We start from the raw sequence: 72,089 nt of genomic DNA, 5'->3' as shown, positions 1-72,089 counted from the left end.
TTCTACAGGAAGTTAATGCAGTGCTCTTAATATATAGGTGTTGTTCTTCCAGCTTTATGGGCCTTCACAATTAATCGAGCAAGCTGTGTTTTTAATAGCTTGAATTTTCAAAAATAGCAATTTTGAACAACCTAAGTAAATACTATTAGTGTAATCCAACTGTCCAAGAATAAAACTGCACAACTACTTTAAAAGCTGCTGGGTCTAAATAATTTGTAATTCTCAATTTTCTCCTCATAAAAAAGTGATTTTCACTACAGCATTTCCCCGCTGTTTACTAAGCCGCGCTGCAATGCCTACACAGCCCAATCAAAGTGAATGGGCTGTGACGGCATTATTATTATTATTAGCATTTGTATAGCGCTACCAGACGCATGCAGCGCTGAACAACTGACACAGAGAGACAATCCCTGCTCAAAAGAGCTTACAATCTAAAAACACAGACAGACAAGACAATTAAGGGCGAGGGAAGTACTGGGTGAGAAGGAACAAGGGGAGGGCAATTGAGTAGTGGCTAGGAGCCAAAAGCAGTGGTGAAAAGGTGGGTTTTCAGCATTGATTTGAAAACAGGTAGAGATGGAGCTAGACATACAGGCTCAGGAAGTCTATTCCAGGCATAAGGTGCCGCGAGGGAAAAGGAACGAAGTCTAGAGTTAGCAGTGGAGGAGAAGGGGGACCACAAGAGAGATTTGTCCAGAGGGGGGTTATCTGCAACAGGGCCAAACTCTGAAAAAAACACTTAGGGGTCTCCTTTTACAAAGGCGCACTAGTGGTTTTAGGGCATGCTAGTGATTAGCGTGTGCTAAATGCTAGCAACACCCAGAGAAACATATGGGCAAACTCTACTATTTAGCGCACTAGTGCTGTTTTATAAAAGGACCCCTAAAATTCCAAATCTACATACCAGCCATAGCACTAGGGCAACCTCCCCCATCCCTGCCCTCCACACTTACCGCTTGCAACCACTGGAATAAAAAAGTTCAGGGGTTGCAGTAGAAGAGCATCAACGTTATCCTCTCTCAAAATGCACTGGTAAAATGATAAATTATTTTAGGTGCAGCTATTTATATTCATAGTGTGATGCTTGAAAGAGCCATTCTGACATCAGACTATTACATCAACAAACAAATGTGGGAGGGGCCTCTTATTGTAGCACCTCATCAAAAAATCTGATAAGTACATAAGTGTTGCCATACTGGGACAGACCGAAGATTCATCAAACCCAGCATCCTGTTTTCAACAGTGGCCAATTCAGGTCACAAGTACCTGGCAAGATCCCAAAACAGTATGTTATAAACAGACCCCAAATAACCTGAGAAGTTATGCAAAAAGAACTTATAAAACCAGATTTGGTGAAACAGATCTTAATTAATTTATTATTTCAAAATGCACCTTTGCAAAGGTGGGTGCCTCTAGAAGCAATAAGCACACCCCTTCTTAATGTTTACAGGTTTTATACCCCTTCTTTTTAAGTACATTAAGCATCTGCCCCTAAGTTTCTCATTGGATATTGATCACATTTACCAACCCCTAATACATCATTGTTAATTATCATATGACAGTCCTCTAAAAATTTTCCATCACCCTAGCAGCTGAGCCCCTATCCATTGTTTTGTTCTGCTTGGTCTGCATTTTTTTTTTGTATCTTTAAACCTTTATGTGAGAGCTTTGCATAGTTCAGCACATGGCATATTCCACCTTCTATAGTCTTACAGCTTCATGGTCTCATGCTTAGATATATTGTTGTTTCAGTTCTTTGGGCTTCTTACCCCTCCTTTCTTCTGTCTCTCTCCCTGTCTCAGCACTTTTATCACTTTGCACATTACTTTAAACTAACAGATTTCCTTTTGTTAATGATTTAATGCGTAATTAAACTCTGGAATTCGTTGCCGGAAAACGTGGTGAAGGCGGTTAGCTTGGCAGAGTTTTAAAAGGGGTTAGATGGTTTCCTTAAGGACAAGTCCATAATCCGTTACTAAAAATCCACAATTCCAGGAACAACATGTATAGAATGTTTGTACATTTGGGAAGCTTGCCAGGTGCCCTTGGCCTGGATTGGCCACTGTCGTGGACAGGATGCTGGGCTCGATGGACCCTTGGTCTTTTCCCAGTGTGGCATTACTTATGTACTTATGTACTTATTTTAGAAAGCTATAATATGGTGATTACTGTTAGAAAGGGCCTACAGAAGTATAGTCCATCCCTAAAGAGTTCCTTTCTACTAGGGCATAAGTTATTTTTGCAATTATGTTAAATGAAAAAGCAATATTTCTCACAAGTACAATACATTTTATGCTGCTTATCCTAGAAATAAGCAGTGGATTTTCCCCATCCATTTTAATAATGGCTTATGGACTTTTCCTTTAGGACGCTAGCCAAACCTTTTTTAAACCCCGTTAAGCTAACTGCATTTAACACATTCTCTGGCAACAAATTCCAGAGTTTAACTACTGTATATTCCTTCCTATGTTAGGCCTATTACTAAGGGCTAAGACCTGTACTAAAGCCTCAGTTTGGTTCTCACAAGATGGCCTAACAAGTTAGCATCTTTGCAACATACAGTGCTTTTCTCAGGAGCTGAGATCATGCCTTTCATATAAGGTAACCTTGGCAGTTGCTGACAGGCTGGGGACACCATGTGAGCCTAACATGTCCAGAATGTTTCATTTGGGGAGATAGACAGAGAGAGGACACAAGGGTATTGTTCTGGCTTTGCACGAAGAACAGAAATCATGATTAGCCAATGGCCACTAAGGGTGCATGTGCCCACAACGTCAGGAGAGACTGATATACTCATATATGGTACAGGCTACTTTCTGATTCTAGTTTAGGGGAAATCACATGATTTATGCAGGGCTTTCTTTGAGGGGGTACTTGAGGGTGCTGAGTACCGGCACCTTTTCAATTGTCTGCTAAAATTGACCAATGGTCCCCAAGTTTTAATGAAAGAACTCAGGCCCCAGACACCAATTCTGCCGTCATAGATTCTGTGACTGGTTGCAGGGGACCTGGCTATTGTGGGGTGGGTCCCTCAGTGATCACCCCACCCCAAAGGGTAGCCTGGCATTTGACTACCGACACCTTTTTTTTGCTAGAAAAAATACACTGGATTTATGAGAAATGTAACTAGCAACAGTATACAGTATATGTGATGTCCAGGACAGTGTTAGCTGAGCAGTTTTTTGTTATTCAGGATGCTTGCTGCTGACTGATAACCTGCTCCAGAGAGAGAGAACATTTATTTTGTATCTGACTTAGTGATATACCATAATAAAGATTTTTTGCTGATGCACCTATACCTAAGCCTGCTTCTCTCTCTCTTATTTTACAGCCCACGAGGCTGAGGTGTTTCCCCCCTCCCAAAGGACAAGGGAGGGAGGGAATAATAAATCACACTACACATTGAGTGAAGAAATATTTTCTCCAATTAGTTTTCAATTTACTACTTTGTAGCTTCATTGTGTGCCCCCTAGTCCTAGTATTTTTGAAAAGAGTAAAGATCTTCATGAAAATTTATTACAGGCCTTGAGAAATCTTGATTACCCTAGAAGCTCGTGTTTTTTGGTTGAGCAAATAGACATTACATAAAAGAAGATATACTGTTCTTTTTGAAAGAATGTTGGTATCTATTAATGAAGCAATGTAATAAGATGCAGTACCTGAGGTTCAGCACAATACAGGACCCTCTTCACAGGGACATATCTTTTTAATCAAGCTTTTCCTGCTGCTTAGAGATATGTTTATTGAGATGCTGATATTAGCTGGGGGGTTTTTCCAGAAATGTTATTCATTTTTATTTTCCAATACACATACAAACAAGAGGAACAATATAGACTAATACATCAGATATGCTATAATAGAATAAACTGTGATATATAAGCATCCTTATTATTGCACTCATATTAATATAGGGGCTCTTTTACTAAACTGCATAGGCATGTACACGTGTCCTATGCATGTCAGTTTTGATCTACCACCCAGTACCACGTAGCCTGGGTGGTAATTTCATTTATTAGATGCGTCCACTAAGAGTACCGGAAAACCAAGTGGTAATTGGCATTGTATGTGCATAGACCATTACTTCCCAGTTAATGCATGAGACTTTAACGCCAGGTCAATGGGTGGCGGTAAGGCCCAAAATGGATGTGCACCAATTTTTATTTTGCTGCATTTTCATTCTCAGACAAAAAAAGCGTGTTTTTTGCAGTTCCCCAGGATCAAAGTTCACTGCACTAACCACTAGGCTACTCCTCCATTCCTTACTCTTTGAGATTCCGGAATCTTGCTGTTCCTTGGTGTTCTACATGGAATGTTGCCACTCTTGTTATTGTGACTTGATATACTGCCTTCCCGTGTTTTTTTTGCAATTACATTCAAAGCAGTTTACATAGTATATACAGCTACTTTTTTAGGGTTAAGTGGCTTGCACAGAGTCACATGGAGCTGCAGTGAGAATTGAACCCACTTCCCCAGGATCAAGGTCCACTGCACTAACCAGTAGGCTTACTCTTTGTGATTCTGGAATGGAGTTCTACATGGGATCTTGTTAATGGGACTTTTTTTTGCAACTACATTCAAAATAGTTTATATAGTATATATTGTACCTGGGTGGCTGGGGGGTGTTAAGTGACTTTCCCAGAGTCCCAAGAAGTTGCAGTAGGAATCAAATCAAACCCAGTTCCTCAGGGTCAAAGTCCTCTGCACTAACATAGGCTACTCCTCCATTAGCAACATTCCATGTAGAATCTCAAATAGGGAAAGGAAAATGGGACTTGATTATACCACCTTTCTGAGCTTTTTGCAACTACCTTCAAAGTGGTTTACATATTATATACAGGTACTTATTTGTACCTGGGGCAATGGAGGGTTAAGTGACTTGCCTAGGGGGAATCAAACCCAACTACATTCAAAGTGGTTTACATAAGTACTTATTTATACCTGCGTTAAGTGACTTGCCCAGAGTCACAAGGGGCAACAATGAGACTTGAACCCAGTTCCCCAGGATCAAAGTCTGCTGCACTAGCCACTAGGCTACCCTCCACTCCTTACTGTTTGCGATTCTGGAATCTTGCTCTTCTTTGGGTTCTACATGGAATGTTGCTACTCTTGGAGATTGTGCATGTAATCTTGTTCATGGGACTTGATAAACTGCCTTTCTGTATGTTTTGCAACTACATTCAAAGCGGTTTACATAGTATATACAGGTACTTATTTGTACTTGGAGCAATGGAGGGTTAAGTGACTTGCCCATTGTCAGAAGAAGCTGTAGTGGGAATTGAACCTGGTTCCCCACTAAGCTACTCCTCTACTAACAACATTCCATGTAGACTCTCAAATAGGGAATGGGACTTGATACACTGCCTTTCTGTGGGGTTTACATAGTATATACAGGTACTTATTTGTACCTGGAGCAATGAAGGGTTAAGTGACTTGCCCAGAGTCACAAGGAGCTGTAAGGGGGACTTGAATCCAGTTCTCCAGGATCAAAGTCCACTGCACTAACCACTAGGCAATTCCTCCTAGGTCACATATATGGCAAGGGAGTTGCACACTCCTTCCCGTGTTCTCAAAGAACCCAAGAAATCTCTCCTTTATTTATTTATAAAATTTATCTTCCACACTAGCCTACAATTCTAGGTGGATAACAATATCAGATGCATAATAAATCATAAACAAAGAATCTTTGTAGAAGCCATAAGGAACCACAAAGATCTCTAGTGGTTTCACCTAAGAATTGTGCTTGACTTTTACCCTATATATACCCTGTAGCTTTTAGAGCAAGGAGCTGGCTTGCCTACCAGTGATTGACAAAGGGGAGAAGAAACACCTCTTGGAGGGAAACCATACTGGTATAAAAACCCAGCCCAGTTTCAAATTCCTTGTCTTTGGCTCTTGTTTCCCTAGCCACTGCATCATTACCGGCCGCTAAGGAAAGAGGGTCTTTGACTAGCACAGCCACTGGAGAGAGAAGTGGACATTAGTAACAGAGTCTATAAAGCTGCTGCACTGATCACAGGTGAAGATGGACTGGAAACCAGGCAATCACTACATCTTACCAAGGAGAAAAGAAGTGAAGCACCAAAAGAACAAGACTGAAGGCGCAAAAGGAGACCAGAGAAGAGTTTCAGATCCACAAAGATAAAGAAACTCAGCTGCTGAGTTCCCATTGGAGAAGAAACCACCTACTAAGGAAGGCTCAAAAAGCCCTACCTAACCGAAAGAGACTTACAGAGTTGATGATACATTGAAACCCTCTGCTCAGTGTATGGCGGCAGCTAAGAAAGCAAATAGAGTGTTAGGTATTATTAGGAAAAGATTGAAAAACAAAAATGAGGATGTTATAATGCCTTTATATCGCTCCATGGTGCAACAACACCTTGAGTTCTGTGTGCAATTTGGTCACTGCATCTCAAAAAAATGTGGTGGAATTAGAAAAGGTACAGAGAAGGGCGACAAAAATGATAAAGGGGATGAGACGACTTTCCTATGAGAAAAGGCTGAAGCAGCTAGGGCTCTTCACCTTGGAGAATAGACAGCAGAGGGGAGATTTGATAGAGGTCTATAACATGACGAGTGGAGTGGAACAGTTAGATGTGAATCGCTTGTTTACTCTTTCCAAAAATGCTAGGACTAGGGGGCATGCAATGAAGCTACAAAGTAGTAAATTCAAATCAAATATTTCAAAGAGGAGACCCGCAAGGACTTCATAGAGAAGTCCAACCCCTAGTCTGGCAGCCCCTGTGCTGCCTTGGAGGAGGGAGGTCTCTTAGAAGGAGAGCATCACCCTGGAGAAGTGGGAAGTAAAGACCAAATCATTAAGAAACTCAAACTGCCCAAAACACAGCAGCCAGACTCATATTTGGAAAAACAAAATATGAAAGCGCTAAACCCTAAGAGAAAAATTACACTGGCTCCCACTAAAAGAACGAATAGCGTTCAAAATTTGCACCCTGATCCATAAAATCATTCACGGAGAGGCCCGGCATATATGTCAGACCTTATAGACTTACCAACCAGGAACTCAAAAAGATCAGCATGCACATTCTTGAATCTCCATTACCCCAGCTGCAAAGGACTTAAATATAAATCAACATATGCATCCAGCTTCTAATACATAAGAACGCAATTATGGAATGCACTACCAAAGGTCATAAAAACAATGCACGACCTAACAACTTTCCAAAAACTACTGCAAACCAATCTATTCAAAAAGGCATACCACAATAATCCATCCTAAATAGCAAACGACACTCCACCAAAACCAGACAAAATCGATCTCTCTACACTAGACTGACTCATACACTCTGTTACTAATGAACATTAATGCAACACCACTTTATTTCACCATAATGAACTTCTATATTTGATTGTCTAACTGACTCTATACTTTACTCTCAGCTATGAACTTCAATACAATACCACTATGTATTTCTCATCCCAGAAATGGTGATCGCCATTACGGCATACTGTAAGCCACATTGAGCCTGCAAATAGGTGGGAAAATGTGGGATACAAATGCAACAAATAAATAATTTTCCTTAGCTCTGAACATGAGGTCTAAGCCTAATAAAAAGAGGGGCTTGTTGAAGCAGAGTGGGGGCTCATCTGTGGGTAGATGTATCGCGCAGAGGACTTGTTCCTAGTCCAAGAAGCTTCTGGCTCTCGCTGTGAACCGGGCCCCCCCCAGCTGATGTTAAGAGCCTGGATGATGTAAGGACCAGTGATGTTGTATGTATATAATGTATTATTGCTTCCTGTCCTGGTCTAAGAACTCTTAGCATTGCTTAGATGTAGAGACCAGTGATGTAATGATTGTTTATATAGCTAATCGTTGTGTTTATATAGCTAATCATTGTATATATCTTAATCATTGTAGAATTTAGCACCTCTAATAAAGGTCTCATTTACCTAATCCAAAAGACTCCACAGTAATTATTGAGTAGTCTGTGTCAGTGAGACAGGCGGTAAATCCATAGCAGTACATCTTGGCTACGAGCGTGTGGGATTCGTACAAAGAATGATACCTTTTAAAGAGGAATGCAGGGAAGAGTTGAATTCCAAGTCTGGAATGAGGTACTATATGTTATTATAGCCACTGAGTGGTCATAATGGGAGGAATAGGATTCCGGTTTAAAGTAATCATTGCCTTTTGCTGTAAGTTTGCTGCAGGCAAAATGTTAAAACAGAAAGGGAGAAGGAACAGTATCACATACTATCTTGTTGGGCAGACTGGATGGACCGTACAGGTCTTTATCTGTCATCATTTACTATGTTACTATGCAACAGTATTGTTTATCTAAAAACCCGTTAGAGCCGGGATAAACAGCATAGGAAAAGTACAGAATTGGAATGACAAATGTGTGATTTACAGTTAAAATGAGATACTTGCCAGAATACTTTACTAAATGATAATTGAGCGTTCCATTGTAAGGGTGACGCAGTATGATTTAAAATTATGTTTAGACTCATTTGGAATTATTAATTGCACATATAAAGGAAAGGGATAAGATACAAGGACCATTTCAGGCAGTGAAACTTTTAGGTATAGGAATCTGTTAATTACTCAGCTTTTGCAAGCAGTGCTTATCAGGGAAAAAATATGACCTTGAATGAAGGGAAAAGAGCAACAGGTTCTTTTTTAAATAGGTTTTTGTGCAGACAACACAGATTGTTTCAGATCTGTGGCCAGTGCAACTAGAAGTAGAATTAAGTGTCTCAGGGAATAAAAATTATGCTAATTAGAGCCTTTGGCAAAAACAAAGGAATCGGGTAACACTGAGGTTTTAGAGCCGTAGGGTTTTTTAGAACTAGAAAAGAAAAAATACTCCTTTTGAGAAAAGCATGTTACTGGGCTCTGGTGGATACTGAGCAGTTAACTATAGGACTTGTTGCTGTCCTGAGACCTGAAATACCAATAATGCAATGGATACATACAGTAGCTCCCCAAAAACTTATTGGATAGGGCATGCACAAGAAGTTAGCATAATTAAATGGAAGTGGTATATTCAGGAAAGAACAAAATCAGGGATTGGGGGAATTCCCTCACTGCATAAAAAGGTGGCAGCTCTTCCAGAAACAGGACAAACTGAGCTAGAACCCTTAGAATGGGTGGAGAGCCCAGTCAGGTGGGGAAAAGCCTATAATCAATTAACTAATGAGGAGCAGTAACATGCGTGGTTTACAGATGGTTCTGCTAAGTATGTTGGAGGAAAGAGAATTGTGGAAAGATATTTGGAATTGTGTAAAATACTAATGTTATTGTTTTTTATGTAGATGCTCATTGCAAGGGTGATACTCTAGAATATCTCTACAGCGCAGTGGCTGATGAATAAAAAAAAATCATACCTCTCAAGGTGGAAAACTGTGGAAGAGCCAGATAATTGCTCAGGTTAGGCGAAATGGGCGCAGCAAAAATGTGAACATCTGGGAAGAAAGGCCACTTACAGGTGGGCAACAGATCGTGGTATTAGTTTAATTATGGATGTTATTAAAACTGTTATTGTTAAATGTCTGGTCTGTTAATACCAGACTAAGCGATCTGTTCCCCACATGTCTAAGGGGTAATTAAAAAGGGGAAAATTACCTGAACAAATTTGGTAGATGGATTATATAGGACCTTTACCCAATTTGCAAGGATGTAAATATGTGTACACAGCAGTAGATATTTATTCTAGATATGTAATTACACATCCTTGCAGCCAACACTATTAAAATTTAGAATTGATAATGGTTCCCATTTTGAAGGCTAATTAGTATAACAATGTGCCTTAAGTCATAATATAACCTTGTCTTGATCCTCCGATCTGGGCAAGAATGGACTTATGTCCCAGCAAATAAGTGTTATAGAGAACAACTGATCTATATATGCTTTATTCATAGATCCTTGTAAGAATCAGTGTAATCTTTCTTCTTACGGTGTCTTTGGGTATGGTTATTACCCCTGGTGGACATTTATGACTCACAGCTGAGAGTCAGGTCAAGCTGATTGGGAGATGGAGGAATCATAGTGAAAGCTGACAACAAGATAATTACACATGTTCAACTAACTAGATGTGTCCTGTGGCAACTGTCAACAACACTCAAATACGGAAAGAAGTCCTGTCACACGAATGAGTTTAATATGACTTGCACAAGTCAGAGACAGACAATACAGCATTGTTGACCCCAAAATGCGGACATTGTTGACATTTAAACCACCAATGTGTTATTAGCACATGCTTATATTCTTCTTGTATGAATGCTACACCTACTACTACTACTATTTAACATTTCTAAAGCGCTACCAGGGTTACGCAGCGCTGTACAATCTAACAAAGAAGGACAGTCCCTGCTCAAAGGAGCTTACAATCTAAAGGACAAAAAAGTGCAGTCAATCAAATTGGGGGCAGTCTAGATTTCCTGGATAGAGGTACAATGGTTAGGTGCCGAAAGCGACATTGAAGAGGTGGGCTTTGAGCAAGGATTTGAAGATGGGCAGGGAGGGGGCTTGGTGTATGGGCTCAGGGAGTTTATTCCAAGCATAGGGTGAGGTGGGGCAGAAAGGGCGGAGCCTGGAGTTGGCGGTGGTGGGGAAGGGTACTGAGAGGAGGGATTTGTCCTGTGAGCGGAGGTTACGGGTAGGAGCGTAAGGGGAGATGAGGGTAGAGAGGTAATGAGGGGCTGCAGATTGAGTGCATTTGTAGGTTAGTAGGAGAAGCTTCAACTGTATGCGGTAGCTGATCGGAAGCCAGTGAAGTGACTTGAGGAGAGGGGTGATATGAGCATATCGGTCTAGGCGGAAGATAAGATGCGCAGCGGAGTTCCGAACAGATTGAAGGGGGGATAGATGGTTAAGTAGGAGGCCAGTGAGGAGTAGGTTGTAGTAGTCAAGGCGAGAGGTAATGAGAGAGTGGATGAGAGTTTGGGTGGTGTGCTCAGAGAGGAAAGGGCAAATTTTGCTGATGTTATAGAGAAAGAAGCAACAGGTCTTGGCTGTCTGCTGGATATGGGCAGAGAAGGAGAAGGAGGAGTCAAAAGATGACTCCGAGGTTGCGGGCAGATGAGACGGGGAGGATGAGGGTGTTGTTGACTGAAATAAAGAGTGGAAGGAGAGGAGAAGTGGATTTGGGTGGAAAGACAATGAGCTTGGTCTTGACCATGTTCAGTTTCAGGTGGCGGTTGGACATCCAGGCAGCAATGTCGGATAAGCAGGCTGATACTTTGGCCTGGGTTTCCGCAGTGATTTCTGGTGTGGAGAGGTAAAGCTGGGTGTCGTCAGCATAAAAATGATATTGGAAACCATGAGATGAGATCAGCGAGCCCAGGGAAGAGGTGTAGATTGAAAAAAGAAGGGGTCCAAGGACAGATCCCTGAGGAACTCCAACAGAGAGCGGGATGGGGGTGGAGGAAGATCCATGAGAATGTACTCTGAAGGTACGGTGGGAGAGATTAAGAGGAGAACCAGGAGAGGACACAGCCCTGGAACCCAAATGAGGATAGTGCAGCAAGAAGTAAATTATGATTGACAGTGTCAAAAGCAGCGGATAGGTCGAGGAGGATGAGGATGGAGTAGTGACCTTTGGATTTGGCAAGGAACAGGTCATTACAGACTTTAGTGAGTGCCGTTTCTGTCGAGTGTAGAGGGCGAAAACCGGATTGAAGTGGATCGAGGATGGCATGAGAGGAGAGAAAATCAAGGCAGCAACTGTGAACGGCGCATTCAAGTATCTTGGAGAGGAAGGGTAGGAGGGAGATGGGGCGGTAGTTGGAAGGACAGGTAGGGTCTAGTGATGGTTTTTTGAGAAGTGGTGTGACTACAGCATGCTTGAAGGTGTCAGGGACAGTTGCAGTGGGGAGAGAGAGGTTGAGGATATGGCATATGGGGGGGGGGGTGACAATAGGAGAGATGGTGTTTAGTAAGTTGGTGGGGATGGGATCAGAGGAACAGGTGGTGCATTTCGAGGAGGAAAGAAGGTGGGCGGTTTCCTCCTCAGTGATATCAGGAAAAGAGGAGAAGGAGGCCTGGGTTGGTTGGTTGAGGGAGTGGGTTAAAGGGTGAAGAGGAGGAGGTGGCTTGGTAGTGAATTCGAGGTTGATCTTCTGCACCTTATCATAGAAGTAGTCAGCTAGTGATTGAGGAGAGAGTGAGGGGGGTGGGAGCAGAGGGCACTTTGAGGAGGGAGTTAAGGGTGGCGAAGAGACGACGAGGGTTGGAGCCGAGAGAATTAGTCAATTGGGTGTAATAGTCCTGTTTGGCAAGGAATAGGGAGGACTGGAAGGAGGATAGCATGAATTTGTAATGAATGAAGTCGGTATGGGTGTGAGATTTCCTCCAGAGGCGTTCCGCAGATCGGGCGCAGGAGCGAAGGTATCGGATGCAAGGGGTCAGCCAGGGCTGGGGATTAGTACGCCTTGTGGGACGGGAGATGGATGGTGCAAGTGTGTCCAGAGCAGTGGAGAGAGTGGCATTGTAATCAGAGACAGCCTTGTTGACAGACTCGGAGGACATGATGGAAGAGAGGAGTTTAGAGATACAAGAGGATAAAGTGGGAGGGTCAACAGCCTGGAGATTCCTGAAAGTAGTGGTTAGTGTTGGGCGGGACTGAGGGGGAGGGTGATGAAGTGTGAAGGTGATCAGGTGATGATCTGAGAGAGGAAGAGCAGAGGTGCAGAAATTGGAGGGTGAGCAGGTAGAGGAGAGGACGAGGTCAAGACAATGGCCAGTTTGGTGAGTAGGGGTGGTGGAGCTCAGCTGGAGGTTGAAGGAGGATGTCAGAGTGAGGAACTGAGAAGCATAGGAGTCAGATGGGTCATCAGCGTGTATGTTAAAGTCTCCAAGAATGAGGGACGGAGATGAAGGTTCAAGAAAAACAGAGAGCCAGGCATCGAAGTCGGTAAGGAAGGAAGGGAGGGACTTATCGGGGGGCGGTAAATGACTGCAACTCTGAGTGGCAGCGGGTAGACTAGATGGATGGAGTGAACTTCAAAGGATGAGAAGCAGTGAGACTGCGGTAGGAGGAGGGGTTGAAAACTACAGGAAGGCGAAAGTAGAAACCCGACTCCTCCTCCGCGGCCAACTGGGCGGGGAGTGTGGGAGAAAAGATAACCTCCATGGCACAGGGCCACGACTGAGGCAGAGTCATTGGGGGTGAGCCAGGTTTCAGTTAGGGCAAGCAGTTGGAGGGAATGGGAGATGAAGAGATCGTGGGTGAAGGAAAGTTTGTTGCAGACTGAGCAGGCATTCCACAGGGCACACGAGAAGGGGAGGGAAGAGGGGGGGAGGAGGGGAATAGAGATGAGATTGGAGACATCCCAGAATAGTTTGCATGGAAAGGATGAGGACAGGTGTGGGGGACCTGGATTGGGATTGATGTCTCCCGTGGATAGCAGGAGAAGGAGCAAGAGAGTGCGGAGGAGGGTGGGGGAGGTAGGGCGACGAAGGCGACGAGGACGGGATGCGCTTAGGAGGAATGGGGATGGGTTAATGGCAGGAAGGAAGTGATGAAGGTTGAGAGCTAGGAAGGAGGAGGGGGATAGGAGAGATGGTGAGGGGCGGGGGTGGGTAGGGTATTGTAGTAGTGAGCAGGACGGGAGAGGACATGGATGGGCAGTGAGTTCCTGCGGTAGACAGCGGTAGGGGAGGTGAACTCTGAACTATGAAGTTCACCTGTGTAAATACTGTAGTAACCTTAATTTCTTTAATTGTAGAGTAAAATGAACTTGGTATGATACATTGTTAGGAGCTTTTGGTACAAGTGTAGAGATAATAAATGCTATTGATGCTGAAACTTCAGACAAAACAAAATGTATTAGAACTGACATTAATCAGCTTATTACTTTGCAATATGATTGATATTCTAACAGGATGGGTGTGGATCCACACCCATCCTGTTAGAATATCAATGATATGCTTTGATGTCCCCATGCATACCTCCTACCCACCCCCCTCCTCCCACCCTGTCAGACTGTCATAGTAATGCTTGAATGTTTTCACTTATATACACTGTCAGCTAGCACATTTGCTTATTTCTGATCTGACGAAGAAGGGCAACCTTCGAAAGCTAATCAAGAAATGTATTGTTATGTCCAATAAAAAAGGTATCATCTTATTTTCTTTTCCATGTTTTATTTTGTTTGATTTCTATTAATAACCTTAAGAGTGGACTAACATGGCTACCACACTCCTCTACTTTGCAATATGATAAAGTTTTTCTTTATTATACTCAGATAGTTTACAAGTAGAAATTAATATAGCATAATTTACCACTTGCATGTTGTAACATTTATTTGCCCTTATACAAAGGACTAAGGCTCAAGATGACTAACTCTGAACACTTGTGGAGGTGAATTTCACCAGTGGGTTCCTTCCACAACCTGATTAATAATTTCAAACATTGCCTTGTGCACTGACCTCTTTTGTTATGGGCAAATGGTGTACTTTAATGTAGCTAAGCAAGTGTGTAAGGATTTGTAATACTGAATTTTGACTTCCTATTAATTTTAGTATGTTTGTTGAAATTAGTGCTCAGTATATTATCCATTTGTATAATCTGTCTTGGGTTGGTTTTTTTTGTTGTTTTACCTGATGTAAAGTAATAACTTATGTATGGACTGTCGTTCAGACAGAGTTGAAAGTCAAGGACCAAACATAATAAAAGTGAATTTTAAAGATTGTTTTTCAACTCTGTCTTGACCGACCAGTGCACTTGGGGTCTGTATTGTTGATTAGAAGTAATTGTGTTTAAAAATGATTGTTTAACTTTGTGTGAAAATAAGTTGGAATGTAGAAGATAAGACACAGCTCTAATTAATTTGGTATGTGAATAGGGGAAGGAGAAGGGAAATGCGACTTGATATACTGCCTTTCTGAGGTTTTTGCAACTACATTCAAAGTGGTTTACATATATTCAGGTACTTATTTTGTACCAGGGGCAATGGAGGGTTAAGTGACTTGCCCAGAGTCACAAGGAGCTACAGTGGGAATTGCACTCAGTTCCCCAGGATCAAAGTCCACTGCACTAACCACTAGTCTACTCCTCCACAGAGGAGGATGGTGTTTGCTTTCGGAGTTCAGCCTGGCCACCTGGACTTGGAAAACATGTGACCACGTTCCCATAGTATGGCTTGTTTACCTAAACAGAGAAGCATTCTGTAATTTTCCTTAGCTCTGAACATGAGTTCTAAGCCTAATAAAAAGGGGGGCTTGTTGCAGCCCCCCTAATAAAAAGGTAGATGTATTGTGCAGAGGTCCAAGAAGCTCCTGACTCTTGCTGTGAACCGGGCCCCCCCAGCTGATGTTAAGAGCCTGGATGATGTAAGGACCAGTGATGTTGTATGTATATAATGTATTATTGCTTCCTTTCCTGGTCTAAGACCTCTTAGCATTGCTTAGATGTAGAGACCAGTGATGTAATGATTGTTTATGTAGGTAATCATTGTGTTTATATGCTAATCATTTTTATATATCTTAATCATTGTAGAATTTAGCACCTCTAATAAAGGTCTCATTCACCTAATACGAATCCAAAAGAATCCACAGTAATTATTGAGTAGTCTGTGTCAGTGAGACAGGCTGTAAATCCATTGCAGTACATCCCTACAGGTAACCAGAACAGGAGTTGCAGCATAACTAAGAATCCTAGGATGAGAAACGTGAGTATAGTTATCCTCGGGATAACAATTCTATGTTAAGTTTTTGATATGATCCAGTCTGTCCCAGAGAAAGAAGAACAAGAGAAACCCTTTAAACCAATAAGGAAGAATTGTACTAGTTCATTAGTGCCAGCATTTCAGCTGAATTGGGGAAAATGTATTTATGAGGGTTATGGAAGACAAATATTCTATATAATAATTTGCACCTCCAACATTCTACGTCTGAATGCATGGTTTCGTAACATCCATTCCCACTCATTGTCTCGCCCTCATGTCAAAGCGTAATGATGGCAGAGTGCGGAGCAATGAGGGCGAAGGGAATGCTGGAGGCGAGATGATGTCAGGAGGAGAGAATCACGGGACATCGAGGGGAGGGTGGGGGAAGGGGAGGTCAGGGCAGAGGAGAATTGATGGACATGGATGGGATGGGAGGACAGTCATAGACGCCCCGTATAAGAGGCTTAGGGAGGCTAAGCCTCCCCAGCCCAACAGTGACCTTCCCCTGGCTGCTGCCCCCCTCGAAACGCAGGGCTGCCTGGTGCAACAGCACTGCAGCCAGGCAGCTCTCGGACGGTCCCTCCGCTCCTTCCCGCCCTCAGCTCCATGATCGACAGCCCTCCTCTCCGTTCCTCCTCCCCCCCTTGCACATGTTTAAACCTTTTACTTTCAAGTGCAGCATCGGCAGTGAAAAGGACAACACAGCGGACTCGCCTCCAGCTTCTCCCTTCCCTCACACAGTGTCCCACCTTCTGCGATGATGCATTTCCTGTTTCCACGAGGGTGGGACACAGTGTGAGGGAAGGGAGAAGCTTTGTTGTCCTCTTCACTGCCATCGCTGCGCCTGAAAGTAAAAGGGTTAAACGCGCGGGGAGGGGGGGGGAGAAGGAACAGAAAGGAGGGCTATCAGGGAGCTGAGGGGGCAGGGAGAATCGCTGGACATGGATGGAAGGGCAGGGGGAGAGAAGAGATTGCTGGACAGGACAGGAGGGGAGGGCAGGGGAGAGAGGAGAATTGCTGGATATGGATGGAGGGGAGGGCAGGGGAGAGAGGAGAATTGCTGGACATGGATGGATAGAGGGGAAGGGGAGAGAGAAAATTTGCTGGATATGGATGGATAGAGTAGAGGGCAAGAGAGAATGGAGAGTTGCTGGACATGGATGGATGGAGGGGAGGGAAATCAGGAAGGAGATGCACATGGATGGAGGGGAGGGAAGAGAGGAAAAATGCTGGACACGGATTGAGGGGGGGAGAGAAGAGAAATGCTGGACATGGATGCAGTCTGCATACTCTTTATCTTTTAAAAAATACTATAAATAAAAATCACAAAAAAGGAAAGATTAAAACAAAAAAAACATAGATAACACAATCTGTATCTCATACCCTTGGAGCATATTACTCATTATACACCCTTCCCAATTATTACTTATCATGTCAGAACATTTCTTCTAATGGTTCCCTTAAAAACATAATCGCCATTACATGATAACCTTGCTAGTGCCCGTTTCATTTGTGTGAGAAACGGGCCTTTTTTACTAGTGTGTAAATAATACAGGATCAATTGTCACAAGAAGGACAAGATCCTGGAATCAATTACTACCATATTTGAACATTATCCTAAGCAGCTCATATGTTTACATGCAGAAGGGATCTAAGGAATACTACTGTCAATTTCCTGATATTTGTAGTGGTAAGACATTCATTGCCTGTCTCCAACCCCAGAGTACAAAGAAGTCTCTAGTCCAAAATCATACCCCTAACTTCAAACCACCACAGACAGGAGACAACAGTACAGTAACTCAGAGGATCTGTGCTAGGACCGTTACTTTTTAACATTTTCATAAATGACCTGGAGGTGGGGGTAACTAGCGAGGTTATCAAATTTGCTGATGACACAAAGTTGTTTAAGGTGGTCAAATCACAGGAAGATTGTGAAAAGTTGCAAGAAGATATTGCGAGACTAGGAGACTGGACGTCTAAATGGCAGATGACGTTCAATGTGAGCAAGTGCAAAGTGATGCATGTGGGAAAGAGGAACCCAAACTATAGCTACATCATGCAAGGTTCAGCGTTAGGAGTCACGGAACGAGAAAGAGACCTGGGAGCCACCTTTGATGATACGTTGAAATCTTCTGCTCAGTGTGCTGCTGCGGCTAAGAAAGCAAATAGAATGTTAGGTATTATTAGGAAAGGGATGGAAAACAAAAATGAGGATATTATAATGCCACTGTATCGGTCCATGGTGCGACCGCACCTAGAGTATTGTGTTCAATTCTGGTCGCCGCACCTCAAAAAAGATATAGTGGAATTAGACAAGGTGCAGAGAAGGGCGACAAAGATGATTAAGGGGATGGGACGACTTTCCTATGAGGAAAGGCTAAAGCAGCTGGGGCTCTTCAGCTTGGAGAAAAGGCGGCTGAGGAGTGATATGATAGAGATATATAAAATAATGAGTGGAGTGGAAAAGATAGATATGGAGCGTCTGTTTACACTTTCCAACAATACTAGGACAAGGGGGCATGCGATGAAGCTGGAGTGCAGTAAGTTTAAAACAAGAGAAAATATTTCTTTACTCAGCACTTAATTCGACTCTGGAATTTGTTGCCGGAGAATGTGGTTAAGACGGTTAGCTTAGCAGAGTTTAAGAAAGGTTTGGACGGCTTCCTGAAGGAAAAGGCCATAGAATGTTATTAAATGGACGTAGGGAAAAATCCACTATTCCTGGGACAAGCAGTACAAATTACTTTGCTCCGTGGATCTTATTGGGTGATTGTGACCTGGATTGGCTACTGTCGGAGACAGGGTGCTGGGCTAGATGGACCTTTGGTCCCAGTGTGGCGATGCTTATGTCTTATGTCCCAATATTACATCCTTCTGTAGTCAGCCAGGAAGAGGGCTATTTTCTGTTACCTGGTCATCACAGAAAGACAGTAAAATTTGTGCTAAACATTTTATAGGAAATTCATTTACTCAGGTACCAGTCTATTCCTCCTCAGTTCCTATGATGGGGAAAAGATTGAATTGTCTAGTTATTTGTGCTGACTTTCCTATAGTAGATTAGGAGAACCACAAAACTTTGACCATGAGGGATCACACCAAGACTTTGACACTTTTATGTACAGATCATGATGGTAACACAAGCACCTTAAATCTAGGTATATAGAATATTAGCCAATCTGGAATGTGCCAGATTCCGCCAGCCAAATGGCAAAAGTGCACTACACCAACTCCTCCCACCACTCCATTATCTATATCCGTAGCATGATATGTAGCATGACATGAGTTTAATTGTCAGAGTTATTGATTTTGCTGGAAACAGGAAATGAGGGCGGGACCAGAGGCAGAGCTGAGACACATGGGAAGGCAGTCTGAAGTGCCGCTCGTCTTCACTGCAGACGCCAGACCCTGAGGTAAGAATTTTTAAATTAGAGCCAGCACACAGGAAGGTGAGGGGCTGCCAGAGGACAGGTCGTACTTGCACTCGGAAGGAAGAAAGAGAGAGAGAGAGAGGGAGGGAGGGAGGCGTGGGGCCATGGAACTCGGAGGGGAGGGAGGGAGGGACGTCCTGCAACTCGAATGGGAGGGACGTCCTGTAACTCGAAGGAGAGGGGGGAGGGACATCCTGCAACTCGAAGGGGGGGGGCTGCAACTCAAAGGGGAAGGGGGCCTGTAACTCAGAGGAGAGGGAGGGAGGGAGGTAGGGGGGCATGGAACTCAGAAGGGAGGGGGCTGGAACTCGGAGGAGAGGGGGAGGAGGAGAGGGTGGCCTGCAACTCAGAGGGAGGGGGCAATTTTCTACTCACCTCCGCTGGCTGGTGCTGGGTTCCCTTCCCTCTCACTGATCCGCCCTCTGATGTCATCACCAGGGCGGACCAATGGGAAGTGTGTTACAAACCCAGGCATCCAGACGGAGGTGCAAATTATTATATAGGATATCCACTGTAACTTATACTACCTTTCCTAAGAAAATCACCAATGTAGAAGCAATAGTCTCTAATCACACACCTGCTGATAATGATACTGAATGTTATTGTAGGCTAGCTATATTGAATACATTGGTTGCTGATATATTTGGAGCTGTTTTGCATGTAAGAGTAGGAACTACTGTTATGACAGATATTGAAATAACTGTGTGGGATAATGACGTATCATGGCTCACAATGGAAATGTTACCACCATTCTTGGAGTCAGCCACTCACAGCACTACCATACACTCTTAATGTTACAAGTATGCATTGTGATGATGATAAGCAAGGAGAAACCAATGATACCTCACAATGTTCCCCATAACCAGTGTATCCATGGATTTGTTTGAAAATACCAGTTACACTGAGAATGAGGAACCCCTATATGAGTACATTGACCATAAGTCTGAATAACCATATCAGGTTCACAAACTTCACTATTACTACGCCTGATGGATCAGCTATCCCAGGACATACAGGTGCATCTATTGTCAAATATAATGCTGCCAAATCCCTTTTGTTATCTCCTACTCCCATTGTCCACTCTATCTCAGTAAATACATCTGCTACCAATATCTCTGTTATTCATCCCCAATGCACTTCCTGTATGAGAACTTTGGATCGAGCCTGGACTCAATGGAAAGACTTGTGGTTGGGAAGTGGTCATGTGTCTCGTAAGCGACGAGATATTCTTGACACTCGCTGAGATACTTGCTAATAAGATTGCAAGTAGTACTGAGAAAATAAGACAAGCTATGGACTTAGCCACCATTGACACTCACAGTATACAAACACTCCAATCACATCAGTTGGACCTGGTTTACTTTGTGGTATCGTCATCAGACAGCAGCCATGAACGTGACTATGAACATGTTAAATGACACCTTTTCCAATATTTCTTTGGCTTTGGCCTGTATGCAGGCCCAACAGTTCATGATAGAGACACTGCGCAGTATCATCAGGACTGCAGAGCATGGACTCATTCCATTAGAGATCTTAAGCTTGTTGGAACAAGACATGTCCTCCTCAGAAAAGTTAACTGCCAAGTAGTGGCACCTGACATCATTCTTTTCAGCAATACCTCCTCAGGAATCTAACAATCAAAATTTTACCCCAATTGAAACTCAAATACAAAACAGGAAAATATTACTAAAAATCATAATTAAATTTTCATATACATTTTTTTATTTATTATTCCAAACAAATCATATACTTACCAAAATACCTTATTTTTACTATACAACTTCACAACAATCCCTAACAAAATTATCTAAAACATATCTTCACATCCATCAATCCATCCATCCATTCATTGAGTGAGTGGAGGAGTAGCCTAGTGGTTAGTGCAGCAGACTCTGATCCTGGGGAACTGGGTTCAATTCCCACTGCAGCTCCTTGTGACTCTGGGCAAGTCACTTAACCCTCCATTGTCCCAAGTACAAATAAGTGCCTGTATATAATATGTAAACCACTTTGAATGTAGTTGGAAAAACTTCAGAAAGGTGGTATATAAGTCCCATTACCCTTATGAGTCCACTTAAAAAAACTCCTCCAGAAACAGTCCATGATAGAGACCTTTCTTCTTAATGAATCACCAGTCCATCTGGCGAACCACATCCGGTTCTGCCCATCTCATAGTTCCAATTTAACCATGGAAATCTTCCCGTATTCTGTAATTTCCAAACAGATTTAGAGTCAAACACTCCTAGTCCTCCAAAAGATTGTCCAGCCCGACACAGAATTTGTGTTTCGCTCAATTGGCATCCGACACAGAAATTGTGTTTCACTCAGTTGGCGTCTTCAGGAGCTGTCAGACTCAACTCGAATAATACATAGAGTTTAGAGTTCTGATTGCAGTTAGACTGATTGATCCTTCCAACTATGGTATGCCAAATACATTTGTATTATTCATTATACATAAGTACATAAGTATTGTCATACTGGGAAAGACCAAAGGTCCATCAAGTCCAGCATCCAGTTTCCAACAGTGGCCAATCCAGGTCACAAATACCTGGCAAGATCCCAAAAAAGTACAAAACATTTTATATTGCTTACCCCAAAAATAGTGGATTTTCCCCAAGTCCATTTAATAATGGTCTATGGACTTTTCCTTCAGGAAGCCGTCCAAACCTTTTTTAAACTCCGCTAAGCTACATTGTAGCTTCATCGCATGCCCCTTAGACCTAGTATTTTTGGAAAGCATAAACAGACGCTTCACATCTACCCGTTCAACTTCACTCATTATTTTATAGACCTCTGTCATATCTCCCCTCAGTTGCCTTTTCTACAAGCTGAAGAGCCCTAGCCACTTTAGCCTTTCCTCATAGGGAAGTCGTCCCATCCCCTTTATCATTTTCGTCGTCCTTCTCTGCACCTTTGCTAATTCCACTATATCTTTTTCGAGATGCGGTGACCAGAATTGTTTATATGCTTTATTCATAGAGCTTTGTAAGAATCAGTGCAATCCTTCTTCTTACGGTGTCTTTGGGTATGGCTATTACTCCCGGTCAGTGGCGTACCAAGGGGGGGGCGGTGGGGGTGGTCTGCCCCGGGTACACGCCGCTGGGGGGGGTGCCGCGCACCTGTCGGCTCTTCGTTTTCATGCTCCCTTTGCCCCGGAACAGGTTACTTCCTGTTCCGGGGCAGAGGGAGCATGAAATCGAAGAGCTGGCAGGCGCGCGGCACCCCCCTCCCCAGCGGCATGCACCCGGGGGGGGGGGGGTCTTTCGCCGGGGGGGGCATCGCGCTGTTCTGGGGGGGCACTGCACCCGGGGGGGGCGCATCGGCGATCCGCCCCGGGTGTCAGCCCCCCTAGGAATGCCACTACCCCCGGTGGGCATTTATGACTCACAGCCGAGAGTCAGGTCAGGCTGATTGGGAGATGGAGGAATCATAGTGAAATCTGACAACAAGATAATTACACATGTTCAACTAACTAGATGTGTCTTGTGGCAACTGTCAACAACACTCAAATATGGAAAGAAGTCCTGTCACACAAATGAGTTTAATATGACTTGCACAAGTCAGAGATAGACAATACAGTATTGTTGACCCAAAAATGCGGACATTGTTGACATGTTTATATTCTTCTTGTGTGAATGCAAAACCTATGAAGACCTGTGTAAAAATTGTAGTACCCTTAATTGCCTTAATTGTAGAGTAAAATGAGCTTGGTATGATACATTGTTAGGGGCTTTTAGTACAAGTGTAGAGATAACAAAGGCTATTGATGCTGAAACTTTATACAAAACAAAATGTATTAGAACTGACATTAATCAGCTTATTATTTTGCAATATGATAAAGTTTTTTTTGTTATACTCAGATAGTTTATTATACTTAGATAGTTTACAAGTAGAAATTAATATAGCATAATTTACCACTTGCATGTTGTAACATTTATTTGCCCTTATACACATGAATAAGGCTCAAGATGACTAACTCTGAACACTTGTGGAGGTGGATTTCACCGGTGGATTCCTTCTACAACCTGATTAATAATTTCAAATACTGCCTTGTGCACTGACCTCTTTTGTTATGGGCAAATTGTGTAGTTTAATATAACTAAGCAGTGTGTAAGGATTTGTAATACTGAATTTTTATGTTTGTTGACATTAGTGATCAGTATATTATCCATTTGTATAATCTGTTTGTTCCTTTTTTTTGTTTGTTGTTTTACCTGATGTAGAGTAATAACTTATGTATTGACTGTCATTCAGACAGAGTTGAAAATCAAGGACTATACTTCCTATTAATTTTAGTATGTTTGTTGAAATTAGTGAAACATATTTCATAGTTATTCTATTATACCATTATCGTATAAGCAGAATTGAAAAGCAAAGAGCCGAATGTAAAGGAAGATGTAAAGGATTGCTTTTCAACTCTGCTTTGATCGATAATGAACTCTGAAATCTTCTGTCTTTGACTGAAAGTAACTTTCCTTGTAAATACAAAAACAAGTTGGAAGATAAGAATTAATTTGGTATGCAAGGGGGAGGATGTTTTTGGAAGTTCAGCCTGACCACCTGGACTTGGAAAGCATGTGACCATGTTCCCACAGTATGGCTTGTTTACCTAAACAGAGAAGCATTCTGTAATTTTCCTTAGTTCTGAACATGAGCTCTAAGCCTAATAAAAAGGGGGGCTTGTTACAGCAGAGTGGGGGCTCATCTATGAGTGGATGCACTGCACAGAGCATCTGTTCCTGGTCAAAGAAGCTTCTGGCTCTCGCTGTGAATCGGCCCCGCCAGCTGATGTTAAGAGCCTGGATGATGTAAGGACAAGTGATGTTGTATGTATTTAATGTATTATTGCTTCCTGTCCTGGTCTAAGAACTCTTAGCATTGCTTAGATGTAGAGACCAGTGATGTAATGATTGTTCATATAGCTAATCATTGTGTGTATATAGCTAACCATCCTATATAATAATTCTCACTTCCAACGTTCTAATGTGCCTGGTACCGTGGCTCCCTCGGAGGTGGTCTGCTAGGCAGTTTAGAATGCACTGACGTCAGTGATGTCACTGACAGCTGATTCCAAGGCAAGGGGAGGAGTAGGGAAACACATGGTGCATGTTTCCCTACTCCTCCCCCTGCCTGGGAAACAGCTGTCAGTGCCCCCCCTCGGCGCAACACCCAAGCCCCTGCCCTGCAAAACCGCGAGCCAGGCAGGGGGAGGAGTAGGGAAACACACGGAGCGTGTTTCCCTACTTCTCCCCCTGCCTACCAATCAGCTCTCAGTGCCCCCCCTCAGCGCAACACCCAAGCCCCTCCGCCCCGGCGCATCACCCAAGACCCTCCCCCTGGTGCATCACCAAAGCCCCTGCCCCCCCCTCGGGCACATCAACTCCCTCGCCACCCGCAGCCACCAATACTAATGCTGTCCGGCCGCTGCTGCTTCTCCTGTGGAGCAGCAGCGGCCGGTATAAAAAGAAAAAAGCCAAAAAAAGATTTTTAACCTGAGACACGGCTCCATAGACAGCCATCTGGCATTGGCTGTCGTCACTGCAGCCGCTCCTCCTCTCCCCTCCACATCACTGCCCCTGCAGGAAGACCCCGGAGGAGCACAGTGACATCAGAGGGGAGAGGAGGAGCAGCTGCAGAGATGACAGCCAATGCCAGATGGCTGTCTACGGAGCCGTGTTTCAGGTTTAAAATCTTTTTTTGGCTTTTTTATTTTTGTACCAGCTGCTGCTGCTCAACAGGAGATGCAGCAGCGGCCGGACAACATTAGTATTGGCGGCTGCGGGTGGCGAGGGGGTTGATGTGCCCGAGGGGGGTAGGGGCTTGGGTGATGCGCTGGGGGGAGGTAGGGGTTTGGGTGATGCACCGAGGGGGGAGGGGAGGGTCGCTGGACATGGGTGGCTGCAGGGGGAGAGGAGGGTTGCTGGGCATGGATGGCTGCAGGGCGGGCAGGGAAGAGGGAGGTGGGGAGGGGTCCTGAGACCAGATGGGTGGCTGCAGGGGAGGGCAAGGGAGACAGAAGAGACACTGCAGGGGGGGCAGGGGGAGAGGAGGATCACTGGACATGGGTGGCTGCAGGGGGGGCAGGGGAGATAGGTGGGTCGCTGGACATGGGTGGCTACAGGGGGGGCAAGGAGAGAAGGGTCGTTGGACATGGGTGGCTGCAGGGGGGCAGGGGAGAGGAGGGTCGCTGGGCATGGGTAGCTGCAGGGGGAGAGGAGGGTTGCTAGACATGGGTGGCTGCAGGGGGAGAGGAGAGTCGCTGGACATGGGTGGCTGCAGGGGGAGCAGGGGAGAGAGGAGGGCCGCTGCACATGCGTGGCTGCAGGGGCAGAGGAGGGTTGGTGGGGAGGGGGTCCTGAGACCAGATGGGTGGCTGCAAGAGGGGGCAGGGGAGACAGGAAGGATGCTTATGGGGGTGGATTACCTTGCTAGCGCCCGTTTCATTGCCTACCGAAACGGGCCTTTTATACTAGTTGTATATATCTTAATCATTGTAGAATTTAGCACCTGTAATAAAGGTCTCATTTGCCTAATACGAATCCAAAAGAATCCACAGTAATTATTAAGTAGTCTGTGTCAGTGAGACAGGCTGTAAATTCATAGCAGTACAGGAAGGGCGGAAAGGAAAAGGATGGAGATGTAGACCATGGGAAAGGGGTGAAGGGAAGAAGAGAGATGCCAGACTATGGAGGGGGGAGGGGAAGGGAAAGAGAGAGAAGCCAGAGTGCAGGGGGGAGAGGAAGGGATGGAGGAAAATGCCAGACCATGGGAGGGGAAGGAGAAAGATGCCAGACCAATGGGCAGAGGAAGGGAAAGGGAAGGGGAAGGAGAGAGATGACAGACTGCAGGGGTGAAAGGAGAAGGGAAGGCGAGAGATGCCAGATTGTGGAGGAAAGGGTAAGAGAATGAGAGACATGCCAGACCACTGGGGAGAGTGAAAGGGATGGAGAGATATTTATTCATTTATTTGCTGCATTTGTATCCCACATTTTCCCACCCATTTGCAGGCTCAATGTGGCTTACAATATGTTACAACGACATTCATATTAATAGAATAAGAATTTCAGAATATAGATACAGATAAAGTGCGTAAAAATATCATGGCAATCATATTAATGGAATAATAATTTCAGAATTGTTACAAATAATGATGCATAAGAATAACATATAGGATTGGAAGTGGATAAATAGATAAAACATAACATAATATCAGGATAAGATATAATATTCAGTAATGAGGATGTAATTAAAATAAACATGCCAGACCATGGGGGGAGGGGGTGAAGGGAAGGAAGAAGATGTCACATCAAGGGAGATCAGGAAGGGGAAGGGAAAAAGAGAGATGCCAAACTGTGAGAGGGGGGAGGCAAATGGCAGGGAAGAGATGCCAGACCATGGTGTGGGGGTGGGAGGAAGAAAAAAGATGCCATACCATGGGGGGAAGAAAAGAGGAAGGGAAGGAGAGAAATGCCAGACTGATGTGTGTGTGTGTGTGGGGGGGGGAGGGTAGGAGAAAATGCCAGACCACAGGGCAGAGGAAGGAGCTGGGAAGGAGAGAGATGCCAAATTGCAGGGGGATAAAGGAGAAGGGAAAAAGAAAGATTCCAGACTGGGGGGAGGGGAGGGGAAGGAGACAGATGCCAGACCATGGGATGGGGGAGTGGAAGGGAAATAGAGAAGTGCTAGACCATGGGAGGGAAGTGGAAGGGAAGTAGAGAGATACCAGATTATGGGGGAGGGAAAGGGAAGGAAAGAAATGCTAGACCACTGGGAAAGGGAAGGGGAGAGATGTCAGACTGCAGGGATGTGGATGGGAAAGGGAAGGAGAGAGATGCCAGACTATGGGAGGGAGGGAAAGGGAAGGAGAGAAATGCCAGACCATTGGGGGGGGGGGGGGGAGTGTAGGAGTATTTCCCTGTGTGTCTCACCTTGCGGGCCTTGGCCTGTATAATCCTATGACAGCAAATGGAGACTGTACACTCTGACCCACACATCTCTGTGTCAGCAAGTAACAGCTTTGCAGCTTGTGGAAAATTACAGCAGAAGCTCAACACCAAGGACATGCTGTGGGCAAAGCAGGCCCCCTTATCTCCCTGAGAGGCTGGCTCCAGCAAGGCGGGTGAGAAACAGAAAATGCATACCAAAATGTAACAACTTGAAGGTCAAGAACAACGAACTGTTCTTGCCAGGCAGTGAGCTGAGGAAGATCCAGTTTGGTTCCTGCAGCCACCGGACCAAGAGGCATGGAGGAGAGCGGGAACAACGAGAGAGGAGTTAGTAAGAAGCCTTGGAAGAAGGTGGAGGTGAAAAGAAGACCAGTGAGACCTAATAAGGTCCACCAACTGATGAACTGTGTATCTGGAGGAAAGTATCGTGGTTCAGCTGTACCTGCCCTGCGTGACCTGTGACCACCTTATCTGCTGCAGAGTTCCCTTCCAGCTGCGACTGAGACTCGCTGTGAATCCAGCTTGAGTCTGTGAGGTGTCCCGTGCCAGCTCCCAAGAGACACGACCCTGAGGTCTAAGCCTGGTGAGAATCACGGAGATTCATTTCCTACTAGTCGGGGGCTAGTTAGTGGTATTTACCTGAGCAGAAGGCTGGTGCCGTCATTCTTGTGATCAGGAGAAGTTGCTAATAACTGTACTACCTCGTAACATAGTGTGACTGATCAGTGGTGTAATTTTACCTGGTAACCAATAAGAATTAGTGTTTAGTAGTGTGACGTATGAGTGTAATTTTTATCAGCCAGTAATTTTGTAATCAGCCAAAGCTTGCAGAGTTCTATTTTGTATACCTTAGCTCTATTTTCTTACCTGACATACTATAATAAATCTAATATATATATCAGCCTACGGTCTCAGCTACAGTTCTTTCTAACGGAAGTATTTGGCTAGGTTCCAAGGTTCCCACCCCTAGACCTAATTCAGGATTATTTGCTTGCAGATAGTTCTGCTTAGGGGAACCTGGACACAGGTAATTTATTATCTGTGCAATTATCCTACAGGAGATGAAGGAAATTAGAGAGTTTTCACATCAAGGGGGATCAGGAAGGTGAAGGGAAGAAGAGAGATGCCATACTGTGGGAGGGGGAAGATGAATAGATGGATAGAGATGCCAGACCATGGGGGGTGAAGTGAGGAAGGGAAGAAGAAAGATGTCATACCACTGTGGAGGGGGAAGGGAAAGAAAGTGGAAGGAAAGAAATGCCAGACTGCCATGGGGGGAGTGGGAAGGAGAGTGATGACAGACTGCAGGGGGGGAAGGAGAAGGGGAAAAGAAAGAGAGAGATCCCAGACTATGGTAGGGGAGGGGAAGGGAAGGGAAGGAGAGAGGTGTCAGACCATGAGTGGAGGAGTGAAAGGGAAAGAGAGAAGTGCTAGACCATGGGAGGGAAGTGGAAGGGAAGTAGAGAGAAGACGATGGAGGGACTAGGGAGAGAAGAGAAAGACTGTGGGGGAAGGGAAGGAGAGAAAGGCTAGACCACTGGGAAAGGAAAAGGAAGGAGAGAGATGTCAGACCTCAGGGATGTGGAAGGGTAAGGGAAGATGCCAGACTATGGGAGAGAGGGGAGAGGGAAGAGAGAGCTCAGATGAGGGGATGTGGGAGAAATACTGGACCAGGAAAAGGGGGAAAGAGAGTGAGAGAGAGAGATTCTGGTATGGGAGGTTGGTGAATGAAAGTCTGAAAAGAGAGAGATTAGATGAATGGTTGGAGAAGAAAGTAAGAGAGTCGTTGAACCTGGGAAGGGAGTGAGAGACAGGTAAAGGGTCATGGGTTTGATACGCATTCTTTCTGTTGTAGACCAGAAAGTGGAGGAGTGGCCTAGTGGTTAGAGCACCAGTCTTGCAATCCAGAGGTGGCCGGTTCAAATCCTGCTGCTGCTGCTGCTGCTCCTTGTGGTCTTGGGCAAGTCACTTAACCCTCCATTGGGTACAAACTTAGATTGTGAGCCCTCCTGGGAAAGAGAAATATCCAGTGTACCTGAATGTAACTCACCTTGAGCTACTACTGAAAAAGGTGTGAGCAAAATCTAAATTAATAAATACAATTAATAAATAACCAATGCAGTTGTGAGAGAGAGAAATATGTTATACCATGGGGAGGGGGGGCAGGGGAGAGAGATGCTGACCTTAGGGTGGGGTGAAAGAGAAGGAAGTGAGGGAGAGAAGCTGGACAGGACAGACAGGAACACAGATTGACAATGGACATGGAGAGAAAAGAAAAATATCAGATGGACAGGAGATCCTCAAAAGAGTAGAAGATGGATGGGATGTGGAGGGTGGGGGAGAAGGGAATAAAGTAGAAGATGAATGGGACTGGGAAGGGGAAGAAAGGGAACGGAGAAGAGATAGTAGTGTTTTAATGCATTGAGACATCTGGAGTACCAGGTTGAAAGAGCTTACTGAGCTTAGGACCCCCATGTACGAGCTAACTTTTGGCAGAACAGCAGTTGACACTTGAAATTTTAAGTGATCTATTCATCTGATACCAAAGAGTCCAAATGGATTACTGCCAGGTACAAACAGCTGTGGATGTGTTGAAGGAAAAAGTTGCATGTCCTGGAACAATGTGTTTTTGATTACATGAGGCAATTGGCACGACCTAAAGGCATCTTCATTTTGTGCTGTTATCCTCAACATGTTGACCTTTTTTTAGATCACTTTTGAGGTCTGGTATAATCAAAGGAATGTCATTATAACTGATAGCTGTCTATTCTGTGATAGCATCAACTCTTTAATACTCAGCTATTGTTTTGAGAACAGTTCTTCTCTTTCTGAATGTAAGTAATATAATCTTTGTAATTCAGTTTCTCTTGAGAATAGGCATCTCTCTTGTGAGAGATGGTACTCAACTTATGTTCCAAAGAAGCTCTCTGTTCTACAATGATTTATTTATTTATTTGTTACATTTGTGCCCCACATTTTCCCACCTATTTGCAGGCTCAATGTGGCTTACATAGCACCGTGAGGCAAAGCCTCCTCGGTTAAGAAAACAAATACAGAGTGATGTTGCTAAATGAAATAAATATGTACAGAGAAATTAGGAAACATAGAGAGTAAGGTTATTAAAGTTCATTAGTTCATATCACATTTGGGTCAATTTGAGTTGTTGTTTTAGATAATAGGTTATTTCTTTAGATTGAGTATTTAGAATTTGGTCTTGATCTCCTTTTAGGTCATTTTTCTGACCTGGTATAATTGTATGTATCTCATCAAAACTGACATCTACCTTTTCTGTGATATCAATATTTTCATGGTCATCCAAAGTTACTTCTTTGACGTAACAACACTCCTCTTTCTGAATGAAAGACATATCTTCTTTGTTGTTACGTATCTTTTGAGCATAGGCTTGTTCATGGTGAGAGGTCATGATGAACTTATGTTGTTCACCAATAGTAAATACTTGGTCATCATCCGAAGTAATCCTCTGTTCGGGAATGATCTTTTGTAACTGATGGATTATTTCTTTAGTTTCAGTATTTGGAATTTGTTCTGGAACTTTTTTTCATGTCATTAATCTGACCGGGTATAATTGCAGGTGTCTCATCATAAATGACATCTTTCTTTTCTGTGAAATAATCAACTCTTTCATAGTCATCCAAAATTACTTCTTTGAGATAGCACACCAGTTTCTGAATGTAAGTCATATCATCTCTGTAATTGCAATTCTTTTGCGTAAAGGCATCTCCCTTTTGCGATGTTATCCTCAACTTATGTTCTTGACCTTTTTTTAGATCACTTTTGAGGTCTGGCATAATCAGAGGAATGGTATTATAACTGATATCTGTATTTTCTGTGGGTATGAATGAGGTAATGGGTTGGGAGAATGAGTGAGGGTGTGAAATGAAGGGTAAGAGAATGGGGATAAAGTGTGGGGAATGGTTGAGATATAGTGTGAATGAAGAATGGAGAGAGGATGAGAGGCATTGAAAAGTGACGGGGCACTGGGGAAAGATAGAAGAAGAAGGGGATGGAGTAGTGCCAGATTAGGGAGGAAAAGACATGGTTGGGGTGGGGGCTGAAGTTGAAGTATTCCAGACGTGAGCATTGAGTTTAGGGAACATAAGGATGTTTTTACTTCTTCCACAGTAGAGAGATTCACAAAGTCATTCACAAAGGAAAAATATTCAACATAAAAGAATCCTTCACATGCACATCTTCCAATGTGGAATATATCACAGTGTGACGAAGGGTGCTATATTGGAGAAGCAAGCCAGATGATAAAGAAGAGATTTAATTTACATAGACATCATATGAAAAATACCAGTGCCAAGCAGGGTGTCACCTCTGTGGGACAGCACTTTACAAAACCGGAACACTATATCAATGATTTTATGGTGAGAATACTAAAAGGAAACTTTAAGACAATACAAGAACTTAAGACCTTTGAAGTCAGAATGATTAAATATTTGACACCCACCAGACAGGTCTTAACAAAGATCTGGGTTTTGTAGCTCATTTTAAACCTTAAAATTCTATTGCTTTGTCACCCTCTTATCACCATGCATATCTCCCTGTCCCTCATCCACCCGGCTCTCTACGGCTCTCACCCAATCCACCCCACCCTCACCCTGTCAGACTGTCACTGAAATGCTTTCACTTATATATACTGCTATTTATCAACATTTGCTCATTTCGATCTGAAGAAGTGTTACCTTTCGAAAGCTAATCAAAAAATGTTTAGTCCAATAAAAATGGTATCAACTTATTTTCTTTTCAGTGTTTTATTTTATTTTATTTCTATTGATTAACTTCTTCCTGAAACTGAGGTAATCATTTTCTAGTTTGTCCAGTGGGTAAGGAGTTCCATAGGGAAGTGCCAACTACTGGGAAGAGTGAGCCAAAAATTCTTTGCAGTTTGGTTCCTTTGTAAGGCTGAGAAGTGATAAGTAGCTGGTCTTTCAGTCTCTTAGTTTGGTCCAGACTTAGTGAAGAAGCTTCAATCAATAGGTCAGAAGTGGTGCCAGAGAGGATCTGAAAGATAAAGCAGTTGGATCTGAACTTTATTTGCTCAGGCATGGGGAGCCAGTTTAGTTTGCTCAAGTAAGGTAAGACACTATTGAATCTGTTTAGCCCAACGATCAGTCTTGCTGTAGTGTTCTGTATTATTTGTAGCTTCTCTCTCCCTCCCTCCCTCCACCCTGGATCCAACATCTCTTTTCTGCTCCCCGGGGTCTACCATCTTTGCCCCTCTCTCTCCTGAATCCACCATTTTTTGCCCCTTCTCTTGGTCCACCATCTATCCTCCTCTCTCTCTCTTCCCTTTGCCCTTGGGTCCCCCTCTCTCTCCACTCTGAGGCCCTAATCTCTCACCTTTTTTCTCCCTCCCTCCACCCCTGGATTAACTATGTCTTTGCCCCCTCCCCTTCTGATCTGCCAACTTTGCCCCTGGTCCACCATATCTGCCCCCTCCTTGCCTCAGCTCTAACATTTCTACCCTCTCCCTCACCCCAGGTCCAACATCTTTGACCCCCTTCTCTCCACAGAGTCCAAAATTTCTGTCCCTTACCCTCCACAGGGTTCAACATCTTTACCCTCCCCCTCCCCTGGGTCCAACATCTCTTTCTCTCCCTTCAAACTTGGATCCAACAACATCTCCACCCCACCCCAAGCCCTGAGGCCAGCATCTCCCTCTCTTTCTCCTCTGTAGAGGCTAGAACCCTACTTATAAAACCACAATAAGCATGGTTAACAGTCTCCAGCCATCCACAATTCAGATGTGTTTCAATACAGCATGAACATATGTCTCAATATTTGCCAAGGTCTGCACTACAAAGGGAGATAGATACCTGTGACCCACTTTTGAGTGATGCAAGAAACGGGCAATAGTTGTGAAAGTAATTTCTCATTTAGAGACTAATACTCCTGGTCAAGTCCACCCAGCCTCATTGGAGCCAAGGTTCCAAGAAAGTTTTCAGAATGATGTCAAACACATTCTCGTGGTTTCTAAAACCATAGCATACCTGACACAACCAATTAGCTTTCTCATCTTTGGAGACAGTGCTTTTACCAAATAATACAAATGACGCACCTACTGTGTCCAGGGGAGGTTTTTGGCTCTGATCAGATCTGATGCTTATTCCAGATCCCTGATGTCTGCATTATCCCAGTGTAATGTTTTGCACAAGGAAAGGTGAGCCCTTGTACTCGATGAGGGAAACCCCTCACCGGGCTGTCGGTCAAAACCCCGAGTTCCCCCTGTGTCACCCACCGTTCCCCAGGAGTTGAGCCCCTGAGTGCGAGTAGCCAACAGCAGAGAGAACAAAGTCCAGCACAAAGTCCACAGGGTTAGACCAGGCAGTGGAGAACAGAAGATCCAGGGACAGGCAGTGGTCGGTACCAGGCAGCGGTCAATCGCAGATCCAGGGACAGGCAAAGGTCGGTATCAGGCAGCAGTCAAAAGCAGATCCAGGGACAGGCAAAGGTCAGTATGAGGCAGCAGTCAATAGCAGATCCAGGGACAGGCAGAGGTCAGTACCAGGCAACGGTCAATAGCAGATCCAAAGGCACTGCAACTAAACAGCTAACTGAGTAGCCCAGAAGATCTGGACTGAAGTGGGCTGAAGTCTGGAACGGGTGACAGTAAACAGACAGTCCATTGCAGCCACCAGGTCTGGCCACCAGAGGGCAAGGTGAGCACAGACAAGGAAATGGTCACAAACGTGACACCCAGGATGCGGTGGCCTGGTAAACTCCACTGAACTTCACAGCGAAACTGCCACCTGTGACCAGCTTCTGACCTACAGCTGCTCCTGAGGGAAAAGAGACTTGTTTCATTGTCAAATTGTATAAGCAAGCTCTTTTATTGCTCTTAGGTAATAAGGCATATGGATCTTCGATTTAAACACCAATCGAGCCTTATGGCTTGAATAGCTCAATTGACTGGTACGTTTTTTACTGACTCGTTAGAAGTTTTTTAAATTACTGCCAGTCAGAGTAACTACCTGTTCAGCATCTAATTGATGAGCATATATTAATCAGCTGTTTGAAGGATGACGCTGAGACGCCATTTTGTAAGAAGCAAAACGCTCTCCAAGCCAGTAAGTGAACCTTCGGGTTGATGTATTTTGTGTGAATCCTTTACTTCATAATTATACATATCATTTTTGTTTTCCAGACCCTCAGCAATTCTCCTATCAGCACTTAGTTCCTGAAGAAGCCTGTTACCGGGGTGAAACGGTGGCTCCGTCGAACGCTTTAAAGACAGTGCTGCATTAGATCTGAAGCTAAGTGATATTGCTACTAGCCTATTGCATTCTGTTGTGCTGCTGAGAGGATTATTATTTTTTGAACACAAATTAAGAAGTTAAACTTGAAAGAGATATTATAATAGTTCTTTTTGGAGTTTTTGCCCAATGATAGAAATCGAGCGCTTTTTACGTTTAAATCTTCATCACATAACAGCGCTAAAAACCGTTGGTAATTTTGCTGACGGTTTCTGAGGGCTTTTTTCCATTAGAACACGCCATCACACTTGTGAATTGTTACTTTGCTAGAGTTGTTTCTTTGAGTATCGGCCTAATTATTGTGCCATAATGAGTGTGTTTACTCTGATTGGTTTCTGGTAAGTGTTCGCGGTGCAACGCTTAACATTTGTCTATACCTTTCTTTTGAGCTTACCTAGCATTTGTACATAACAGCTACAGTCTAATTACCTCTTTTTAAATTCTTAGTTATATACTTGTTTGTAAATAAATTGGCTTCTATTTTTATTATTTGGAAATTGTGTCAGTAGAGCTATAGAGTTAGATTTGCTCCGCCAGGGGAACATGACACTGAAATCCTAAATTTGCAGAGTGCTACCATAATATAGTTTGCATGTCAATACTTACACAGTTCTATAGGAGGCGATTGGAGGTTCTACAAAGATAGTTTTAATATATTACAATTAATTTACAATTACTGACAAGCTGTGCAATTCCAATTCCTTTCAAGAGTTGAAGCATGGTTTTAAATTTTTAAAAAATGTATTTCTGGTCTGTGTATATTAACCTGTGTGTTTTGCCTTAGACTCTGTCAGTAAGGCCAAAATGTCCTTGAGAGAAAACAGCAGTGTTTTTTCATGCCAGTAATTTTGTTCACAACTGTGCTGTGAAAGGAAACCTTCAATTACTTTATTTCTTTAAATGTGTGCATTGTAAATCATTTGAGAATGGACAGACTAGACTTCTATTAATTTAGTGCTTTACACAAAGCGAGATTGGGATCCTCTGTCTGAATTGTCATGGGAACACATATTCTTTATTCTAGAACTGAAAAGTGTTTTTGTATCTTCTTGTTATCACATCAACATAACTTTGTCCAAAACTGGTAATGGTTGAAGCAGTTCTGGAAAGAGGAACCCGAACTGTACGTGATGCAATGTTCCATATTAGGAGTGACCGACCAGGAAAAAGATCTAGGTGTCATCGTTGATGATACGTTGAAAGCCTCTGCTTAGTGTGTGGCTGCTGTGAAGAAATCAAATAGAATGTTAGGTATTATTAGGAAAGGAAAGGAAAACAAAAATTAGGATGTTATAATACCTCAATATTGCTCCATGGTGCAACCACACCTTGAATACTGTTACCATATCTCAAAAAAGATATAGTGCAATTAGAAAAGGTACAGAGAAGGACAACGAAAATGATAACGGGGATGGGATGACTTCCCTATGAGGAAAGGCTGAAGTGGCTAGGGCTCGTCAGCTTGGAGAAAATGGTTGAAGCAGTTCTGGAAAGAGGAACCCGAACTGTACGTGATGCAATGTTCCATATTAGGAGTGACCGACCAGGAAAAAGATCTAGGTGTCATCGTTGATGATACGTTGAAAGCCTCTGCTTAGTGTGTGGCTGCTGTGAAGAAATCAAATAGAATGTTAGGTATTATTAGGAAAGGAAAGGAAAACAAAAATTAGGATGTTATAATACCTCAATATTGCTCCATGGTGCAACCACACCTTGAATACTGTTACCATATCTCAAAAAAGATATAGTGCAATTAGAAAAGGTACAGAGAAGGACAACGAAAATGATAACGGGGATGGGATGACTTCCCTATGAGGAAAGGCTGAAGTGGCTAGGGCTCGTCAGCTTGGAGAAAAGATGGCTGAAGGGAGATATGACAGAGGTATATAAAATAATGAGTGGAGTGGAATGGGTAAATGTGTATCGCTTGTTTATTCTTTTGAAAAACACTAGGACTAGGGGACACAAAATGAAGCTACATAGTAAATTTAAAAAAAATGAAAAAAATACTTCTTCACTCAACCAGGGGCATATCTGACCTGCGGCGGTAGGGGGGGCCAGGGCCAGAGTGAGGGGGCACATTATAGCCCCCCCCCCCCGCCGCCGCCGCCGCCGCCATTGCCGATCCCCCTCCCCCCAGCCGCTGCCATTGCCAACCCTCCCCCTCCGTTGCTCGCCTACCTTCGCTGGCGGGGGACCCCAACCCCCGCCAGCCGAGGTCCGCGTCCTCCTGCCGCTGCCGGCTGCCTTTGGTCCTTTCATTTTTCCATTGAAGCTGGCGCCGCCGCCGCCGAAAAAGTTTCTTTTGAATCTGACGTCGCTGCACGTTGCACGTTGTACGTGCAGGACGTCAGACTCAGAAACAATTTCTGAGTCTGACGTCCTGCACGTACAACGTGCAGCGACGTCAGATTCAAAAGAAACTTTCGTCGGCGCCAGCTTCAATGGAAAAATGAAAGGACCAAAGGCAGCCGGCAGCGGCAGGAGGACGCGAACCTCGGCTGGCGGGGGTTGGGGTCCCCCGCCAGCGAAGGTAGGCGAGCAACGGAGGGGGAGGGTTGGCAGCGGTAGGGGGGGCCAGGGCGAAATCTGCGGGGGCCCAGGCCCCTGAGGCCCCACGCAGATACGCCCCTGCACTCAACGTGTAAGTAAACTCTGGAAATTCATTGCCTGAGAATGTGGTAAAAGCAGTTAACTTAGTATGGTTTGGATTTTTCCTCTAAGAAAAGTCCATAAGCCATTATTAAGATGGACATGGGAAATTCTACTGCTTATTTCTAGAACAAGCAGCATAAAATGTATTGTACTGTTTTGAGCTCTTGTCAGGTACTTGTGACCTGCATTGCCCACTATTGGAAACAGGATACTGGGCTTGATGAACCCTCAATCTGTTCTAGTATGGCATTCACATTGCTGTGATTGGCTGTGCCAAGACTCAATTAGAAACAGAATTAAATCTGTGTCAAGAGCAATTGGAAAATACTCATTTGCTACTAGAACAAAGTCATACTACATATAATGAAGCGAAAAACAACTGTTTAATTTTGAATACAGAAAAAGAGAAAGTAGAACAGGAGTGTTTTAATGCACTGAGACATCTGGAGTACCTGGTTGAAAGAGCTTACTGGGCTCAGGACCCCCATGTACGAGCTAACTTTTGGCAGAACAGCAGTTGCTCTTGAAATTTTAAGTGATTTTATTTATTTATTGCATTGTATCCCACATTTTCCCACCTCTTTGCAGGCTCAATGTGGCTTACAATACTTCATGAATGGTGGAATTACATTAGAAGATAGACATTTTGTGTTACAGAGGATCTTGGGTAACATGATAATGGCTTACAATATATCAAGAATGGTGGAAAAGCATTAGAAATTAGACTATTAATGTTACAGAAGAATCTTGGGTAACATGGTAATGATAAAACATAATAATAATATAGCAAGTAGATATCTGATACCAAAGAGTCTAAATGGATTACTGCCAGGTACAAACAGCTGTGGATGTGTTGAAGGAAAAAGTTGCATGTCCTGGAGTAATGTATTTTATTTATTTGCTGCATTTGTACCCCACCTTTTCCCACCTATTTGCAGGCTCAATGTGGCTTACACTATGTTGCAAAAGGGGGTCAGTAGGAAACGCCCACACAAACAGCCCAGTCACAGTGCTCTAGCCACGGGCTGGGTATGCTAGCTCACTAGTGTTGTGACCTAGAGCTGGTTGCTCTACGCAGCTGCTGGTTCCCTGTGCCACTCCTGTAACAGACCACTGCTGGTCTCGGTAAAGGTCAGGGGTGAAGGCAGAAACTGTGGCCATCAGGAGCCTGCACAGACCCCAATTGGGGATTGTGGGGTCAGGGTTAGTTTCTACTGCCTCATGCCTGGCTTCATTCTCAGGGAGGGGTGGGGGGAGGCCCTAGGACCACTGAAGTCCAGTTGATTCCAGTATATATAAACCTGCTTTAGTCATTAAGGCTGGTTTCCCTCTGCTTCCAGGAGTTTGTCTGAACCTAAGAGGTCAAGTCAGTTCTGACAAGGCTGGACTTCATTTTTCATTCCTGCAAATACCTGTAACAGAGCTGTAATTTACAATCTTAAGAGCTGGGCCTACACAGCACTTACAATCCTTCACAATATTCAAATCATTCTGTTCTATCCCCAGCGTTTCTAACCTGCTAACTTCCCTTAGGAAGCATAACAAAGAAACATCACTTATGTAGTAGTATCAATCATTAAAAATGTTTCTCGAAAGAGAGGTTTTCAAAGTCCTCCTAAACAACATATATTCTATGATTTCATGAGGTTGTAAAGGTATTGAATTCCATCATTTGACTGCTAAGTAACCTAGGGCCCTGTTTACTAAGGTGTGCTAGCGTTTTTAGCTCACGTTAAACCATGTAGGCACCCATACTATTCCTGTGGGCACCTAAATTTTTAACGCATGCTAAAAATGCTAGCCTACCTCTAACGCGGCTTAGTAAACAGGGCCTTAAATGAGCTATCAAAAAACTGCAGTTAGCTGCATAGAATTGAAATGTCTCCGAAAACACAGATTTATATACAATGTTCTTAGCACTGGGACATTGGAGTTCTAAAAGTGTCTAGCTCTATGGTCAGGTAACAATCAATTTATTCATAAAGTCTGGTACTTTACTATTTGCTGTAAGAAAATTTAAAGTAGATAACAAAGGTTGATTTGGCCTCCACAGGAAGCCAATGAAACTTAACGTATAGGGGCATAGCTCTTTCATATTGAAAATACCAGTCTAGCTGTTGTGTTCTGTAATGGCTGTATTTTTTTTTCTAGCAACAGACCCATGGCCTAAATCCAAATGATTGCAATAATCAGTCTGAGATAACCAAAGAATGATCAAATGTTTGGCAGTTAAAAAAATTAATTCAAAGAAATGCAAAGTGATGCACTTGGGGTGTACAAATCCAAAAGCGCAGTACGGGCTAGGGGATGAGAGACTGACATGCACAGATCAGGATAGAGACCCTGGAATGATTGTGTATGAGGATCTCAAGGCAGTGGCTGTTGGACAAAGAATGCTCAGCTGCATTGAGGGAGGCATAAATAGCAGAAGAAAGGAGATGTTAATGCCCCTGTACAAATCATTTGTGAGGCACCATTTAGAGTACTAGGTCCAGTTTTGGAACTGGTCTCTCTTCAAGGGCATAAAAAGACTTGAGGCGCTTCAGAGGAAGGTGACCAAAATGGCACAGTAAATTTTGATGCAGTGTTTGAACACCAGGATTAAGATGGCATAAGTCCTCACACCCAAAATTGGGCACAAGAATCCCCACTAGGAGGCTTCTCCTGCCCAGTTAACCCTTTTGAATATCGACCCTGTTCATTGTTTGCCACATGGTAGACGAAACCCCTGTCCCAATTATGGAAAAATGGTTTTGGATGGGTTGGAATGGGTTTTTTGATGGCAACTCCAGTGATTGGAAGTAGGACTAGTGCCAGGTAGACTTCTACGGTCTGTAACCTAAGAATAGCAGGAACAGATGAAAAATAAGTTATTTGGTTATTTTGTGTTACGTTCATATCACACGCTGTGAGTATATCTTAGAGGAGACACATAAAGTTGATAGCGAGTAAAATGACAATTTAAACCAGCAATCCAACAATGCTTCAATTAAGTTTTGGCAATGAATATGCCTAAGCTACAACTCAAGGGTGTAGCCAGAAGTCCATTTTGGCGGGTTTCTAAAAATGGACTGGGGAGGACCTGATATTCTTGCTGCCTGTTTGTTGCCACATGGCTTGCAGGGATACCAAGCCCTGCCAGCCAAAAACATCTGTCTGGATTGCGCCTGCAACGATAATTCACTCAGGCACGCTTCGTCCGTTAATGCCGGCTCTCCCATACAAACTCAGACCTGAACTGAGCATGCTTGAGAGAGCCGGCATTAGCAGCTGAAGCGTGCCTAAAGTGAATTAAGTGCTGCGGCAGGCACGTCTCAGGTAGGTGACATCTTTGGATGGTGGGGCTTGGCATCCCCGCTAGCCATGAAGGCAGAGGGTCCCAAGCCCCACAGAGGCTACACCACTGGCCTCTTTATTCAGTAAACTAGATGGACCATGCAGGGCTTTATCTGCCGTTATATACTACAGGCCTGATATTCAGCCGATGGAGATAAATGTTTTGCTCACCGCTAACAAGAGTTATTCCTAGATAGTCAAAGCTGAGCTCTGCCTGGGCTTCAGCTTTGAATATCCAGTTATTTTTGAGCCGGCTAACATATAGCCACTTAAGTCGATATTCAACACTTAAGCAGCCATGGGGTTGCACATAAAAATAGGAAAAATTCTACGTGGTCCCATATATGCACTAAACCTGGCTGCTTAAGGGCTGAAAATCAACACTTAAGTGGCCAATTGCTGACTCCTCCCCCCAGAACACCCCCAACATAGCTGGCTGAGAGTTAAGCACTAACCGCAAATTTCAGCAGTACTTAAATTACATTGAATATCGGTCGGTTTGTTATTATGTTACCCCTCTACTAACCAGACCTTTTATCATCAGCAGATAAGTATGGGGGTAATACTCTCTCTGCCTCAATCTGCATGAAACCTCTTCTCCTTTCCACTCCCTCCTCATGGTGTATCAACTCCCTCTTCATCACAGGAACCCTTCCCCTAAAACACTACATTCCTCCCTCCTTAGCATAGGATACCCTTCCAAAACACTCCTCCCTGCAGAGGCCCCTCCAAGACAACCTTTCCTTCATATCCAGTCTCCAGAAATGGGATCGTCACAGGAGAAATAGACAGCAAGGCATGTCCTCATTCAGCTGGGAACTCCTTAGCGTCTTAAGATACCAGTTGCAGGGAAGATAGGTGTATAGGCATAATTTGGAAACTGTGTTTATTGATAATTCTACATAACATTTCATGCCAATTCCCATGTTCTGATCGAAAGGCAGACACTTACAGTAATCTCTGTCTAGAGAGGAGACAAATTCAGACCTGTAATTTGTCAAAAGATCTTCCTCTCAGAAGCGCCAGTTTCTGTTTCAGCTTCACTACTGCTCGAAGGAATCTGTGAAAAGAAAACAGGAAAAGAGAAAGAACATAAGAAGGTAGGAACTGCCAAACTAGATTGGATCAAGTGTCTATGAGCCCAGTATCTTGTGCAGGGCTGGTCTTAGCAAGTGCGGGGCCCTGTGCAGACCAATTTGGTGGGGCCCCACCCTAGCTCCACCCCATTGATAAGATTATTCCATTTTTAGAAATGTTTTTTATTTATGAAATTTCAAATAAAGACAAATGACGCTAAACTTGTACAAAAAAACTGATTGAAATAATAAGCACAATGCTATCATGAAACCTCCCCTCCCCAGAAGTGGAGTGGCCGAGCCATGGGATCATCATGAATGATGCGGACGGTCGTCCGAGGCGAGCGGAGGTCGGAGCGGAGGCAGAGCGGGGCCCCCTTAGGCACGGGGCCCTATGCGGCCGCCTTGGTCGCCTCTGCCTAAGACCGGCCCTGATCTTGTGCAGGAGGAGCCTGGTGATGAGTGCAGTGGCCCGAGAACCAGAGGAACTGGGTTCGATTCCCACTGCAGTTCCTTTGGACTCTGGGCAAGTCACTTAACCCTCCGCTGCCCCAGGTACAGAATAAATATCTGTATATAACATGTAAACCGTTTTGACTAGTCACAGAAAGGCAACAGGTTTATTTTTTTAATATACCGCCTTAGATATGAAAATTCAGATTTAATAGGCATCTCTGAGACCTGGTGGAAGGAGGAGAACCAATGGGACACTGTCATACCAGGGTACAAATTATATTGTAGTGATAGGGTGGATCGAATTGGTGGTGGGGTAGCATTGTATGTTAAGGAGAGCCTTGTATCAAATAGATTGAATATTCTGCAGGGCAAAACTCATGTTGGAATCTCTATGGATTGAAAAGGATAGTGATAGGAGTGTATTACCGTCCACCTGGCCAGGATAGACAGACAGATGTAGAAATGTTATCAGAAATTAGGGAGGCTAACAAACGGGCGAACACAATAATAAAGAATGTGGTAAAAGCAGTTAGCTTAGCATGGTTTAAAAAAGGTTTGGATAACTTTCTAAAAGAAAAGTCCATAAGCAATTTTTAAGATGGACGGGGAAAATCCACTGCTTATTTCTAGGACCAGCAGCGGATCTTGCCAGGTACTTATAACCTGGATTGGCCACTGTTGGAAACAGGATACTGAGCTTGACAGACCTTCAAGTCTATCTCAGTATGGGCTTACCGCTTGATCTTCTGGGACTACCACTGGTCCAATGTGGCCACCAGCGGTAGTCCCACCCTGAGCGTGTACCATTTCCGGGGGGGAAAAGAAAACCCCTGGAAATGGCTTGTGTGGCTATAACCCTGCGGTAATTGGGCATCGCCGCATGCTGCCCTGTTACCGCTGAATTAGTGCAGGAGCCCTTATTGCCACCTCAATGTGTGGTGGTAAGGGTTCCCTGTCACCTGGCCATGCGGTAAGAGTTCTCTTACCGCATGGCCATGTGTGCCCGGGGTCTTTTTACCTGCTGTTGTAAAAAGGGCCCTAGCGCATGGGAAAAATGGCCCTCACCGCTAGCACAGGGCCCCTTTTCATGGGTTGGAAAATTGATCTCCTGTGTGAATCCTCCTCCTGTCATTGTGTCCAGGAAGATAACTGTGGTTTTGATATGTAGATTAAAGTTTTACATTAGAACATAAGAATAGCCATACTGGGTCACACCAATGGTTAATCTATCCCAGTATCCTGCTTCCAGCAGTGGCCAATCCAGGTCACAAGTGTCTGGCAGAAACCCAATTAGCAGCAACATTCCATCTTAATAACAGACTTTGGACTTTTCCTCCAGGAACTTGCCCAATCTTTTTAAAACCCAGTTACGCTAACAGCTGTTACCACATCCTACAGCAACGAGTTCCAAAGCTTAACTATTTGAGTGAAAAAAAATTTCCTCCTATTTGTTTTAAAAATATTTCCATTATCACCAGCCTAGGGAGAGACTCAGGTCAAGGAGTTCGATGATATGTTGTCATGACATGGTTGTTAATGAGCAACCAGATCAAATTGAAGAAAGTTTTTTTTCCAAACAGTGTGAATTTAAGCTGTGTAATCTTTTGCTGAACGATGTGATCAACATGACCAACATAGCAGGATTCAAAAAGAGGATTGGGCAAGTTCCTGGAGGAAAAATCCATAAAAAAAAATTAGTCAGGTTGACTTGGGGAAACAGATACATTTTGTGGTCTGCTGGATAGTTGCAACATGTACTGGCCACTGTAGGAATACAAAAGAGAGCAGACTGGTCTTAAAGGATAGTAAACTTTCATTCACTACAAGACTTATGATCAAGTATATTATCTCACATTCACTGTTAATTTTAATCTTGAATTGATAATGAATGCGACTGTTGGGCAGACTGGATGGATTGTTCAGGTCTTTATCTGCCGTCACTTACTATGTTACATGCTCCAATGTGTTCACATACGCATGCCCGACTCGAGGGGCTGCTTCAGGGGCAAACGATTACCAGTTGGTGTTGAATTCAGACTTCACCAAAATGGTACAAACAGCATCTTTGGTGAAGCCTGAACTCAACTTCAACTACTAATCGTTTGCCCCTGAAGCAGCCCCTTGGGTGCGAAACATGGTCATGTTGGCCATGCTTATGTGAACCCCCTGGAGCATGTGTAATGAATAAAAATTTACTATCCTTTAAGACCAGTCTGCTCTCGTTTGTTTTCTACATTAGATATTGCAAACCATTTGTCCCCCACTGTAGGGGACTGCCTGCTTGGCTTGATGAACCTTGGTCCAGTCCAACTCACCATGTCTTTTCTTAGGGTTTTTTTTGTTCTTACACATCTCTATACCTTTTAAAATACCTTTTAAATTTAGCAAGAACAATGGATATAGGCTTGTCTTTAGACTTTCATGTCTGTTTCTTACTTTTCCTCTTGTTCATTGTAGCAATTCACTCTGTCTGCTTCCAAAGCTTTCTCTTCCATCCAGCGTGTTACAAGTTTCTGGTTCTCAGACTCAGTCCTATGCAATTGTTCCTCCAGAGCTCTGGTTTTCAGCTGAAGGACATCATGCTCATTTCTTAATAGCTGATGGCTCTGTTCCAGCTCCTCCAGGGAGTTCTCCTGCTCCGAACATCTCTTCATCAGCAAGCGAATTTCTTGTGCAGACCTAGAGATTCTAGATACAAAAGACACAATTTTTATCATGGCTTTCTGTATGTTACCGGGACAAAGATGATTGTCAAGAACCTGGATTTTGTTAACCAGTTCCCTCTACTTTTGTACTGTTATCACATGGCCATAGTAAACAAAAACCACCAGATCTCTAGCATGGGTACATATAGGAATGAACGAGATACCACACTTTTTATGGAAGAGACCGAGGGTGTTTATGAGGAATTTTTGAATTGATTGACCGGGGTGGGCAGCACCAGAGCAAAAGAAACTTTTCACAGCCCTCTAAGAAAACCTGAAGGGGACTGATGATCAAAAGATTTGAGTACCTGATGACGGAATAGCTATCGTCACATAGACCTCGTTTTATACCTCTTTCTTTAAGTTCACTAGCATGCAATATTCACACACACAATACTCACAGATGCAGCAATACCAACTGTACCTGAATATAACTCACTTTGAACTAATGAGAAAGGTGTAAGCCAAATCTCCTTCCCCTCCCTCTAAACAAGTTTAATTAGATTAGCAAACAAACAGAATATTTACTTAAAACTGCTGAGCACTGAATATTGCCCAGAAAACTTTTCCATGGAGGAGTGGCCTAGTGCAGTTCAATTCCCACTGCTGCTCCTTGTGACCCTGACTCTCCATTGCCCCAGGTACAAAATAAGTACCGCCGTATATCAAGTCCCATTTCCCTTTCCTAATCTCTCCCTCCCTCCACCCTGAAGCAAACCAGCATTAAAATATACACCAACTTCAAAAGATATATCAGTAACCAAATGCAGAAAATGAAAAGGTTTGCTTCAGTGAAAGATTGATCACAGAATGTAAAAGATTGATAACTCTTGTATCTATCCCAACTGAAGTGTCCAAAGTCTCAAATCTTGGCAACGGAATGATTAAGCCAAAATTTGGAGTAGGTTTATAAATCCAGGGATCCTAGGCTTTTAAGGATAATTATTTATGGAGTCCTAGGCTGTGTGCAACAAATACCAAAGAAACTATTGAGACCCATATTGCAATGATTATATTTTATTTTTCATGCAATGATTATAGCAAGTTATGGTAGCAGAAAGGACTGCAAAGGTACTGTGGATAAACAACTTGTAACTTGAGTATTCATGTTCTCTCAGTTTACCCTTATCCGATTCAATTCAGGGTATTTGCACACCGCCCTTGATCTAGAGAAGTTTCCAGAACTAGGGAAAAATCATGTCTTGTCTTGCAGCTTCTCACTACTGGAGTCTGCCTCACCTCTAGCTGTCTACAGTGATCAGATGTTTCTGCCCAGCAACATTTGTGAGTCTGCCCAGATTAACAGGCAGGGCTGTAGTTCTCTCTCATTTCTCTCTCTTTCTCTTCTCCTTTATGTCTTTGGCACCAGGGAATGCCTTTGTGCATTCTGGTCCACTCCATCTCTGGATTCTGTACAGAGCATTTTGTAGTCCACATAAGAACAGAAACCTGGAAGAACTTTTATTATTGTTCACTTGTCCAGAACCCTTATTTTATCATCCTCACTTTAATATTCCCTTATCTCTTATTTGTCCTGTTTGTCTGTCCTAATTAGATTGTAAACTCTTCGAGCAGGGACTGTCTCTTCATGTTCAAGTGTGCAGCGCTGCGTACGTCTAGTAGCGCTATAGAAATAAGTAGTAGTAGTCTTTGGGATTCTGGAATCTTGCTACTCTTTGGGATTCCACACAGAATCTTGCTACTCTTTGGGATTCTGGAATCTTGCTACTCTTTGTCCTTATCTCTTATTTGTCCTGTTTGTCTGTCCTAATTAGATTGTAAACTCTGTCGAGCAGGGGCTGTCTCTTCATGTTCAAGTGTACAGCGCTGCGTACGTCTAGTAGTGCTATAGAAATGATAAGTACTAGTAGTATTGGTTGTGACCTGATAGACCAGTTCCAATTGAATTCCTGTCAGGCAATGCAGAGCTCCACTGACTATCTCTTTTCAGATAATGAGTTAACTCTGCAACTGCTGGAATGCTCTTACCTGGGAAAAACACAATAAAACATACTGCAGCAGGACATGTTTATCCACTCCTACCCTAGCTGAGATAATATTTAACCATCTCTCTGACCTCATGTGCAACTTTCTTTAAATCAGTCACCTTACTTTCTAACTCTTCTTACTCTCTTACAGTACCTGTCTATATGTTACATCTTTGCTTTATTGTTATTTATTGCATTTGTATCCCACATTTTCCCACCTATTTGCAGGCTCAATGTGGCTTACATAGTTTTGTTATGACATTGTCATTACAGAGTATCAGATACAATTAGTAACCAAATGCTATATAATAAAAAGCACCTCCAATGTTCTGAAGCTGACTCCATGGCAGTGAAAGTTTGAAGAGCTTGTGATTTGCTGTATCCATCTCCTGAATTGACGTCACGTACTTCTGGGTTCGTCACAAACAGCACTGACCAACCACAGGATAGGAGCACGAGGCACAACCTCAAAGTCTATAGCCTTCCCTTCGAGTTCGTTCCCTCAGAGTCCTGCCCTCGCAGAAAGAGGAAATGACGTCAGCAGGCGGGACTCAGGGAACGAAGTCGAAGGGAAGGCTACAGATGGGGAAGGCTTTCAAAGACGTGGCCGCTTCGACTGAGGTAAACAGGAACGAGGGGAAGGCTATAGATGGGCAAGGCTTTCAAAGACGCGGCCGCTTCGACTGAGGTAAACAGGGGAACGAGGAGAATCGCTGGGTGGCTGGAGGGGGGGCAAGGGAAAAAGGAGAATCGCTGGGTGGCTGGAGCAGGGGAGAGAGGAGACACACTTGCACCGAGCGGTCTCACTCTATCTCTGTCACACACACACACTCTCTCTCTCTCACACACACTCCGAAAAAAAACCTTGCTAGCGCCTGTTTCATTTGTGTCAGAAACGGGCCTGTTTTACTAGTCAATTATAATGTTCTACTACATAGTGTGTTGACATTGTAAGTAGTAAACTATCAAGCTCATTTTCAAAGCACTTAGCCTCCCAAAGTTCCATAGAAACCTATGGAACTTAGCCTCTCAAAGTGCTTTGAAAATATGCCTCTATGTCATCCTTTGCATTATTTGAATATTTTTACTGCTGTAATTGCCTATTGCTCATGTTTGATCTAGTCTTACTTTATACTGCCTTGAGTGAATTCCTTAAAAAAAAAAAGCAGTAAATAAAGCCTAATAAATAACAGTAAGGCCAAGACCACAGCAAAATAACTAAGGGGGTCCTTTTTACTAAGCTGCGTCAGAAAGTGGCCTTAGCACACCTTGCGTGGGTTTTCCCCTCGCGCTAAGGCTATTTTTACTGCAACTGTCAAATGGCATTAACCTGTCATGTTGCTAATGTTTCCGTTAGTGTGTGGCCATTAAAAAAATATTACTGCATGAGCAGTTACTGCCACCCATTTTGTAGGTGGTAAGGGGTTATGCAGTAATCCTGAGCTAATTAGCTTGTGCTAATGTGGATGCGCTTTTTATCCTAAAATGAGATGCCAATTTATAGAACTGCAGATTTAAGTTTGAAAGATATTTGATTTGTTCCATAGGGGAGAATAGATAGAGTGGATGGGCAGATTGGATAGGCCATATGGTCTTTATCTGCCTACATTTTTCTCCGTTTCAAAACAGATCTATATACAACAATATGATATAAATACAAATTAACACTGGGATTTTTCCAGTGTCCAGGATGTAGCCCAGAAGCATAGCCTAGACATTAGCTTTAATCATTAGAACAATTCAGTGTATTTTTAAAAATAATATCAGAGCATGAAACCAAACAAAAGACCCCGATTCTCACCTTGATTGGTATTCTTGTATTTCAGATTCCTTTAGCTGGAGAGTTTTGTTTAGATCGAGCACAGTCTGAGATAGCTTCAAAGATGGAAAGAGAGTTTTTAGTGTTTTCCTTACTTCACAAACAGCTCCTTTTACAAAGCTGTGCTAGTAACATAGTAGATGACGGCAGAAAAAAGACCTGCACGGTCCATCCAGTCTGCCCAACAAGACAACTCATATGTGCTACTTTTTGTGTATACCCTACTTTGATTTGTACCTGTCCTCTTCAGGGCACAGACCGTATAAGTCTGCCCAGCACTATCCCCGCCTCCCAACCACTGGCTCTGGCACAGACCGTATAAGTCTGCCCAGCACTATCCCTGTCTCCCAACCTCCAGCCCCGCCTCCCACTACCGGCTCTGCTATCCAATCTCGGTTAAGCTCCTGAGGATCCATTCCTTCTGAACAGGATTCCTTGTTGTGCCCCAAAGCTGTGCTAGTGATTCCCACGTGGCAAATGTGACAAACCCCATAGGAATTGAATGGGCTTTGTCACATTTGCCGCATGAGAATCGCTAGCGCGGTTTTATAAAAGGAGTCCGAAAGGTTTAAGAAGAGAAGATTCGTCTCCGAGCTCACCTCTGTCTGAACCTTACGCAGTTCTGAAACCTCCAGCTCATATTGAACGTGCAGGGCAGCAATATTCAACTGCATTCTTTCCTGAGGTGGCGAAGCACTGTTGAGACAAGAGGGAGTCTATTAAAAAAGAAATATTTACCTGTGCAAAAACTGTTACAGAATAACTAAACAGAATATAGAAATTTTTTGTTGAATTATATTCATATCCTATATAATAATTCTCACCTCCAACGTTCTAATGTGCCTGGGACCGTGGCTCCCTCGGAGGTGGTCTGCTAGGCAGCTTAGAACGCACTGACGTCAGTGACGTCACTGACAGCTGATTCCAAGGCAAGGGGAGGAGTAGGGAAACACGCTCCTCCCCCTACCTACAAATCAGCTCTTAGTGCCCCCCCTCGATGCATCACCCAAGACCCTCCCCCTGGCACATCACCAAAGTCCCTACCCCCCCTCTCGGGCACATCAACCCCCTCGCCACCCGCAGCCGCCAATATTAATGCTGTCCAGCCGCTGCTGCTTCTCCTGTGGAGCAGCAGCAGCCGGTACAAAAAGAAAAAAGCCAAAAAAAGATTTTTAACCTAAAACACGGCTCCGTAGACAGACATCTGGCATTGGCTGTCGTCTCTGCAGCCGCTCCTCCTCTCCCGTCAACGTCACTGCCCCTGCAGGAAGAACCCTGAGGAGCGCAGCGACGTCAGAGGGGAGAGGGGAGTGGCTGCAGAGATGACAGCCAATGCCAGATGGCTGTCTATGGAGCCGGCCCGCGTTTCAGGTTAAACATCTTTTTTTGGCTTTTTTCTTTTTCTACTGGCCGCTGCTGCTCAACAGGAGATGCAGCAGCGGCCGGACAGCATTAGTATTGGCGGCTGCGGGTGGTGAGGGGGTTGATGTGCCTGAGGGGGGGGTAGCGGCTTGGGTGATGCGCCGAGGGGGGAGGGGAGGGTTGCTGGACATGGATGGCTGCGGGGGGGGGCAGGGAAGAGGGAGGTGGGGAGGGGGTCCTGAGACCAGATGGGCGGCTGCAGTGGAGGGCAGGGGAGACAGAAGGGATGCTGCAGGGGGGCAAGGGGAAAGGAGAGGAGGGTCGTTGGACATGGGTGGCTGCAAGGGGGCAGGGGAGATGAAGGTCGTTGGACATGGGTGGCTGCAGGGGGAGAGGAGGGTCACTGGACATGGGTGGCTACAGGGGGGGGCAAGGGGAGATGAGGGTCACTGGACATGGGTAGCTGCAGGGGGAGAGGAGGGTTGCTGGACATGGGTGGCTGCAGGGGGGGCAGGGGGAGAAGAGGGCCGCTGCACATGCGTGGCTGCAGAGGCAGAGGAGGGTTGGTGGGGAGGGGGTCCTGAGACCAGGTGGGTGGCTGCAGGGGGGGGGGAGAGATTACCTTGCTAGCGCCCATGTGATTTGTTGGATTATTTGTAGTAAATAATTAGCAGATTTTAGTACACACAGCTTCAGCTTTAGAAATGTTAATTTCTTTCTTCATCTCTCTCTCATTCACCCCTGAATAATTCACTGCTGAGTCACTTTAAAGTTGAAGTAACAAAACATCTGTTTACTCACAGTTTGTAGTTAGATTATAATCAGACAGGCTTATATATACATATTACTATACATTTGTATTATCAGCTCCTTCCATGTGCTTAGATGGTAATGGATGCTCACACCACCATAGATCCTCTCAGGTTAGGAGAGATCATGAGCTCCATGTGCTCCATGTGCTGCATGTGCTGCATCTAACCCCCACAGGAAGTTGCATAGCAGTGTGACCTCTCTAAGTAATTCACATCAGAGGTCACAGAGTAATCACAGAGAAATAATAGGTGACAGGCAATGCATGAAAAATATAATACATTCCAACAAACCCCTTCTCATGCATAACTGTCATGCAATTATTTATTCATACAAAGTCCAAGCTTTATACGCAGATTCACAAAACGTTCTCTGGGTAACGGTTTGGTCATGATGTCAGCTGTCATCTCACTGGTGTGACAATAGTGTAGACTGATGACCCCTTCTTTCGCCAACTCTCGCACGTTGTGGTATTTCGTTGCGATGTGCTTGGTGCGTGACTGAACCTTGTCATTCTGTGACAGTCGGATGCAGCTCTGATTATCTTCCATTATCTGGATTGGTCTCTGTTCAGCTATTCCAAAATCCAGCATAAGTTTTTCAATCCACATCAGTTCTCTGCACGCTTCCGATACGGCCACATATTCAGCTTCTGTAGAAGACAAACTCACAATACTTTGTTTATGACTGGCCCATGAAATTTGTACATTTCCATACATAAACACATATCCACTTGTGGATTTATAATCAGAATGATCCCCTGCCCAATCTGAATCACAGTAACATATTAGTTTTGGATTACTATTGGCTGAAATCTTTAATTTACAATCAATGGTACCCTTTAAATACCTTACCATCCTTTTAACTGCAGTCCAATCTGATTTGGTAGGTGAGCTGACCCTTCTGCTCAAAATTCCTACTGCATTTGCTATATCAGCCCTGTATGTGGTAGCTAGATATAAAAGCTTACCTATGGCTGATCTATATTGGATGTTATCTGGTAAAGGTTCTCTTACTGTTTCATCCTTCAGAAAATCAGTGATCATGGGAGTGCTTACAACTTGGGCATCTTGCATACCTAAACTTTCAATAAGCTCATTTATTTTCTGCTTCTGGCTTAGAAGATAAGAACCATCATTTTGTTTCTCAATTTCTATACCAAGATAGTATGACACATTACCCAGTTCTTTTATCTCAACATTGTGGTTTAAACACTTTACAATGTCCTTGTACTCTTGCTCACTTTTGCTTGCAATGAGCAGATCATCAACAAAAGCTAAAATGTATGCATATTGTCCATTTGTGCACCTAGTGTACAAACATTTATCTGCTTCACCTTGCTTAAATCCTAAATTTGTCAATATTTCATGCAATTTATCATTCCAACATTCTGCACTTTGCTTTAATCCATAAAGACCTTTGTTTAATTTACACACTAGCTGTCTTTGTTTTGTATTTATGAAACCTGTTGGCTGTTCCATATACAAGTCTTCAGTTATATCTCCGTGAAGAAACGCTGTTTTCACATCAACGTGTTTGACTTGCATGCCTTTTGAGACTGCAATGCTCAGAAGTGTTCTGATTGTCGTGTGTTTCACTACAGGTGCAAACACTTCATCAAAATCTTCTCCATATTTTTGAAGATATCCCTTTGCCACTAATCTGGCTTTATACCTTTCCACTTTTCCTTGTGCATTCCTTTTTAACTTGAATACCCATTTGCATCCTATAGCTTTCTTGCCAGGAGGTAATTTTGTAAGAATCCAAGTATTATTTTTATCCAATGCATCAATTTCTTCTTGTGCAGCTTTATGCCATTCAGCAGCTTCTTCTGCTGGCATTTTCTCAATCTCATCCCATGTTAAGGGCTCTTGAGCTTCTGCTGACTTTGTTAGGTAAGACAGTCTTGGGGGTGGAACACCTTTGTTTTCCCTGGATGAGCGTCTGACAACAGGTTGGTCTGACCTTTCCGCATCCTCTAAATCTGAGAGTTCTTCTCCAATTGATTCCCCTTCTCCAACTGTACTGTCTTCTTCAATGATCCTTTCTGTGTCTGCTTCCTCTGCCTGTTCCTCGTTAGATACAGATGAGTTGCTTTCAGACATCTGCCTTGGTATGGCATTTATATACACTGGCATGTCTATTATGGTTCTAGTTTCATATTCTGGATGATAAGGCTCATCTGGGATAATCCAGCCTTTATCAACCCTTTTGTTTTCATCAAAATATGTAACATGTCTTATGCCAACAATGCCAGTTTTCAGATTCAAAATTCTATATCCTTTGTGTCCTGGAGCATAGCCAACTAAAATGCCCCTTTCTGTTGTGGAATCCAGCTTATGCCTTCTTTGCTTTGGTACATGAGCATATGCTGTACTTCCAAATGTTCTTATGTGTGACAGGTTTGGCTTCCTACCATGCCATGTCTCATGTGGTGTGCGCTCAGCGCCTTTAGTTGGCATTCTGTTTTGTAGGTACACTGCTGTGAGAATGGCTTCCCCCCATAGTCTTTTAGGGAGATTGCTATCTGACAGCATACATCTGGTCATTTCCACAAGTGACCTAAATTTTCTCTCTGCAACAGAATTTTGCTCTGGTGTATAAGCTACTGTTGTGATATGCTGAATGCCTTCTTGTTCTAGAAATGTGCGCATGCTTTGTGAAGTGAACTCACCACCATTGTCGGTCTGAAGAACCTTTGGTTTTCTTTCAAATTTATTGCTCACCATGGCTACGTATTTCTTCAGCATGTCTGTGACTTGACTTTTTTCTTTCAGCAAATAGGCCACACAGTATCTAGAGAAATCATCCAAGAATATTAGCACAAATCTGTTATTTCCCAATGATGGGATATTAAACGGTCCACATAAGTCACTGTGTATTAAGTCCAGCACTTTATTACTCCTATTTCCTGTGTATGCAGGAAATGAGGGTCTCACACCTTTTTGAGTAACACAGTCTATGCATTTCTCCATATTACCAGCATCTGCACTTATCTGAATGCCGGTGGCCAGTTGCTTACTGTAAAGATCCTGGATCACCTTAGAATCACGATGTCCCAGGCGGCGGTGCCAGATTTCCAGACTACATTTACCATCATTCTTCCTTACTTGCGCCATATGTGAGGCTTCACCTGAAATGTTCAGCTTATAAACATCATTATGCATAAAAGCTTCAGCATACACTTCATCATTTTTAGAGATTGTGCACTTACTGTTTTCAAAATGAATCGCAAATCCCTTCTTATCTAATGTAGATACACTAAGCATATTGCAAACTGCTTGGGGAATATACAAGACATCACTTACAGGAATTTCTTTAACTTCATTAGACACTTTGCATTTTAAGAATCCAATACCTTTTGCTTGGATCTTAGCAGTCCCTGCGTTTGCAGTTTTAAGAATACCTTCCTCTGGACACATTTCCTGAAAGAAATTCTTACAATTGGTTAAATGGCATGTGCTCCCTGAATCCAAAATCCAAGTACTTTCATTTGAATTATTATTTACCATAGTCAAAGATTTTTCTGCCATTAGAAAGCCCTTGTGTTTATCTTTGTCCTTCATACATTTCCTGGTTTGAAAATTCTTTAGTTCCATTGGCTTAGGTGAGCTAGAGGGAGTGTTTTGTGTTTCCTTACACCATTTAGATACATGTCCCTCCTTTCCACATGAGTAGCAAATCAGCTTGCCCTTGGGTGGAGTTTTCCCATAGCTCCGCCTTCCTCTGTTCTTTGCCAAGAAATTTGTTTCATTTCTCTCTGACTGACTTTGAGAACACATCTCCTCAGAATCATTTATTATGCATTCCTGCCTTAGTTTTGATGTTGTCTGTTCAAAAGATTGCCCTTCAATGGCCTCATTTACAGACCTAAAAACATCAAACTTCTTTGATAGTGAGGTAAAAAGAAATGCTCTTTTCAATGCATCACACATGGGAATTCCAGAAAGTTCTAACTTTTGAAATGAAGACATAAGATGCATAATGTGATCATTACATTTACTTTTATCCCTTAATTTGGTTTCATTCAACTCTGCCAGCCAAATTGGTTGCTGCTTTGCATATGTAGTTGCATACATAGTTCTCAGTTTATATAAAATGTCCTTTGGTGTATCTTTTCCCTCCACTAATATGGCTTGTTTCTCTGAGAGAGCTTCCAAAAGCATGCACTTCACATTATAGTTTGCATTGTCCCATTCAGCCATATTTTCAGCTGTTCTGTCTTGGTCTAAGCATATATTTAATCTTTTTGCTCGAAGGAGACATATGAATCTTAGTTCCCACTGCCGATAATTAAACTCAGTTAATTTAGGCACCTTGAGAGAATAGAAAAATGGTGAATTTCTTCCCTCAGCCATTTTCTTAGCCTTCTGTCTGCTGTGTGGGGGGAGAGAGAGACAGACTGAATCTTTCCTTTAAAACTTAAGAGAAAAATGTGGCCTTTTTTTCTGCCTGGTAATATTTCTCTTCTTTTTCAATTCCTGGCCCTGGGCCCATAACCCTTTTGTTGGATTATTTGTAGTAAATAATTAGCAGATTTTAGTACACACAGCTTCAGCTTTAGAAATGTTAATTTCTTTCTTCATCTCTCTCTCATTCACCCCTGAATAATTCACTGCTGAGTCACTTTAAAGTTGAAGTAACAAAACATCTGTTTACTCACAGTGAATTATAATCAGACAGGCTTATATATACATATTACTATACATTTGTATTATCAGCTCCTTCCATGTGCTTAGATGGTAATGGATGCTCACACCACCATAGATCCTCTCAGGTTAGGAGAGATCATGAGCTCCATGTGCTCCATGTGCTGCATGTGCTGCATCTAACCCCCACAGGAAGTTGCATAGCAGTGTGACCTCTCTAAGTAATTCACATCAGAGGTCACAGAGTAATCACAGAGAAATAATAGGTGACAGGCAATGCATGAAAAATATAATACATTCCAACATGATTGCCTACCAAAACGGGCCTTTTATACTAGTATATAATACTTTTCAAAGCTTGATTCTATGAGAAATTACATTAGGCAATGAAACGTTATCAAATGCACCTTGCTTATTTATTTCGTGGTAACTTTATTCAAAAAGCATTATGAAGAACTAGTTGGCACTTCTTCCCCAACTCTGAAAATCTCTTTGGATGACCCTGAACTGCAGAACATAGGAGTAATGTTATGAAGTACGTCCCACATGCGGGAAAGGGTCATCAAAAGGCGCACATAAAAATACAAGTGCTGGCACGAGCACAAATATATTATTATTATTACATTTGTACCCCGCGCTCTCTCACTCAAAGCAGGTTCAATGCGGCTTACATAGTAATAGGGATTACAGGATATTGATGAGAAAATAAAGTTAAATTTAACAGAATAACAAAAGTGAAAGGTAGGTAAAGAGGGAGAGGGGTGAAGGAGTAGGAGAGGTGTGAGCAAGGGTAGAAGAGGCAGGAGGGGGATGGGTACAGGATAAGCAAATGGAATTTTGGTTGGAAAGATAGCCAAGGTCATTGTCATTGTCTCCTGGATATGTGATGGGTAGTAGGATTCATAGAATTAGCTTAGTCTGTTGATATACGGCCTTTCACAAACAATTGCATAAAGCTGGATTACAATTCATATTAAAAAGAGGTAAAATATAATATGTTGAGACAAAAATTAATAAAACAAAAAAAAAAAAAAAAAACAATGGAAGGTAAGAACATAAGCCTTGCCATACTGGGACAGACAAGAGTCCATCAAGCCCAGTATCCTGTAATCCAGGTCACAAGTATCTATCTACTTATTTCTATAGCGCTACAAGACAAGATCCCAGAACTGTACAACAGATTTTATGCTGCTTATCCTAGAAAGAAGAAGTGGATTTTCCCCAAGTCCATCTTAATAATGGCTTATGGACTTTTATTTTAGAAAATTATCCAAACCTTTTTTAAACCCTGCTAAGCCAACTACTTTTACCACATTCTCTGGCATCAAATTCCAGAGTTTAATTACACATTGGGTAAAGAAACATTGTCTTCAAGTTGTTTTAAATTTACTACTTGGTAGCTTCAGTGCATGCCCCCTAGTCCTTGTATTTTTGGAAAGAGTATTCAAGAAATTCATGTCTACCTTTTCCATGTCACTCACTATTTTATAGACGACAAACAAACATGCAGTTGCCTTAAATATATAAAGAAAGTAAAGATATAAAAGGAGAAAAAGGGTAATAGACAATCATTGCTCATCCTCATATACTACATCCGGGGGTGTGCTGGTAAATTTTTAACAACAGGCTCTTTCTCCTGACGTAGCCAGCTCTGCAGTTGGAAGGGCCAGGGGTGGCCGGGTGGGGGAGGGGGAGCAACACTTGCCTCTCTTTCCTCCCTCCCTTCATGCGGGCACGCTAGGCATACCTTTGCTGGCAACCAATAAATGGACTGCCACCACTCCCAAAGTCTTGCTCTGAGCAGCATGCTGGAACTTCTCTCACATGCTCGAGAAGTCCCAGCCTGCTGCCCAGAGCTGGAAACAAGGAGCGGGGAGCAGCAGTAGTCTATTTACTTGGCTGGCAGGGCTCAGTATCCCCACCAGCAAAGTAAAAGATAATTCAGCAGGGGGCCCAAGCCCACATTTTGGGAGCCAGTTGTTAAAGTAGCCATGGAGGGCTCTACTTTAACAACTGGCTCCCAAAATTCTTAAAAACTTAACAACCGGCTCTTGCGAGCCTGTGAGAGCCTGCTCCAGCACACCACTGACTACATCCCAATTAAATGTGAACTGAACATTGACATTTGGGTAGAGTTGGGATGAAGTTGCAAAGTTGACATGCATTTTATAACATATGCATTGTAAGGAGAAATCAGGCATGCCCAGAAGGGAAAAGCAGAATAAGCTAAAGCTAATAATAAAACAGAAACAATCCCTTAATTTCCCCTGCCCTGAGGAGGAACCCTCCTTACTAGAAACTATAAAGTTAGGGGGAAGGGTATGGCAAGGAGTAACCCTACCAGTTGTGAACAGATTTAGAAAGGGTCTGCTAGCTCTACTTGGCTAGGCTTGAGAGAAAAGTAAGGCAACATACACTTTTGTATTGTTTCGCACCTGTTAATGGTAAGTAGTAGTAGTAGTAGTAAAGGCACTTGAATGAAACTACTTGCAAATAGACACTGACTTGCTGACTGCAGCAATGCTGTCAAAAGCCCTAAGAAGTTTCTTTCTTTGGAGGTCATTGAGGCTATGGAACAGAGGTTTTTGATGGACTGAGGAAACTTTAGGGAAGGGCTCAAGAAGTAAACCTTTTAAAGGGATGTCCCATATGAACTGTTCTTTCTATTGTCTGTTACTGTTAACCTCTCTGCCCTATGTTGTTTCAGGCTCATCCCAACTTTGCTGACTGTCCTCCATCTCCCACACTACCCTTATAGTTCATCAAGAACTCTTAGATCAGCCCATCAAAACCAGTTAGTGGTTCCCAGTTACCGTGAGATAGTATATTAACATAGTAGACACTCGATTTTCTCTTTTCAGGGACCACAGTTATGGAATTCTCTCCCAGCATCCCTTCGCTTGCAGACTTCTTTAGGTAAAATTCAAGACAGATCTCAAGACTTTTTTTTTTATTTAAAGAGGCTTTCTGTTAGTTCCCTGTTTTCTGTTCCTATCTGCGAACCTATTGGGCGAGTGCTGAATGCATGGAAGCCCCCCCTTATGTTTTTATCCTACCCTCTTGTCTTATCAAATATTGTAGTTCTACCCCCCCCCCCCCACCTTTCTATCAAGTCCACGTTCTCCATGATATTACACTTTTTATTTTTCCTGTTTTAGAATGTAAGCTGCTCTGAAGGCTTTCTGTAGGGTGGGATAGTAAAATGTTAATAAAGTTGGAATAAACTTGAAGTAAAGGAGAAACTAGCAATCTTTTTGGGTTTAGTTCAGTTTGTTTTTTTTTGAGGGGGGATTAAAGCTGACTGAAGCATAGCTCCTTCAACTAGGAGCTGGGGTGGGGGTGGGTCAATTGGGTGGAAGGACCCTACCCACTAAAACCTATGAAAGGCCAGAAAAGGTTCAGGAGATGGAGGTGTTACCACAGAGGGTGGGCAGACAGACACCCTGTCACAGTAAGCGCCTGCAGATTACAATCAAAAAGCTGGACCTGCTTCGGGGTGGATATTACTTTGCACAGAAACCTATGCATGTGACTGACAATTATTTTCAAGGCATCTCCACATACTGCCTTTATTATATTACCCTCTTAAAAAGTTTATCTGCATCACATACCTAGACTCTGTGTTGCTGATTTCCAACTGCAGTTTGTCTGCCAGAAATTTCTGTAGATCCAGTCTCTCCATGAGTTTAGCATCTGTATGAAAAATAAGCTCTGTAATAGGATAATAGCACTAAGGAGACAATAATTCAAATGTTTACATAAGGTGAGGACACTGTGTAAAAATACCATCTTCAAAATCCAGGAGATTTACAACATTAAGGGTCTCTTTTACTTAGCAGCAGTAAGCCCACTGTGGGCTTACCGCTCACCATTCTGGAACTACCACCAGGCTGCCGAAAGAGCCTGGTGGTAGTTGCCACCCCTAGTGCATGCCGTTTCCAGTGCTACAAAAAATATGATCTATTTTTGTAGCACTGGAAATTAACCAGTGATAATTGGTCAGCACCGTTACTGCTGGGTTAGTGTGGGAGCCCTTATTTATTTAGTTAGTTTTTGCTCACACCTTTTTCAGTAGTAGCTCAATGTGAGTTACATTCAGGTACTCTGGATATTTCTCTGTCCCAGGAGGGCTCACAATCTAAGTTTGTACCTGAGGCAATGGAGGGTTAAGTGACTTGCCCAAGATCACAAGGAGCAGGGCCGCCGAGAGGGGGGGACAGGGGGGACAAAATTCCCGGGGCCCGGTGCTGCAGTCCCATCCTGCAAGTGCAGGACGTCAGATGCACAGAAGCCCTGTAGCGTATAGCGAAGATCAGCTGAGAGGAGCGCGTCTGTGTGGGCCGCGCACGCCAGAGTCAGAAGACAGCACTTCTGCTGGCGGGGGTTCGGGTCGAAGGGGCCCGGCCCGGTGGCGGAGGCGGGTAGGACTGTGGTGCTGGGCCCCCCTCAGGGGGGGCGGCTACAACCTGGGGGGTGGTAGTGGGGGTGGGGCCGGGGGGCACCCTTGTCCCGGGCCCGGCCCAGTCTCTTGGTGGCCCTGACAAGGAGCAGCAGTGGGATTTGAACCAGTCACCTCTGGATTGAAAGACTGGTGCTCTAACCACTAGGCTACTCCTCCACTCCTTACGGCCATCTCAATGGGTGGCAGTAAGGGCTCCCCTCAGAAATGGGCATGCGGTAAGCATTTCACTTACCACATGGCCATTTCTTATCGTGGAGAAAAAAAAAAAAAAAAAAAAAGACAGCCTCATACCCACTGCGGTAAAAGGGGGCCTCAGTGCACGTCAAAAACACACGCTGATGCTAGTGCAGGCACTCTTTTACTGCAGCTTAGTAACAAGGCCTCTAAGGTAGGCCAAAAATGAATTGAAAAAGAAGTTTGGCATTGAAGCAAAAATTCCTAATAACTTTCCGTGAATATTAGAAGCAGGAAGCCTCTGAGAGAGCTTGCTGAGGTAAAAAAGGGGCACTCAGGGAGGATAAAAGCCACAGTGGAAAGCTACGTGAATTCTCTGCTTTGATCTTTACTAAAGGAGGATTTTGGAGAGACACCAGCTCTGGATACAGTCTATGATGATGGTGATTTAGAAAAACTGAAGCAAATCACAGTTAACCTCTATGATATAAAAGAGAAAATTCAGAAAAAAAAAAAAGTCGAACATCACCTGGACTGGATTATGCATAACCCAGGGTTCTGAAAGAACTCAGGGGCCGAAATCGTAGACCTATTTGTAGCAATCTTTACCCTAGCATTAAAATCAGCGACAACACCTGAGGACTAGAGGGACACCTGGATAATGAACGGAGACAGCTCGCATTCCCCTTCTTGATGAATTTTATTCCAAACTGAAAAAATAGAAGTTCTACTCGCTCCCATAGATTTTATTTATTTATTCTTATATCCCACAATTATCCAAAAACAGGTTCTTCGCTTCAATATGGCTTACATTTTTCATTTAGCAGATGTGCCATTCTTTTGTATTTAGCATTACCTTTCTTCCCAAGGATCATTTTCCGCAACCTGGTACAGTCAATGGTGCTGAGTCACCTAGATTACTGCAATGCACTATATACTGGCTTTAAAGAGCAAATCATCAAGAAACTTCAAACAGCCCAAAACACTGCAACCAGACTTATATTTGGAAAAACAAAATACGAACATGCAAAACCCTTAAGAGAAAACTACACTGGCTTCCTCTCAAAGAGCGCATCACGTTCAAGGTCTGCACCCTAGTTCATAAAATCATTCACGGAGATGCCCCGGCCTATATGTCAGACCTTATCGACCTGCCATCCAGAAACGCTAAAAGATCAGCCCGCACATTCCTTAATCTTCACTTCCCTAGCTGTAAAGGACTAAAATATAGACTAACACATGCGTCCAGCTTTTCCTACATGAGCACGCAGTTGTGGAATGCACTGCCACCTAACTTAAAAACAATCTTTGACCGAACTAACTTTCGTAAATCTCTGAAGACCTCTCTCTTCAACAAGGCATACAATAATGACCAATAAAAAACTGTAACACATCACCATTCTGCCTTATATTCTGAATGCCTTCTTTACCTGTCTGCTTAATTCAATCATGATACCCATGTTTGTATCTCCTACTCTGAACTGGCGATTGCCAGGACAGAACATTGTAAGCCACATTGAGCCTGCAAATAGGTGTGAAAATGTGGGATACAAATGCAATAAATAAATATACAGGAGAATATACCATTTGATGATCTCCATAGAAACTGTGTCAAGGGATCTGTCTCAACACTGGTGTTGCTGAATTTCTCACAGCCTTCAAACACTGTGGATCATAATATCATGCTTACAAGGCTGCCAGAAACATGCATCAGTGTCACAGTATTTACATGGTTCAGACAGACAATAACAGTTCTGTTCAGCAACAGCACGTCATCACCTTGGGCACTGAACTGTGGGGTGCCAAAAGGGATCACCTATTGTGTCACCTATTTTGTATAATATCTACCTCAATCCTTTTGTGCCTATGGACATAAAATTCTATATCTAAGCTGATAATGTGCAACTACTGATACACGTTGAAACAGATCTACCCACAGCTTTGAGTAAACTTGTCTGTCTAGCTGTAACTGAGGAATGGGCAAAAAAACCCCAACAAACTCTGCCTGATCCCAAGCAAATAAAGATTCTGTGGGTTCCTAACACAAGTGGACAAGTACCTGACTTCAAAATACATTTTTGGGAAGTATGAACTCCCCCTGAAAATCACAGGGCAGGAATCCTGGTATACTGCTAGACCAGGGCCGTAGCCAGACTTCGGCAGGAGGGGGGTCCAGAGCCTGAGGTGAGGGGGCAGTTTAGCCCCCCGGTGCCACAGACCACTTTTGACCCCCCCCCCCCCCCGGTGCCGCCGCCGCCCCTCCCTTGTCCCTTTTGACCCCCCCTTCCGCCGCCACCATCCCTCCCCCGCCACCGCCAGGTACCTTTGCTGGCGGGGGTCCCCAACCCCCACCAGCCGAAGTCCCCTTCAGTGCCGGACTCCGAGTCTGGCATGTTCACCGATCTGGATTCTGTTTCTGTGAGTCCTGATGTCCTAGACATCTCTTCGGAGAGGAGTATTACAAGTCCGTTCTGCTTTTTAATATATATTTCATATATATCTTTTTGAAGAGAGGAGACCTGAGAGGATTGTGTCTCGTTATTTCCCTTGGAGTACACATTCCATGTTACATCTTCTAAGGTTACAAAGACCCCTGAGGCAGGCCATTGGGCCGAAACACGGCCGTGTCGGGTCATTTTTATGTACATTGTTATTTTTTAACTTGTTATTTTTCAAGTGAATAAACACATAATTGTTGGTATCCTCATCCACTCTCCTCACTTTTTGTTTTATATAACTTTCTAATCCGCTGCCAGCAACCGCACCTCCCCTTTCATTCCCAACGTTTGGATATCTCTGGCCAGATCTTTGTCAAGTTTCTCTGTTTCTGTCTATAGAGGTTTCCTCTTCTTTTTTCAATGTTCGCCATATTGCTTCTTCCTTTCCTCAGGCCCCCTCACTTCAGTCGTTTAATATTGTTTCTCACATACAGAGCTATTCCTCCACCTTTTCAACCATCTCTAGCCTTCTTAAATAGATTACAGCCCAATATGGTTCCATGCCATGAATGACACTGTCTCCCTGAATTTAAGTCTGCCTCTAGCATTAAGACTTGCAGATCATGAATTTTGTTTCTTAGACTGTGAGTGTCTGTGGTCATTCCTTTCCAGCTACATTTTAATGGTACTCATCTTTTGTGTATTTTTTTAAAATTTTTTTTTGCTTAGGGCCCCATTTACTAAGCAGCAGTAAGCCCAACATGGGCTTACCACTCGTTAAACAGGAAGTACCACCAGGCACAGCAGCCTGGCATTACTTCCCACCCCTAGCGCACCATCATATCCAGCGCTACAAAAATCTATTTTTGTGGTTCCAGAGAGTACCCTGTGGTAATTGGGCAATACCGCTCACTGTCCGGTTACCACGAAAGCCAGAGCCACCAAGAGACTAGGCTGGGCCCAGGGCAAGGCCGCCCCCCCCCCCGCCACGGTAGTCCGCGGTCTCACCTGCCTGCCTCCACGGCTCCAGGCCCCCTTCATTCAAAGCGGCAGTCGCAGATTGCCTCTCTTCTGGCCTTCCCTCTCTGTGTCCCGCCCTCGTCTGATGTAACTTCCGGTTTACGCGAGGGCGGGACACAGGGAAGGAAGACCAGAAGAGAGGCAATCTGCGACTGCCGCTTTGAATGAAGGGGGCCCGGAGCCGTGGAGGCAGGCAGGTGAGACTGGGGACTGCAGCGCTGGTGGCCTGACCCCGGCGCCGGGCCCCCCTTGGAGGCCCGGGCCTGGGGAATTTTTCCCCCCCTGCCCCCTCTCTCAATGGCCCTGACGAGAGCCCTTACTGCCATCTCAATGGGTAGCAGTAAGGGCTCCCCTCCCCCCCCCCCCAAAAAAAAAAAATGGCCACGCGTGCTTTACTTACTGCATGGCCATTTCCTGCAGGAAAGAGAGACTTCCCTTTTACCAGCTGCAGTAAAAGGGGGCCTCGAGCGTGAAAAACACACACCGATACCAGCACAGACAGGGGCCCTTAGTGTCCCCTTCTGCGTTATTGAGAGGTGAATTGCTGAGATGATTATTGAAATTATAATTTTTTCACTGCTGTTAACACCTTTGCTTTTACTGGGGGTGTCTAACTGAAATGACCTGCTTCCATATGCCCCTCCCACACACACATATGTAATTTAAACGTCTAGAAACGTAGCAGTTTCTCCCACAGCACATGCACTCCTGCAGGTATTATAGAAAAGGCTCAGCATCAGCCTATCACTTTCTGAAGTGTCATTGGAAATTCAGCTCATCCCATCTGGACATCTCAATTCTGATCTCTATGTTCTATGTAAAATGGAACTCCATGGCTTGCTGGCTCCATACTTACACCTCTGTTGCCCTCCCCCCCCCCCCCCCCCCCCCCCCCAAAAAAAAAAAATCCAGAAATGTTACTACTACAAGAGCATACTAGTTATTTACATGTATGGAGAAGCTTCTGGTACGCATCTTTTTCAGTTCGGTCTCTTCTTCCAAGTTCGGTCTTTATGTGTATTTTCCAGGTTTTCTCCATTTTACTTCTGGCCCTGCTAATAAAAAACACATCCCGATTAACACCATCTGTAAATGCCATATTTGCATCAATCTATATGATGCCCCACTCTATATGCTAAACCTAGTGGACCTACCGCCCAGAAACGCCAAAAGATCGGCCCGCAAATTCCTCAATCTGAATTTCCCCAGCTGTAAAGGAATGAAATACAAACAGGCTTATGCTGCCACCTTTGCGTACAAAAGTATACAGCTCTGGAATGCGTTACCCAAGACCCTGAAAACCATGAACAATCTAACCAGCTTCTGCAAAGCTTTGAAAACACACCTCTTCAACAAAGCTTACAAAAGTCAACCTCGATGATACATATCATCCCTTAATCTACCCAAGCACACCAAAATCACCTCTCACACAACCTACCCAACATCTAAATCCTCTTCTACCCCAGCTTTTGATCAACTGTATTTAAATCATGTATTGACTTTATCATAATCTTACTCTGTAAGCCACATTGAGCCTGCAAAAAGGTGGGAAAATGTGGGGTACAAATGCAATAAATAATAATAATAATCTCAGTGAGGCAGTAAAGTGTTTCTAGCACTAGTATGCTGAACAGGCCCGTGCTGGGGCTACTCACTACTACTATTCCTGCACATCTTGGGTCTGACTAATGGACGCACTTCAGCCACTGTACTGATAACCACAGATATTTTTGTTGTTGTTGCAAATGAACACATATCAATGACCTTGGAGTTGACAGTTGCTATTTCATTTCAAGAGATTTTGGATTGCTATCAAAACTGGACCCAATGCAATTGGGTTTGTGATCTACATTTAGCAAAGAAATAATATTAGTGGCAATATTATCAGAAATTAGATTAGTATTATTTATTTGTTACATTTATACCCCACATTTTCCCACCTATTTGCAGGCTCAATGTGGCTTACAAAGTACCGTAAAGGCGTTTGTCATTTCGGTTGATAACAAATACAAGATTGTGTTGTGGTCAATTGAGATAGAGGTGAATCAGGCGTTATGGGTCGAGGGCAAAGAGGATAGTAAATTGTCCAGTACGATCTTTGATTATGTTGTGTTGCAGGGTGTGGGGATTTATGTTGGATCGTTGGGATAAGCTTTTTTGAAGAGGTGGGTTTTTAATGACTTCCTGAAATTTAGGTGGTCATGTATTGTTTTCACAGTATACGGGAATCCATTCCATAGTTGTGTGCTTATGTTGGAAAAGCTAGATGCATAAGTTGTTTTGTATTTTAGCCCTTTGCAGTTTGGGTAATGTAGGTTTAGGTATGATCGTGCTGATCTGAGTCTGTTTCTAGTTGGTAGATCTATTAGGTCTATCATGTATCCTGGGACTATGCCGTAAATGATTTTGTGGACCAATGTGCAGATTTTGAAGATGATCCGTTCTTAGATTGGGAGCCAGTGCAGCTTTTTTTGAAGGGGTTTAGCACTTTCGAATCGTGTTTTACCATATATCAGTCTGGCTGCTGTGTTTTGGGCGGTCTGGAGTTTTTTTGTGAGTTGTTCTTTACATCCCGCATAGATTCCATTGCAGTAACCTGCATGACTGAGGACCATTGATTGTGTTAGTTTACCAAAGTTATCCCTTGGGAAAAAAGGTTTTATTTGAGTTTCCACATTTAGTAGAACATTTTCTTTATTATGGTTTTTACTTGGCTCTCGAGAGTGAGGTTGCGATCGATTGTGACTCCGAGTATTTTTAGGCTGTCTGAGATAGGGAGTGCATGTCCTGGGGTGTTTATGGTTGCGGGTTTATAGTTGTTATGTTGAGATGAGAGGATAAGACAGTGTGTTTTTCCAGTGTTCAGTTGGAATGAGTTTGCCCGAGTCCATGATGTTCAGGCCATCATTGATTTCATTAGTTATTTCAGTCAAGTCATGTCTGAAGGGAATGAAGATTGTAACATCATCTGCATAGATGAATGGGTTAAGGCCTCGATTGGATAAGGACTTTGCCAGTGGGATCATCATCATGTTGAAGAGTATTGGTGATCCTTGAGGTACTCCGCAGTCTGCTTTCCACGGTGATGATATGTTTGAATTTGATTTTACTTGGTATGTTCTGGTGGTTAGAAAGCCCTTGATCCAGTTGAGTACGTTTCCAACAATCCTGAAGTGGCCAAGGAGTCTTAGTAATATATTGTGGTTTACCATGTCGAATGCGCTCGACATGTCGAATTGAAGGAGAAGTATGCTTTTACCTATGGCTATTTCCTGTTTGAATTTGGCCAGGAGAGTGACTAGGACAGTTTTGGTATTATAGTGGGAGAAGAATCCTGATTGTGAGTCGTGTAGTATTGAGTGCTTGTCCAGGTATTCCGTAAGCTGTTTGGTCACCAGGCTCGCCATCAATTTTACTATTAAAGGGATGGACGCAACTGGGCGGTAGTTGGTAAGGTCATTAGGTTTTTTTCTTAGTGTCTTTTGGTATTGGGGTAAGTAGGATGTTACCATAGTCCTCGGGGAAGAAACCTTGTTGTAACGCAAAGTTTAGGTGGGATGTGAGGTCTTCTATGAATCGGCTAGGGGCAGATTTAAGTAGATGACTGGGACATATGTCCAGTTTGCAGTGGGTGTTCGCGAATCTATGAGTCACTTGTGTAACTGATTCAGTGGTGAGCAGATTGAGTGTGGACCAGATGCGGTCAGCTGGGTATCCGCCCGGGATTAGGTCTAGGTCGTCGAAGAAGTTTTCGATGTTGGTGTTGTGATGAATGAAGACAGATGGAAGACAGCAGATATTTATAATGCAGTTATATTTATCAGCTGTATTCAACATAATAAAATCTGATATTATAATTACCAGGCAGAATTAATCAGCTTAACAGATGTGGTCGTTTACAGGATTCTTAAAAAATAGATCTCCTCCAAGTTTCCTGGCAGAAAGAACTATTAACATCTGTGGAGTGGAGGAGCGGCTTAGTGGTTAGAGCACCAGTCTTGCAATCCTGAGGTGGCCAGTTCAAATCCCACTGCTGCTCCTTGTGATCTTGGGCAAGTCACTTAACCCTCCATTGCCTCAGGTACAATCTTAGATTGTGAGCCCTCCTGGGACAGAGAAACATCCAGAGAGTACCTGAATGTAACTCATCTTGAGCTACTACTGAAAAAGGTATGAGCAAAATCTAAATAAATAAATCTTGATATACAAATCCCCTATCAATCATTATTGCTTATTTAGGGGCCCAGGGGCCTTGTGCCTGTAATGGCAGCTGTTTCTGCCAGGGCCCCTTTTACCACAGCAGGTAAAAATAGTCAAAAATGAATTGGCCATACAGTAAATTCGCAATTGCCGCATGGCCATTTCAGGGGGGAGCAGTTACTGCCACCCACTGAGGTGGTGGTAAGGACTCCCACGCTAAACTTGGAAGTAACCAGGCAGCACACAGCACTGCTTAATTACGTCCAGATAACCCCCTGTGGAAATATTTCTGCTAGCACTGGAAATACCACGCGCTGGGGGTGGAACTACTTCCAGTGCCTACGTTGGGCCGGTGGTAGTTATGGATTGCCCCATTGCAACCCTATAGTAAAAGGCTCCCTTGGTATTTGCTATACTGCCTTGGCTGATGTGCAGAACAAAGTGGTGTACAGACTACAACAGAGAAATAGAAAAGAAACTACAATGTCTGGGATAGAAAAAGACAACAAACATGAGAGAGAGCCCAACAATCTTTACAAGTGGGGGATGGGTGGGTGGGGCGAGGAGAGGGTAAAGGACTAGGAAGGTGAGGAGGGAAATGGTGATCACAGATGAGTCATAGTCCCTTAAGTACCACAGGCTTGCTGGAAGAGCCCATGTCTTGACTGCTACTTTGAAACGTTTGAACAAGAGACTTCACCATGTAGACGTAATGGAAAATTACTTCAGGTAAAAGGTGCTGTGAAGAAAAAAGCACTATGTATAGTAGATTCAAGCTGAGCCGCTGTCAGCCTGGCAGAACCAAACAATGGTCATTCAGGGAGCGAAGAACAAGACACAAGGAATAGTGAGAGCTATAAGATGAGGTAGGACATCCAACTGAAATGTCCTGAAAGTAAGCTAGCGACTAACTTGTGGCTTGTGGGCATTCCAGGGGCGGGGTCAGGTTGTGCCAATATTCAGCACATGATCACATAAGTAAACCACTTAAATTGGGTTGTAAAAATAGCTGTCCTAACTTTAAGTAGTTTGGTTTATGCAGTCACAGGCTGAATATTGACTGAGCCGGCTAAATAAAATGGATAGTCAATGCCAAAGCCTGGACAGGGCCTGACGTTGAATATCCGGGAATAACGTCAGCAGTGGGCAGCAAAGCACTCACTGTGGCTGGTTGAATATTGGAGGAGGGGGTAAAATTTAAACTTAATTCAATATTCAAGTGGGAGCCAATGGTGACCTTTTTTTTTTTTTTAAGCAGAAGCTCGGCTCGGTCTGTCTTGCAAATATGACAGAGCAGGTGAATGGCAATGTGTTGGAGGATTTGGAGTTTTTTTTTTTTTAAGTAGGCTTAAGAGGATCCGGCATATACGATATTGCGATAATCGAGACAGGTGATAAGAAGAAAAAAGTAGAAGAGCACAAAAGCAATAGTGACTGAAAAATATCCCTAACAGACCAAAGTTAAAGTAGTATGAAGAAGCCTATCTTGAGGACAGATGAAATGAAACTTGAGAAGCAACGGACAGCCGAGAGTCTAGAGTAAGTCCTGTCGAAAAGAGGGGATGCATAAGATAAGATAAGATGAGGGGATGCATAAGATATGTTGTTGTGACAACCGATGAACTCTGTTAGTTGAGTAAGAAGATGGATAACCATAAAAGAGGGGCAAATCAAAAGACCGTATCTGATGAGTAAGGAGATCCGGTAAGGAACTGGAAGCCAGCAATAAGAAGTGGAGTAACATGGTCAAATTTCTTTTTATTTTAGAGAAGCTTAACAGCAGTGTTTTGAAGTAATTAGAGGCTATGTAGTTGTGATTTGGGGAGACCAACTAGGAGAGAGTTGCAGTAATCCAGTTTAGATAAGACCAAGGCATGTAAATAAGAAGGGATAGAACGTATCTGCCTAAGGATAAAGAAGCATGAGAAAAACACCTTAGAGACTGGAGCATCAAAAGACAGTTGTCAATAGTAATTCCAAAATTTTAGTAGATGTCTGCCCTTTGTTATCTTATCCCCTACATAGTTTCCCAAACCTCCTTTCACCTGCTCTCCAACTCCTCTATTTTCTCCTTTTATCATCCCATCCCTTTCTTCTCTTACCCCTTCTCCATGCACACATCCGTCTCAGTTTTTAACTCATCTATGCCTTGTCTCAAATAGCTGAGCCCATCTTACATGTCTGCCTTGCCCTCACTGCCACATAATTTCTGAATCCAAACTCAATCTCTCAGGCTCCACTTCCCTCATCCCCATGTCCATGTTCAGTCACACATTTCCACCCAATTATCTCAGTCCCCACCTAACCTCTGAATCCCTGTTCCCCTGTATCCCCTCCAAATCTCAAGACTAAAAACCATTTTTATAAGGTAGAACACCCGCATGTCTAGGGTTCCCTCTTGTAATGGGATTACTGCACCGCGTTTATACCTTCTCTCTCATGGGTCCTCTCCCCCCAGCTCATCCCATCTCTTTCAACCTCCACCCCTATGCATATCATGCCCCTTTCAACACCACAGAGTTGGCAGGAGAGAGAGAGAGTCTGGGCATTGGGCATTCTTAGACCATCTCCCCTTTTGCAGCCAGCAACAGCAGGAATCCTGGCAGCAAGACCGGATATCTGTGCCAAGTTGGCAGCAGTGAGTTCAGTTACAGGGGAGGGAGAAGGGTGCAGTATTTCCAGCCTGGACTGATGACAGTAGTGATTGCTGTGGAAGCCCAAGTAGGTTGGGGATGTAGTGTTAAATGATTATCAGTGGGATTTTCTTTCTATTTTTGTTTTTTGGGGGGGAGCAACACCTGCAACATTTCCAGTTTGGGCTGGGGGTAGAGGGAAACAATTACAGGGATTTCAAGAACCTGGCTGCCTGATTTGGGCTCTCTCCAGCCAGGAGGCACATATGCAAAATCCCGTGCCTTACTCAGGACCAAAGGATGGCAGAATTTTTCTATTTAACCCATAGGGAGCGCACTTCTTAGGCCAGTGATTCCCAAATCTGTGCTAGGGGAACCCCAGTCAGTCCGGTTTTCAAGATATCCGCACTAAATATTCATGAGATCAATTTACATGCACTGCCTCCTTGGTATGCAAATCTATCTCATGCATATTCATTGTGGATATCCTGAAAATCTGACTGCCTGGAGTTCCCCCAGGATAGGTTTGGGAACGCCTATTTAGGCCTTTGCCATAAAGGTAGATTTTTAAAACAAATCAGAAGTCTTTTTTTTTCACTCAACATACAATTAAGTGGTGGAATTTCCTACAGAAAGATCTGGTCAGGATAGCATAGCAGGGTTTAAAAAGGGTTAGACAAGTTCCTGGAGTAAAACCTCATAAAGCAATAATGGGAAGGCAGCCCTGGGAAAAACAGCTGCTTTTCTCGGGATATGAGCAGTGATGCTTTGCTCTCCTCCTTGATATCTTGCTAGATACTTGTGACCTGCAATGACCACTGTCTGAGCAGGATACTGGGCTTGATGGTACCTTTGTTCTGACCAGTGCATTTTTTCTAGCAAAAAAATGTGCCGGTACTCAAATGCTAGGCCACCCTTCAGGGGTAGGGTGATCACTGAGGGACCCACCCCACAATAGCCAGGCCCCCTGCAACCAGTCACAGAATCTATGACAAGGCAGCATTGGTGAGTAGAGCCTGAGCTCCTTCATTAAAACCTGGGGTCCACGAGTCAATTTTAGCAGACAATGGAAAAGGTGCCGGTACTCAGTACCCCCAAGTACCCCCTCAAAAAAAGCCCTGGTTCTGACCCAGTTCAGCAGTTTTTGTGTTCTTATGCTCTTGTTTAGTCAGTTAACACCCTCCCACCCCTGCCCCACCAAGTCTTTAAGGGACATTTTCAATATCCCTAAACATTCATGGGAACTTTTTACCCATGGAAGCTACACCAGTTTTTTCAGTCTGAATAATCACCATTATCAATGACTTTAACAACACAAACAGAAAACACCCGCCCATATTGCATACCAACTCTTTCAGAAAGTAATCACTGTTCTGCCTCAAGAATTTAAGCAGTTTAAAAATCAAAGTCCAAGACATACCATACTTCACTGTATACAGCAGCTGAACGAAAGCTTCTCCTGCACAAAAGCCCCTATTCTGCAGTGCTGCAAACTAGAGGAAATGACAAGCTAGATTGGGAAGGAAAAAAAAAAAAAACTAACCACCAGAAGACACTTTCTATTCCGTCTCACTATTGGTAGAAAAAGACAAATTTAAACCAATCAAAACACTTGATTTATATGTCATCATGCACAGGGCAGAGGAAAAGAGGAACTCAAGGAAATTAGTGGAAGACTGAGAATCCAATCCAATAGATCTTGGAAGCCACAGCAACCATGTTGTATAATGCAGTAGTTCCCAAATCTGTCCTGGAGAAACCCCAGCCAGTGAGGTTTTCTGGATATCTGCAATGAATATTCATGAAATGATTTGCATGCACTACATGCAAATTTCTCTCATGTATATTCAGGGTGGATAACCTGACTGACTGGTTGTGAACTACTGTTATAATGTGTACACAGGGTGAAAGAGTAAGGTTTTCTATGCAGAATGCATTCAAACCCAATAAACAGGTAAAAGAAAGGTAAAGAAAACTATTCAGGCCTGGCCTTAAATCTTGATGGAATTGGGTAACTTGGCAGCT

General features: G+C 43.6%; 1 protein-coding gene across 5 annotated transcripts; it reads right to left on the bottom strand.

Moving 5' to 3' along the window:
• Positions 1-31,873: 31,873 nt before the first annotated feature.
• On the bottom strand, positions 31,874-71,650 carry LOC115481854 (autophagy-related protein 16-like). Of its 5 annotated transcripts, none has more exons than XM_030221282.1 (8): positions 71,485-71,650; positions 64,180-64,286; positions 58,749-58,830; positions 48,916-49,012; positions 48,299-48,372; positions 44,241-44,492; positions 41,225-41,332; positions 31,874-32,029 (listed from the first exon to the last, which is right to left on the bottom strand). In XM_030221282.1, exons 2-7 carry the CDS (start codon positions 64,268-64,270, stop codon positions 41,254-41,256), a joined length of 675 nt encoding a protein of 224 aa, XP_030077142.1. In that variant the 5' UTR covers positions 64,271-64,286; positions 71,485-71,650; the 3' UTR covers positions 31,874-32,029; positions 41,225-41,253. The 5 variants fall into 5 exon arrangements, with proteins under 5 accessions (XP_030077142.1, XP_030077141.1, XP_030077139.1 ...); XM_030221281.1 differs by lacking the exon at positions 31,874-32,029 and adding an exon at positions 35,762-35,886; XM_030221279.1 differs by lacking the exon at positions 31,874-32,029 and adding an exon at positions 35,762-35,889 and having other exon boundaries at positions 71,485-71,649.
• Positions 71,651-72,089: the final 439 nt, after the last annotated feature.

This window comes from Microcaecilia unicolor, chromosome 12 (assembly GCF_901765095.1).
Source record: "Microcaecilia unicolor chromosome 12, aMicUni1.1, whole genome shotgun sequence".
NCBI lineage: Eukaryota > Metazoa > Chordata > Amphibia > Gymnophiona > Siphonopidae > Microcaecilia > Microcaecilia unicolor.
This window is presented reverse-complemented; position numbering and strand designations above follow the sequence as displayed.

Excerpts from the sequence above, each read along its gene's own strand:
- LOC115481854 (XM_030221282.1), bottom strand. The coding sequence starts at position 64,270 with ATGGAGAAAACCTGGAAAATACACATAAAGACCGAACTTGGAAGAAGA. Across the intron at positions 49,013-58,748 it reads ATCAGCAACACAGAGTCTAG|TGCTTCGCCACCTCAGGAAA; the intron begins GTATGTGATGCA and ends TTGTCTCAACAG. Across the intron at positions 44,493-48,298 it reads ATACAAGAATACCAATCAAG|AATCTCTAGGTCTGCACAAG; the intron begins GTGAGAATCGGG and ends TTTTGTATCTAG.